The following is a 62,903-nucleotide window of genomic DNA, read 5'->3' on the forward strand; positions in this document are numbered from 1 at the left end:
TTAATAAATCATATATTCGTATAACTGTTTGTTTACTTATATAGTAGATGAGTTTGTCACGACCCAAGGGTACCCCCTAGACGTAACAAGGCACATAATACCCTGAAGGGCACCATGTAAGCCACTTAGCATCTCATATCATAAGGCATTAGAACAATAAAGAGTAAAACACAGTTAAGTCCAAATATTTTTATAAAGGAATGCGAAAGTCTAGACTTGTCTCAATTAGCCATCTATTACAATAGTTCAAATGAAAGGGGCATAGCCCATACAACATGGTTCGAAAATGAATACTAGAGATGACACTCAAAATGAACATCCGTCCTCGAATCTTGAGGACTCACCACAAGCAAGGAGAATAGTCTAATCCAAGCTTGTATCAAATGAAGATCGCCTTAAGAACCGGACCCTACACTTTGTGAAAAATATAGAAGAAATATGGGTTAGTACAAAAATGCACTAAGTATGATAGCCATGCATAAAACCACGAAAACATGCTAAAAGGGGCATTTTAGTTAAATGCATGCAATTTGTAAGTTAAAACATCATTTAGAAGATAATGGAAGAGCATAAGTCATAAGCATGTTCATTACATAAATGCTCACATCATAAGAGAACCATACCATTTGTACCCTCAAAGCATACTTGTACAATGCATGAATAAGATCCCATAATCCTACCCAAGCTAAGTAAAGCTTATTGAGTAACCATCATTCATAATTCATGTTCTTGTTCATATCCTTGTCATGGTGGGAATAAGCCTTAACTGACATAGACCATGTGAGCTTAACATTGGAATCCGGTGTTGCCCACACCGAAAAGGGGTGTCCTACTTGCCTAAGGTAAGACCGTGACTTGTTAGCTTTTAGGTGGATCCACTAGCTAAATAACCTATGGGGGCACATAGTTATGGGATAAGGAGATTGTTACTAGAAACCCCAACCTGGCTTAACGGGGGAGCCTCCATCTCATGAGATTTCTTTTGAAAACCCGGCCTAACTAAACGGGAGAGCCTCTATCTCATATTAAATAACCACTCGATGCTAAGCATTACTTCCCACAATTACATGTTTAATTAGTCTTGAATTAAGTTTATATGTGTGGAAGTGTCACGACCCAGATCATCGTGATTGGCACTCCGATGGGAGAACCGTTACTACAACTTAACTAACCAAATTAACGAAAACTAAACATTTAAAGATAGGGAGTTCCCATAAACTCCAAAGGTTAAAATAAACTAGCCAAACTAATGCGGAAGAACAATTCCTAGAACTTGAAAGTCATTGTACCAAAACATCTAAAGTGCAACAAGTCTAAGAAAAAGGGGTACAATCTCGAACTAACATAAGCAAGCCTATTTAAACAGTCTGAGTCTGAAAGAATGGACTAAACGAAACTGAAGGATCAATGGCAACCTGGAAGAACTGGCTTACCTTTGAATCCAGCCTTGATCACTGATCTCCTAAGCGAGGTCTGACAGTAGCCGCCTGAAGATGTCCTGTACTCAATAAAGAAATATCAAGTGCAGTATAAGTACACAACCACAGTGTACTGGTAGGATCACGCGGTTATCCCAGTAAGCACAACATATATCAGAATTACAACAAGGTAAACACATACATGCACAGAATATATATATATATATATATATATATATATATATATATATATATATATATATATATATATACACACACACATCGATTATCATTTCATGAGCAATGCACAATTCCACATTCTCAATAACAAGTAGATATAACAAATCAATGGTTCTCTCGTGAAACCCAATTTAATGGTCCTCTCATGGAACCCATGCCCAAACTGTTAGTGTACCGGTACGTGGTACCCGATCTAATTAGTTAGTGTGCTGGACGTGACACCCGATCTCAAAAATGTGTCGGAACATGGCACCCGATCCAAGTTAATATGTCGAAACGTGACACTTGATCTATTCAACAAGCCACAATCACAATCACAATGTACATTCTCATAATCATAAAATCAAGTGTTGATTCATGACATACAATCATTCGTTCATGCTCAATTTCATTAGGTGTGATCAACAAGACTTCATTCACATACATACATGCATTACAATGAAGCAATTACCAACATACATCACACAAACATGAAATCACAACTATCACCTACCTCGAACAAAGCTTGAATCCCCTAAGAATCTTGATTCTTCCCCTTTCAGATTCTTTCCGCTTGTTCTTGGTCTACAAACAATCATAATAATGTAAGGATCAATCAACAAGACCTAATTACCCAAATTATAATCAATCAAATCAACCCTAGGTCGAACCCTTGATCTACATACCCAGATTAGGGTTTCTTCCACCATAAATCCCAGATCAAAACCCCTCATCGATAATTACCCAAGAAACTAAGTTCCACGGATTGAAAAATGGATTTGGGGAGTGAAAACCTTACATTTAGCCTCAAGAATGGTGAAAAGCTATCAAGAAAACACCTAGGTTCGTTCCTTACCTCTCAAAGTCCAAACTTGTAGAATAATGATGTTTTGAGGTTTTATTTTTTACTTAAGTCGCGTTTGTCCTGCTATGGCAGCCCATATCCCGCCACAGCGGCCCCGTCCTGGCTAGAATAATCCTGCCTTGGCGGCTTGCATGGAAACAGTGAGCTAATTTAAGAGTTTCAAACCCCCATTTCACAACACACCTTCATCCCATGACACTCAAAAAATACCCGTTCACGCTAAGATCAATTTCGGGAGTTCTACTCGCCCAAATTCGATTTCGTAAAGTCGTACGGGTTCCTTAACGTCTTAGATATCTACTCATTTGATCAAATTCATAATTATATCTCTCATTCATTACCATATTTCCCTAGACCTCACTGACTCTGATTTCGTCCAAAACTGGACTAGGTTAGGAAATTCCAAGTTACTACCAAAAAGTTTTCTGACCCCAATTCTTTCTCCATTGGTTTTTTCCTAACGACGGAATCAGGTCGTTACAGGAAGAGTGCCTTGACACTCAATCCAATACAATTCATAAGATAGCTCATAGATTCAATAGGTAAGAATGACCTTTCAACCTTAGAATCATCATATTGTGAGAAAACCTTTCACATCATATTCATTATGTGTCTATGAGAATGACCTTACAATCAACACAACAATTATATTATAATCACGTTCATAAAGCATATACAATGACTCCACAATCATGTATAATTCTCATGTTTTACCCCTCTTAGGTCAATGATCACATTCCATCTAACACATATAGATTTACTACATTAGATATGGATAATAACATGATTCAATTAACTAATTTACTACAAGCACAATCTCATAGTAATTTTCCTTCATCAATTCACCCACATCACAAAGGCATAAATTGGGAATATAGGGATTATCATGGATTCATGAGAGATTTTATCATAAAAATCACAAAAATCAACAATTCAATCATAACATAAAGTAATTAAACCATTAAAATCATTTTTAGAAAGAATTCATGTCTTGGAGTGAAAACCTAGCTTTTCAGGAATTTCTAACTTTGAAATTGATAGTTTAAGGGATTCATGGATGAAAGTTATCCGTTGATGAAGGACTACTATACCTTGGTGAAGAATTCCCATGAAATTGAGAAGAAAACTCTAGCTCTTTGAAACCCTAGGCTCCCATCTTCTTATTTCTTGAGTTCTAGAGAGAGAAAATTTGAGGAAAGATGAACTTTTGGGATTTGATTTGGGGGTATTGGAAATAATGGGGTGAATGGGTGTATTTTGACTTAAAAAGACTTATATATGTGTATAAAAGTAAGGCAAAACAACTCCACTTTAATAGGACTTAAAAAGGAAATACCCAAAACTCCCATCACTTTAAGTGAGCTGCCAGGGACCATGTGGGGCTCCATGAGCCGTGGTCATGACCATGAGTTGTGGTCCCATCCATGGTCTTGAGGTAGTAGCTAGGCAGCTCGTTCCTTAAGTGTAACATCTCGCAAATTGAAAGAACTAGAAAGAGCTAGAATTAGAAAGAGTAATCTTTAGAAATAATAAAAAAATCTGGAAAATAGGTTAAGTTAAGTTTGAGTTTTTGGTCAACTTCAAACGACCATAACTCCTAGCTTAGGATGAGTTAAGTGTGTTTCCAGATATCGTAGGAAAGATCTTGGCTGAGTTTGCGCAATTCGCGGATCTGTTCCACAAAAGTGTAACTTTCTCTTCGCGTCACGGAGAGGTCATAGACCTCTCTGCCTCAAAAGTTATTTCGCGACCAAATATTTAAATGCGCCTCCGCGTCGCGGACTAGTTTCCAGGCAGTGATCTTAATCATTTCTCATGTTTAGCTATCTAAAATCATTCATAAACATCATGAGATATTTCGTATCACAAATAACAATCCTTGAATCCATAATTCAATTCAAGGAAAGTTAAGAGTCAAGTCAACAAAAGTTAAGAGTCAAGTCAAGAGAAGTTAAGAGTCATGTCAAGAGAAGTCAAGAGTCAAGTTAAGAGAAGTTCCTAATATTTTCCAAAAGTCTTTTACAAATGTTTTAACTTTGTTTTAAGACTTTAGCTTTGAGTTGAGTAAAGATTAAAGTTTGAAGTTCATTTCTTCAAAAAAGTATATCGGGACTATGTATTCCCAAAGAGTTAATGTTTTCACATTTAAACAAGAAAGGAAACTGATGCCAAAGAAAGAGTTTTGTTTTTACAAACATATGAGCTAAGTATATTTTGGGAGTAGTATTGAGCACCGATATGAGGACGAGCTTGAGTTCAGATAACTTACGTCTCCATAAACCATGTAGCTATCATGGGTAGTAAAGGATCATACTTTTTAAATGACTCCTTAAGATGTTTTTAGCATAGACTAGTGGATCAACTTAGTTAAGCGTTCTATATGACGGCAAAGTATAGGAAAATTCTGGTAGCGTGGGAAAGACGTTGTATCACCACTTAGGCTCATAGTGGTGGTTGTCGGTTAGGGAAACTCCCACAGAAACTATATTACTTTATTATATGAGTAAAATTGAGTTTGTTATTGCATTTTCTTTAATGAACTAAGTTTTTTTCTACTATTTTAAAGGCTTTCTTTATATTGCATGTGTTTTATTGCTTTATATTGAGTTAAGTTATTCAGGAGTTGAGTAAAGTCAAGGTAAGTGTTTCTTTCAGATTTCAAACTTAAGTTATGCTTAGCATTCCAACTCACATACTCGTACATTCAATGTACTGATGCCAGTTGGCCTGCATCTTATTATGATGCAGACGCAAGTAACTAGGATCAACATCCAGCGCCTCGTTGATCCAGTTGAGCACTCAGAGTCAGTTGGTGAGCCTCTTAGCTTTCCGGAGGATCTTTTTTATTGCTTTCAGTATTTTAGTTCATTAGGATGTTGTGGGTTTTGTCCCGACGTCCATCTCAGTTGTTTAGAGGCTTCATAGACAGAGTTAGTGATGTTAGTTCATGAGTCTTTACTTTCCCTTTTCAGTTAAGTTGAGACTTGAGTTGCCACTTTGGCAGTGAATGTTATATATTACATTCTAAGTTATTTATTGAGGAGTTTAGTTTTTCTTTTAAAGTATAATTATCTTGAGTAAATTCTTTCATTGAGTAAGTAAGCCAGGCTAAGGGTTCGCTTGGGGCCAGCAATGGTTCTCGAGTGCCAGTCCCCCTCAGGGTGTAGGCTCGGGGCGTGACAAATTTGCTATCAGAGTTCCAGAATCCTAGAGAGTCTATGAAGTTGTGTGATAGAGTGTATCTCTATAAAAGTCTCTTTCTAACTCGTGCTTACACGTAACCGATTATGAGTTGGTATATGGTCGAGAGTGCCTTCATTAGGTGTTTCTTTCCTCGTGAGCTAAGAGAAGCAAAAAGATGGTTGCTGCTATGAGGAGCAGAATAAGTTTATTTGTTATTTGGCTGTCTCGTCTGTCAAGTAAAGAAGGTAAGGCAGCCATGCTAATATGTTACATGGGCATAACAAGACTGATGATCCATGTGTAACAAGTTGAGAAGAGCCAGCTGAAGGATAAAGAAGAGTTTGAGAATAAGAGGGCTAAGACATCAGGGAATGAATCCGGGCAGCAAAAGAGTAATGCGAACCGATCTTCTTTCCAACATAAGCAAAAAAGACCTACTTTATAATCTACTAGTGCACCTGTACCAAGGAACAAATGTGAGTACAATAGTCAGAATTCTCAGAACTTCAGAGCTAGACCTGCGCATTTGCAAGGTAGTAAGGCACAAAGGGGTACTAAGACTCCCGCATGTGCTAAGTGTAGTAGGAGTCACTCATTGGTGTGTCGTGATGGCTCCACTAGTTGCTTCAAGTGTGGCCAGAACGGTCATTTTATGAAAGAGTGTCCTAAGAGCAGACAGAGTAATGGTAATGGGGCAATAGAGCCCAGTCTTCTTCCGTTGCTCCACCAGATAGAGCTGCATCTAGATGAGCTACTTCAAAGGCAGATGGAGAAGGAAACCGCCTTTATACTATCGCTCGTCGCCGAGAGCAAGAGGATTCGCCAGATGTTGTCACTGTTATAATCCAAGTCGTCTATTTTGATGTTCTTCCTGAGCAACTTCTTGAGCCCTTCAGTGTTTCTACACCTGTTGGTAAGTCTATTCTAGCAGAGAGAGTCTATCGTGATTGTCCCATTTTCGTCAATCACAAGAGTATCATTGCTAATTTAGTTGAGTTAGACATGGTAGAGTTTGATGTCATTCCAGGTATGGATTGGCTTCATGCCTGTTATGCATCAATAGATTGTAGAACTTGAGTAGTCAAGTTCCAGTTTCCAGTGAACCTGTTATAGAGTTAAAGAGCAGTTCAGCAGTGCCTAAGGGTTGTTTTATTTCGTACCTCAAGGCGAGAAAGTTAGTTTCCAAGGGGTGTGTCTATCACTTAGTCTGAGTTAATGACTCTAGTGTTGAGATACCTCATATTCAGTCAATTTCAATAGTAAAAGAGTTTCTAGAAGTCTTTTTCAGATGATCTTCCCGGAGTCACTCTTGACTTTGGTATAGATATTATTCCTGATACTCGTCCAATCTCTATTCTGCCATATAAGATGGCATCAGCAGAGTTAAAAGAGCAGTTAAAAGATCTTTTAGAGAAAGGTTTCATGTGACCAAGTATCTCACCTTGGGGTGTTCCGATCCCATTTGTGCTAAAGAAAGATGGTTCTCTTAGGATGTGTATAGATTACCATTAGTTGAACAAGGTTACCATCAAGAATAATATCCTCTCCCAAGGATTGATGACATTTTCGATCTGCTTCAGATCTGGCTACCATAAATTGAAAGAAAGGGAATGTGATATTCCCAAGACAATATTCAGGACCCATTATGGTCACTACGAGTTTCTGGTCATGTCCTTTGGTTTGACCAATGCGCTTGCAACATTCATGGACCTTATGAATATAATATTAAAACCTTATTTAGATATGTTTGTTTATCGTCTTCATTGATGACACTCTAATCTATTCAAGAAATGAGGAAGATTATGCTAGCCATCTCAGAATAGTTCTCCAAACTTCAAAAGATAGAGAGTTGTATGTCAAGTTCTCTAAGTGTGAGTTTTGGCTTGAACCTGTGGTATTCTTAGGCCACATTATGTCTGGAGAGGGAATTAAAGTTGATACTCAGAAGATAGAGGCAGTGCAGAATTGGCCTAGACCCACATCTCCAACTGATATTAGGAGTTTCTTGGGTTTGGCTGGCTATTATAAAAGGTTCGTCGAAGGGTTCTCGTCTATTTCGTCTCCTTTGACCAAGTTGACTCAGAAAACAGCTAAGTTTCAATGGTCTGAAGCTTGTGAGAAAAACTTTCAGGAATTGAAGAAAAGGTTGACTAGTGCCCCAATTTTGACCTTACCAGAAGGCACACAAGGTTTTGTTGTTTATTGTGATGTGTCTAGAATTGGTTTGGGTTGTGTGTTGATGCAGATGGCAAGGTTATAGATTATGCCTCCAGACAGTTGAAAGTTCATGAGAAGAATTACCCAACCCATGATCTAGAGTTGGTTGTCGTAGTATTTGATTTGAAAATATGGAGTCATTATATTCATGGTGTTCATGTAGATGTGTTCACCGATCACAAGAGTCTTCAGTATGTGTTTACTCAGAAAGAGCTTAATCTTAGACAAAAAAGGTGGTTAGAGTTACTCAAGGATTACGACAAAAGTATTCTTTACCACCCAGGTAAGGCAAATGTTGTTGTTGATGTCGTGAGGACATTATCTATGGGTAGTACTGCCCATGTTGAAGAAGAAAAGAGAGAGTTAGCAAAAGATGAGCACAAACTAGTGCGATTAAGAGTCCATTTAATGGATTCCACAGAAGGAGGAAGAGTAGTGGTGATGAATGGGGATGAATCATCATTAGTGTCAGAAGTAAAAGATAAGCAAGACCAAGGTCCTTTATTGCTTGAATTAAAGGCAAGTGTTCATAAGCAAAAAGTGATGGCTTTTGAACAAGGGGGAGATAATGTTTTGAGGTATCAAGGTAGATTGTGTGATTGATTTAAAAGGTAATTGGGATGATCACCTACCCCTCATTGAGTTGCTTACAAAAATAGTTACCACTCTAGCATCCAAATGGCTCCTTATGAAGCTCTTTATAGGAGAAGATGCAGATCTCCTATTGGATGGTTTAAAGTTGGTAAAGCTGGGTTGATAGGACCTGATTTAGTTTATCAAGCTATGGAGAAGGTGAAAGTGATTCAAGAAAGGTTGAAAGCAACGCAGAGTCGTTAGAAATATTACACTGATGTTAGGAGAAGGGAATTAGAGTTTGAAGTAGATGATTGAGTTTACTTGAAAGTTTCACCCATGAAGGGTGTTATGAGATTTGGTAAGAAAGAGAAGCTTAGTCCCCGGTATATTGGCCTTACAGAATATCCAAGAGGATTGGCAATGTAGCTTACTACCACAAGAATTAGCAACAGTCCATCCGGTGTTCCATATCTCCATGTTGGAAAAGTGTATGGATGATCCTTTATTGATCATACCAACTGAAGATATTGGAATCAAGGATAGCTTGTCTTATGAGGAGATCTTGTTCATATTCTAGATCGCCAAGTTCGCAAGTTGAGAACAAAAGAGGTAGCATCACTCAAAGTCCTTTGGAGGAACCAATTTGTTGAGAAAGCTACTTGGAAGCTGAGGAAGATATGAAGAAGAGATATCCACATCTCTTCGAATCCGGAGAAGTTCCAAATTAAGGTACTAATCATTTTATTGCCTATTATTTATAAGATTAGCATGTTGTAATTGCATTGCTTGTTGGGTGTTTAAGCTGAATGCTAAATGTTACACCCTTAGCCTACAAAGAGTAATCTCATTCGACGACAAATGTTCCCAAGGGGGAGATATTGTAACATCTTGCAAATTGAAAGAACAAGAAAGATGTAGCGACCCTAAAAATAGATAGGTGAAACTAGAGTCTAACGTATGAATTTTTAAAGTTTAAGCATAAATTGGAGTTATGAAATTTTCCAAAATAAAAATTGGACTTTGCCTTAGTTTTATTTGGTAGGTCCATGTAGGCAAGGGGCATTTTCGTAAATATTAATTTTAGTTAAATTAAAAAGTGGGTATATTTTATATTATTTCTAATTTCTATACATGGTATTAAAACTTTTAAAAAGGTTTGTTTTAATTCATTCTTCAAAACAAAAAAAAGGGGTTCTCTTTAGAACACCATTGAAGGCAAAGGTCAAGTTGGAGCTAGGGTTTCGAATTGAAGGTTTCTTGCATCAAATTTTCGTGGGTTTTCTCAATACTAAGGTATGGTGGCTCTTTATCTAAAGCTAGTTTTCGCTTTAGAACCAATTTCAAAGGGTTTTCAAATTCTCAAAAGTTATGAAAAACTTCTATTTGTTACTCTACTCAAGGGTTCTTGCATTAAATGGTTTTAAATGATGGATTGTGATATTATTGATATTAAATTGATGTTTTCAAGTGAAAAATCTCATGAACCCTTGATTTCACAAATTTCTATATTTGACTTACGAAATGGGTTTGTTGATAATGATTGGGTATTGATGAATTTATGCTTAGAATAGATTGTATTGTTGATGTTTATGATTTTCTATATCTATTGATTAATGTTGAGGATGGCTTTGGAGGATGGTAAGTTGGCTTAATCTCATATTATTGATATAATTGTTCTTGCTTGGTTTGATCCACTTATAGTGGAGGTGTTTAATTATGGATTGTATTATGAATATGGCCTTGAAGGCATTATCTATTGAATTAAAGTGTTATCAAGTTATGAAGTGTTATAGTACTATGTGAAGGTAAATATGTGAAGGTATTCTTATGGTTATAAGGTGATCTTGTACAAAGTGTTATTGTAGTGTAATTGAAAGTATGTTCTCTTTAAATGTCCATATGTGACGATTGTTGTTGGTAGGTTGAATCCACCTTTGGTGGAAGTGTTATATCTTGTTCTTGTGTGGTATTATTGTGAATTGTAGCCATGAAGGCATTGGGGAAGTTGTTGCATAATGTTGGAATATTGTATTATTGTGAATTGAGGCCATGAAGGGCATTATATGATTGTTATTGTATTGTTATATTATTATATATGAATGAGGCTATATGTAAAGTCCTATATGAAGCTATATGTAAAGTTTTATGTGAAGCTATATGTGTGAAGGTATGATGTGAATGAGTTTATGTGATCTTGTGATGATCCTATGTAAAGTGGATAGCATTGTGATTTAAAGTATGATTTTTTTTTCATGATGTATATATGAAAAGATGTTGGATTATGAAGTATCCTTAAATGAAAATGTTGTGACTTGGTTGGTAGACTAAAGTGTCCCTCATTGTTACTTAAAGTCTTGAATGCATGAATGTGTGAAGTGGGCTAGAACTAAGAAATGGTGCCCTTTCTATAAATGCTAAAAGAGGAATTCTAGGCCAAGACTTGAATCGGCAGAACTAAGAAATGGTGCATTTTCATAAGTCTAGCTTTCCTAAGTAAATGTATAACCTTGAAGGATAGGCCTTAGAGCGAAGTTCCCTTCTTGAGTGAAATGATAGACTTAGAGATGGATGGAGCCGGAACGGCATGAAAATTCTTATCTAAGAAAGTCAAATGAGCTATCCTTATGAACCTTGATCGGCCATGACTTAGAGATGGGGCCTTTCTTGGGAAGAGGTACTATGAGTTGGTTGAACTAGAAAAGGAACCCTCTCTAAGTACATATGTGATTGAATACTCTATGGGAAACAAGGCTAGCACCGAGTGGATGTGGTTAGGAAGGTGGCCTAGTTGAGTATGAGATTAGGCACAATGAACTTCCTTGGACATCTCCTAAACCATGTGCCTACATGGGTTGCTTACTAGTTCTACCTTTGGCAAGTAGAACAACCTCCACGGAGTAGGATAGACTCCGGATTCCATGCCTAGCTAGTATGGTCTATGTCGGTTATGCCTATTCCCATCATGTGGGATGTGCACTCTAGTTATTGGATAGGTTCTACAAAGTGTAGGTGGTAGTATGGGATGCTATCTACACATGGCACGAGTAGGCTTTGAAAATACTAAAGTGAGCTCCCTAAGTCTAACGACTATTATGTGAATGTCCCCTTATGTGCTTGAATGTCTCCTAAATGGTTTCTTAAAGAATGTTGGTCTATTGATGTTATGTTATAAAGGAATTGTCCTTATCTAAGGTAATCTTGAGGAACACATAAGTGTGCTTGAAGAGGTTGTATGGGCGGTCACTTCTTGTCTCACTCAAGTGTGTCTTAAGGTTATATTAGGTAGAGGTCCTACGGTAATGAAATGGCGTGTGTTCTTTTAAAGTTAAGCATGGGTTGTATATGAATATATGTTGAGTATGTATATGGTTGGCTATGGTTTTATATGTGAACATTGACTTGTATTATGTCTCTTATACTTGTGAAGTGAAGGTTTTATCAAAATAATATGAAAGCATTTATTCCTTGTAAATGTCTGTTTTGGCATGTTTTTGCATGGTCTCCATACTTAGTACTTAATTGTGCTAATTCCATATTTCTCTATTTTCTACAAGTGTAGGTTCCGAAAATTAAGCGGGTTCTATAGTAAGCTTGGAACTTGAAGTTCTTCCAAGATCTTGTGGTATGTCCACATATGTCGAGGACAAGACTTTTCTATTCTAGTTTTATGATAAGGTTCTTGTAATAAACTTAATAGACTTCTTTTGATTGTAAAGGGCCGTGTCCCTAGTATGTTTTCACGTTTATGTCTAAGATGGCTAAGAGACTTAGTATTCCGCTTGTGTACTTTTGAATGATGTTTTAAAAGTGACATTTGACTCTTATGGGATTTTATTTAAAGAGTTTTTAATTCCGCACTATTTTACATATCTAATGTGATGAATGCTAAGGGCTTGTATGAGACCTCCGAGAGGTCGAATACGCATGTTACGACTTGGGGATGCTCTCGGGTCGTGACAAAAGAGCTAGAATTAGAAAGAATGATTTTTGGAAATAATAAAAACATCTGGAAAATTGGTTAAGTTAAGTTTGAGTTTTTTGTCAACTTCAAATGACCATAACTCTTAGCTCAGGATGAGAGGTGTGTTTCCAAATATCGTAGGAAAGATCTTAGAATAATTTTTCCAACGCCACCGAGTTTGCGCGATTCCGAGTTTGTACGAGTGAGTTATGCCCATTGGAAGTTGGGTTGTTCAAATAAGGAAAGTCCAATCCGGATTTTAGAAGGGAATTATGGTCTTTTCACCACCCAATTAATTAATTTCATTTTTTGTAATTAAGTTGGGGTCTAAACTGATTGGATTCAGTTTAATGCTTTTGAGAAACAAGTTAGGGTTTTGAGAGAAGAGAAAAGAAAAGGAGAAAAGAGAAGAAGGAGCAAAGAATCGTCAAGTTCTTGAAGCTAGGCTCGTGGATTTCGTCAAGGGGTTATCCTTACGAGGTATGTGAGTCTGTCATAGCGTTGGGTTCGTTCACCATTGCGCCAATCACGTTTATTTCAGCGAACTTTGTTCTAGAAAGTTGAAAGTTGATGACTCTTGAATGGTGTTCTTGAAATTGGTCTTCGTTCTTGAGTTAGGTTGAGGTTGAGGAGTTTCTTGAGGTTAAAATGTTGTTTCCTTGAGTTGTTTGAGTTAGATTCTTGTGTATACATACTGGGTATTTGAATCTAAAGGGAATTTGAGAAAAAGAACTGAGTTTAGGTTAATTGGGGTTAGAAAATGAAGAAGGAACAAGTCGGGCAGAAACTGGGTACAAGGTTCGCGACGCGGACCTTGTCCATAGAAGTGTAACTTTCTCTTCGTGTCGCGGAGAGGTCATGGACCTCTCTACCTCAAAAGTTATTTCGTGACCAAATATTTAAATGCTCATCCGCGTCGCGGACTAGTTTCCAGGCAGTGATTTCTTGATCATTTCTTATGTTTAGCTATCTAAAGTCATTCTTAAACATCATGAGATTTTTCCTATCACAAATCACAATCCTTGAATCCATAATTCAATTCAAGGAAAGTTAAGAGTCAAGTCAAGAGAAGTCAAAAGTCAAGTTAAGAGAAGTTCATAATGTTTTCCAAAAGTCTTCTACAAATGATTTGACTTTGTTTTAAGACTTGGGCTTTAAGTTGAGTAAAGAGTAAAGTTTGATGTTCATTTCTTCAAAAAAAATATCGGGACTATGTATTCCCAAAGAGTAAATATTTTTCACATTTAAACAAGAAAGGAAAGTGAGATTTCCAAAAGAACCTTTGAGCTAGTTTACAGTAAAGAGTAAGAGTAAGTTCATTCTTCAAAGATTATACGGGAACTAAGTATTCCCAAGAGTTAAAAATGTTTTCACATTTGAGAAAGAAAGGAAACTGAGATTTCCAAAAGAGCTTTTAAGCTAAGTTTTTGAGTATTATCTCAAACCAAATAAAGAGTTTAGTTTTTGCAAACATATGAGCTAAGTATATTTTGGGAGTAGTATTGAGCAACGATATAGGGATGAGCTTGAGTTCAGATAACTCACGTATCCATAAACCATGTAGCCATTATGGGTAGTAAATGATCATACTTTTTACATGACTCCTTAAGATGCTTTTAGCATAGACTAGTGGATCAACTTTGTTAAGCGTTCTATATGACGGCAAAGTATAGGACAATTCTGGTAGTGTGGGCAAGACGTTGTATCACCACTTAGGCTCATAGTGGTGGTTGTCGGTTAGAGAAACTCCCACATAAACTATATTACTTTATTATATGAGTAAAGTTGAGTTTGTTATTGCATTTTCTTTAACGAACTAAGTTTTTTTCTACTGTTTTAAAGGCTTTCTTTATATTGCATGTGTGTTATTGCTTTATATTGAGTTAAGTTATTCAGATTTCAAACTTAAGTTATGTTTAGCATTCCAACTCACATACTCGTACATTCAATGTACTGATGCCAGTTGTCTTGCATCTTATTATGATGTAGACGCAGGTAACTAGGATCAACATCCAGCGCCTCGTTGATCCAGTTGAGCACTCAGAGTCAGTTGGTGAGCCTCATAGCTTTCCGGAGGATCCTTTTTATTGCTTTCAGTATTTTAGTTCATTAGGATGTTGTGGGTCTTGTCCCGACATCCATCTCAGTTGTTTAGAGGCTTCATAGACAGAGTTAGTGATGTTAGTTCATGAGTCTTTACTTTCCCTTTTCAGTTAAGTTGAGACTTGAGTTGCCACTTTGGCAGTGAAAATAACATTCTAAGTTATTTATTGAGCAGTTTAGTTTTTCTTTTAAAGTATAATTATCTTGAGTAAAGTCTTTCGACGAGTAAGTAAGTCAGGACAAGGGTTCGCTTGGGGCCAGAAATGGTTCTCGAGTGCCAGTCCCACCCAAGGTGTAGGATCAGGGCGTGACATTAAGCTCACACACCCAAGGCAACTCCACGAGCCGTGGTCCCTCTCGTGTACCTTGAGGCAGTGGCTAGGCCAAGCCACCCTCAATGGACATCCCACTAAGGTAAGTTAAAAACCACTCCCACGAGCCGTCTAAGGCTTCAAGGGCAGTGAAGTGGCTCGTGTGGAGGGGTCTCTTTTGAGGCAGCCTAAAGAGGCTACTGTCTCCACCTCCACGAATGACACCACGACTCGTGGTGCCCACTACGGGTCCTTAAGATCCTCGTGGTCTTGGTGGGTAATGCTTTGGACAAAATGGGCAGCCTTGGACCTTGCCCATTTTCCTTACCCCTTGACCTTTTCCTTTGATGTTAGCCCTCACATTTTAGTTCTAGTTTAGCCTACTAGTTTTCGAGGTGTTACAATTTAATGTATAGACTTTTAGCTTATACACAGAGGATTAAATCATCGGTTCTTATAAGTATAATTTTTTTTTGTTCATAATCTAAGATGAAAATTAGACATGACATCAGTACGATTGCAGTATAAGATTATATATCATTTTTCTTGATTATGGGAACGGTATAGTTCTAACATTGTGCTAGTGCATTTTCTATGTATTGAACGGGATCGAGTACCGATTATTATTTTAGATTGACTGACAAAAGTATATTCTCTAAACTATTAAATGTACTTATATTATCAATCATGATATAACTATTATGATTTGTATATATTAATTATCGTTTTGATTTATTAAAATGTGAGATTCTGAGATGAGTTTATATGCCTGGTAGATTGGATGAATGATAATAATATATATTTGTGAGATAATTAGTTTGTTGACGGAGTTCTTATCTCGATATAGAGATTGATGATATACCTTTTTAAGAAGCTTGAAAGTTTTCATCGTGTCAAACATTACAAGTGAATTTATGAATCTCTCATAAAGTAAGTTAAACGGTGCTCTAAAGAAAATTAATCTTTGAATTAAATTCGTCAATAAGTTAATTTATTAATTAGTATCTTTAATCTTAACATGAGTATTACATAAGTGTTTAATGAGTAATTTTCAAATATAAATGGATGAGTGCAATTATGAATTTCTACTGGAATGATTTGTAATTTATTATGATAAGAATAATTTAAATTAATTATTTGAATTATTTCCTTAATAAGGAACCTCAATAATTAATTTTGTAGTTCCTACTTGACTAGAACCGGAATCCTATTTCTAAGAGAAAATGAGGAAAAGAGTATGTGTTTTCTGGTTCAAGAAAAGAATTAAGGACCACATGTTTTTCTTCTCCTTTTTGGAATGGGAAGAAATCTTTATAAGTAGGATTCTTCTAACCTAAAAATAAAATAAGTTTTCTATATGATACTTGCCCATTCAAGTATTGCGAGAGTTCGGTTGTGAACTTGAAATCATTGTAGAAGACCACAAAACTGCAGTTTAACTTATGGATTCGCTTGAAGGTATCTGCTCATGCTTCAAGAGGTATTTATCGAATTAAATTTAAAAATATTTATGTGTTCTAACATGATTTTATGTGTTCTAGCATAAATATATGTATTGTCTATTATTCATTTAAGCGGTATGATTCTAATATGCTTCTGAGGTGCGTATAGTTTCCAACTGTAAATTGGATTATCAAGTACTTTAGCTTATTACATTTTTTTTTCATGAAAGTTAAAATTAAATATGACTTTATTGAGTAGTAATAAGATATTTACATGCTCATGTATTATCGGATTGCAAGAAAGAAGTTAAAAAGTCTATCAATGTGAAATTGAATATCGAATGTTTACACAAAATTGTACAAATTTACTATACTTAAGTGATCTAATGATGTGAAAATGCATGTTAACTAATTACGACTAAATGTTAAAAAGTATATGTTATACACTAATTGGTTTGACATATACATTGAATATAAGAAAATTTGAACGTACAAATTATTCATAGTTTAATTTTATATTAGATTGGATACTAGATGTTGACACCAGATTTGGACCTCTACAGAGAGATTAATCATCGAGCTTCTTCAATTTCAAACGATTTTAAAATAATTAGTTTTTATAAAATTCAAAATAGTTTGCGAGTTATTTTGAATAAATTCGTCATTTTTATAATTTTCAATGATATATGTCGTTTTATATTTATGTATAATTAGTACATTTTATGCATATTCAAAAATCATTTAAAAAAAATATTTTTTTTTACTTAAGTATTTTGGTAATTAACTTATATAATTATAGTTTATATTTTGAATTAATTATTTTATAATTTAGTTAATTATTTTATTTTGTTAAGATTAAGAAACTCATTAATTAATTTATATTGATTTGTCTTATTTAGTTTTTAGTCGAATCACCAATTAAACTAAATTTGGCTAACTTCTTAATTCCCATTGGCCAAAATTGCAATTTAGGTGGCCATGTCCTAATTGTGGATTTAACCGCATTTTTATCTTCCTTAATCCAACTTCCAACCCATATATACAAAGCCCAACATCAACCTAAAACAATTTTCAGATTTCCCAGCCCACCAATAATACCAAAACATTACATTCAGCAGCCCATCAATTAAAATACCAAAGAACCTATTATTTCCACAATACAACAAACCCAATAGCATCCAGTGTACAATACCAGACGACCCCACCTGCGTCTTCATCTTCTTCTTCGCAAGACCCAAACTCGATAGAAAATCGTGACCTAAAACTCCAGTCCAGCAGCGACTCAGCCCAGAATCGCGAGCCCAGTCCATCAAAATCAACCCAGTTGCGTCGTTCACCCCTTGTCCTCTCCTTTCATACAAGCTCGTACACAAATCTTCCAGGTGGAGCGATCTCATATCTTCTTCGTCCATCCTCAAACATCGAACGACTGCCATTCTTTTTCTGTTGAAGAATTGTACAAGAATAGTACAATTCCAACTCTTTAATCCTATCCAAAGAAAAATTTGAATTTCAAATGGGATTTCATCCAAATTTCTACAAGATTTCCCCCAATAAATCTGCCCTAGTTTCCTCCTATATATACACCTTCTTATTCATTATTTGGGGTTGAAAAATAGTTGGATGAAAAAGGTTGGGAAAAGTTGGATTTTTCTACTGATAGAGATAGAGGAAAATAGATATAGAAGATTATAAATATATAGGAGATATAATCAAAATAGCAAGGAACACCTTTTTTCGATCCTTTTCGTTTTCACTCCCCTTTTTTGTTTATTGGAATCTTTGAGGTTAACGTTTGTGGTGGTGAAAGCTCGATATCTTCAGATCGTAATCCCTCGTTCGCTGCCCGAAAAGAGGTAAACTTTTTCCAAGTTTTGTTTACTTCATAGTTCTTTTATGTTTTTCTATTCAGGTGTTCTTAACTTTCTTTTAGTGTTCATAAGCTAGACTCCGGTTGGATATTTGAGTAGCTGTTAATGTTTCTATTGTTCTTGTTGTTCATATTTCGTTATAAGTACTCCTAGCTTTCGTGTTGCTCATCTAGTTTGTTCTAAAGAGTATATATTGGGTATTTTGGTTCTAGTCCTTACACTTGTTCCTGTAAATGTTAAGCATCTGATTTCATGTTTATGCATCTAAGAAGTGTCACATGTTTGGTTTGGTCTCTCTGCCAAGAGTTTCTGATTATATCTTCCATTATCATGAACTAATTGTTGTTTGCTTTGTATGTTAGGTGTTAATGTCTTTTCTATTTTAAACAATATAATGTTATGATTTTAAGAGTATTGGATTAATTATTGATTATGAATAAGTGATGTGGCTTATTAATTAATTAAAGTGCTCTTTCAACTCATTGTTTCGAGTTTCGTTATTTCAACTAGTGTCGTTAATTAATTCAAGTGCTCTTTCATTATTTCGTTTGATTTCACCAGGTCGTCTGTAGACTATAGTTCAGTTTGAACTTCTGTTTCAGTTCCTTGTTTGCAGTTTTTTCTTAGTAGAATTTCGTTTAATGTAGAGCAGCAATGTTTAGGTTTGTTTAATATCATCGCATTACACTAGTGGGTCGGTTTTGCTTGTTACTCTTTTGATTTATAATTATTTTTTTTTGCATAAATCTGAAAGTTGCATTGTTATATTGTATAAATCAACTGTCTGCTGCTCGATAAATTACGGGTTTTTTTATTTACATTTTGTCGATTTAAGTTAAGTTGCCATGGATTTGAGTCTAGCACAAACTAAGTTATGATTCCTTTTGTTAAGAGCGAGTATTTACCCCGGTCTCGGTTAGTTTCATGACTCCAATATGGCCCTATCTTGACTATGACTATTACCCAAATAGCTTGGTTAAATGTTGAGTTTAAATATCCAATCTGTTAGGATACGAGAATAAAATAAAATGTTACTCCCTTATCAGTAGATACATTACTTCAGTTCTAAATGAAGTGGCAAGTGAATGTGCATATTCTTTCTTTAAGTTATGAATTGACTGATTGTTATGTTGTGCTAGGGTCACATCCCTCTTTTGTTTAAACTTTGTTTTAGTAAGGTTATGAGCTCATATGTCTTCATAATTGACTGACCATTAGATGGCTTTCTTACATGGTATAGTTACATTTTATCAATTAAGATTTTGTTAGTCTTCTGTTGCCTATAACTATAAGATTATGATGGTGTTAGCCACTTTGTCTTTAGATGTTCTCTTTAGTGAATATTAACGGCGTGACTTTGTCTGATGAGAGCTGAATCGATATTTGCTCATGATTAATTAATAATCCTTATCTTATCATTTTTGTTGCATGTGAATTTGCCCCGGGTCCCACAGATTTCTTTCCTCATTTGTATTTCGATAATTGGGCCACGGATACCCAATTCTATCCTTTTATCGAGTTAGCCAGCAAAGGGAATAAATGTACAAGGCTGAAAAAAACACATTGATATACAGTGTGATAAAACGATATACACAGTCGTATACGTTGTATATTACATCAAAGATGGGCTAAAGGAGCCCCAAAATCTCAGCTTTGTGTTTTTGTAATTATTGGGTCAAAGGCTCATATATTTTGATTATTTTGTTAGTTTAGGACAAGTAAAAATTGGGTAAGTCCCAAAGAGAAAGTCAATTGTTTTATGTTTACTTTTAGGACAGGTACAAAATGGGTCAAGGGCCCAAAGTTGAATTTAGGCCCAAGTACCGGCCCAGGCGAACAGAAACCGGACTTGGGCCTAAGCCTTCTCTTCCTTATTATTTAATTCTTGATACTTGTTTATTTATTTATTTGGTTTTGAGGTTTTCCTAATTCAATTCCCTGAAGAAACCATTTTGAGTTAAAACTTACTCGTCAAAAGTTACAGACTCAAACATCCAATTTGACACGATATTAAGGGCGAGATGGAGACATTAGGCGAACCACCGAACAATTCGGCGAGCTCGACCAAGCTCGCAAATTGGCCCAACGTGCCATTTTCAATCCACCTTCTCAAATTCAATCCTGCAAACCCCGAAAGCAAAATCAAAGCATTCCCTAACGACATTCAAATAAGACCCACACTAACTATTACCCCGGGATACTTAAATTTCTCCCGAATTTTCCTAATTTGGCCATTTGATGATATTTGATCTTAAGAGTAGTGTCACCCGCTCTATCTTTACATAAATTTTTCACATTTAGCGCAAACGTGGGATACTCAGACTTCACCCAGTCAATCTAACGACATGCAATCACAACCCAATTCATTAAAAAGCACTAAAATTACGGGTATTTGACAATCAAACAATACGGGCAAGATTTTAAAATTAAAATAGGCATTTAAGCATTATAATCCTATCAGAGAGTCCCAGCACACATTAATACGATACGATTATGGCAAAAGAGTACAAAGTTTTTGAATGTAAATTCGGGATTCGGAAACCAACCTTTTATGCCGATTAAAACATGATTAAAAAGTTAGGCGACAAAGAAATCAAACTCCGAGCACCAATCAATAACTACAATACTAATGGAATTGAAAAATATTAAAGATAATACCTTGATGTGGGTTTGTGAAGTTTAAAAATGAGGGAAAGTGAAGGATTTCAAATTCTAAGTCTTTTGGCCATTATAAACTGTCCAGTTCAACCCCATTCGGCGACGTTAGTCACACTAGCCAAATGGTCTCGTATCTCACCGAGTTTTACAGGGCTTCCAGTTTACATGGAGATCAAAATGGCGGACACTAGCAGGATCGCCAACCAGTTCCGCGATTCGCTAACTGGATCCTTATTTCGTCAACCTGCATATATAAACACTTTCCAAACTCAAACCTACAAGATCAACACACCTTTATTTCTTAAACAAGATTAAAGCATTTAGGGGTTTTGGGTTTCCTCCCAAACAACGCCTTAGTTAACGTCGTGGCACGACACGGGTTAACACCTAAACTTCACTTTTGGGGTTAACCAAAACATCACTTGGCAACCCCCTGCTTTGTGTCGGATGGAGATGAGGCATCACCTGACCCATAAGGTTCTCGAGAAGCTGAATGGAACTAGAATGGGAACCAATCATCTGTTTCATCAATTTGATGTTCTCTTTTACTTTTTCCAACACCCTATCATGCTCACTTACCTTGTCGAGAATGATTGAGAGCATTCCATCAACACGTTTACTCTCATAGTCCTTGAGCTCTCTTCGCTCATGAGGGGGAACATATTTGTCCTTAATTTTGCATTGGACTTCAATCTCCACTATACTTTTGGTTAACTCATCCATCTGAGTCATCAGTGCGGCCAGCATGAAGTCCTTCTCTACTTCTTAGTTTGTTTCAGCCATGTGATGAACCAGGTGGGCTGTTACCGCATAGGTTAATGTGTAATACCACGCGGAATAATTCGGTCAATCAATGCTTTGTTTTCGGGACCAAGCATTCTGTAGAAGCAGTCCAAGAGGACTATATCGGGAATTTCATGAGTGGGGCATCGAATCAGAAGCGATTTAAACCTTATCTATGTCTCATGAATCCGTTCACCTTCCAATTGTTTGAAAGTTAGAATATGATCCCTAAACATCATTACTTCTAATGGAGGGAACTCAATTTGTTCACGAGTAATGCTTGACATACTAATATGTATGTTGAAACACACAAACACTCAAAACAAAACTGAAAATTAAGTTAGTAAAACTACAACTATTAAAAATAGAAATTCTATGTAACTAAGAATTCCCAAATAGCACCACTCCCCGGCAGCGGCGCCATTTTGATGTTTGCGTAATCAAGACACAACTTCCGATGCAAGTGTCTACGATCGTACAATAGTTTAGTAACTCAACCAAGGGTTGGGATTATTCCTAAGAGAGTGGTTTTGAGAATTAATAGAAAAATAAAATTTAGTTCTAACTAGTCGTAGCTAAAGACATTAACGATTAAAATTATTGTAAATTAAAGGGGGACACAAGAGTGTCAATTAACAATGGGGTTTTGTCACTAGTAAGTAAAAACAACAAAATAAACAAGGATTTCTAAGTAATGAGAGGGGATCCTTAGGATGTGACGGGAATACGGGTTAAGCTAGATTATTGGCTACATGTTTTCAATAGAAGATTCATAGAATAAATGTGACTAGGCTAAACTTTAAGAGGGATAAGTTTTCTCTCGACACCCATTTGTCGCATGAAGACCAACCTACGCCTTAACTCACTCACTCTCTCGAGTTGAGTGTGTGGGAATGAGACTAGGATTCACTCTCTCGACCTGAACCTCATGTCGACCCACTCCTACCAGCCATTAATTTAGTAGTTTTAGTTTTACGACCTCTCTCTCGAGCAAACCAAAAACACATAAATAAACTTGTATTTGCAACTACAAATTCATTAAATTCATCCACAACTACTAAATGAAATAACAATTAAACTACAATTAAAGCAAGACCCAACAATTATCTTAACCCATATTTGCTAAATCACACCCCAAGAATTAGGGTTTTTAGCCACACATGTATAAGAGATAGAAATTTATACCAAATTGAGCTCGCATTCAACTGGGTATGGAGATTTAAGTCATGATACAAGCCAAAATTAAAGAATCCAAGAGACCCAAACCCAAATCTTGAAGATGAAACCCTTTGGATCTTCAAGTCTTCAAAACCCTATCAAACTTAGAGCAAAAATCAAAAAGTATTATTCTATATGAAAATTATAATAATTGTTCGACACTTAAAACTAAAACTCTAACTAGTATTTATAGCTTTCACAGATTTGTGTTGTTGCGGATCATTCGACGTCGTTAGTCGAAATCACCGATCAACTCGGTGATTCGCCTTTTGGTGTAGTTCATCACAGTCTTGCACCATCCTTCAGCATCGTCGTGCTCTGGGTCATTGGGCGACATGGCACTGCTTCTCAAAACTTCTCGGCGATGCGCCGACTGCTCACTTTTTCCACCCACTTGATCCTTTCATTCAGGGCTTAGCACAATGGAACAAAAGGCGAAGTAAGACCCTTCGACGACTTGCCAAGTGGACTTAGCGATCCTCAGGCCATAATTTCTTCGTTCTTTTCAGCCCTTTCGTTCATTTTTGCAACGTAGTGTCCATGCTTTCCTTCAAACTTCAAATACTTGAAACTTAAGGTTTTTCATCAGATATTTAGGTAAAATAAGCATTTGAGAACACAATTTCTATTAAAATATGCCCCTAAATGAGTCCAATTTGTGGACTCATCAGCCCCTCATAGCTACTAAACTCCACAATACCAAAATTTTCAAACACCAGTATCTACTCGCCAAAATCCTCCCAGTTACCGCCAAGTACCTCCATCTTCACGAAATAATTACAATATTTCCTGTTAGGAGTTTTTGAAGAAACCTTCTCGAGTCTTTACTTTTTTGGTTAGAAGTCGAACCCAACTCTTTGAGAGATTGAAAGTGGCTGGTCTGATACGAACAATTAATCCAAAAAATCTCAATGGCAATTCCAGACTTTACAGGCCTGATCTTTTATTGTGCTTACCATTCAGGGGGTGTTGGACATACCACTAAGTATTGCATAAACTTGAAGCATAAAATTCAAGACTTGATAAATCAAAGAATTGTCACCATTCAAGCGGTCACTTCCAATGACAATGGTGATTCACTGTTGAATTGTGGAGGATTCACCATTAATATGATTGACCCAAAGTCTCAAGCACCTCTCCATCAAAACGCTTAAAACTATAGGCAAATGCCTCTGCCTCAACAAGGCTATTATGATCCTCCTCGTCCACGTCTTGAGAAGAAACATGCTCAAAATTTTACTCCTCTCATTGAAAGCAGGATGAAGTTATTTGAGCGATTGAGTGCGGCATGTATTATTCATTCGGTCAAGCCCAAGCCAGTCGAAACTAGCTCAAGACTTTACCGAGCCAATTGAATGTATGCGTATCATTCCAACAGTGTTGGGCATGACACTAAAAACTATATTAATTTGAAGCACATGATCCACAACTTGATCTACCAGAAAGTGGTCAGGACCATTATACCCAGCGTCAACAGTAATCTTTTGCAAAACCATGGAGGTGTCACTATCAATGTGATAGAGACAGAGGACGAGTGGTGCATGGGAAAGGTGATAGTTTCGGCTGGTCCTGACAACCTTGAGAAAGTTGTAGCTTCTCCAAATATAAGTGAGAAACTCAATTTTACGAGTATGACACCTCATCAAGCTTTTACTTTAATGTCAAGAGAGGGTCAGAACAAGAAGGGAATTAATCATGTTTCACCAAATTTTTGCCTCATTTATGCCAGTCCTTTCTAGTAGAGGAATATGCCAATGATGAGAGTTTTGAAGAAGGAATTGGGGATCTTTTTTAAGAAGGTGATTTTGCGTCCAAGAAGATGAACGAGACACCAAGTATACGAGATGTCGAGCCAATAGAGCAAGTTCTTAATTGGACTTCTACTCCGCTCTTGATTCCTTGCTCATCTTGATAGACAAAGATGAATTTTATATTATTTCAAAAATTGGGGGTAGTCCGAATTAGGTCTGAAACCCACATTTTATGTTATTTTACCTAATTATGTTTTAATTTCCCTCGTAATGTTTTGAAATGGGTAAAATGGCTCATGGTCATAGCCAAAGTTCGTATTTCCTTATTTTCAATGAAAGCCACTTCTATTGCAAAAATTTATTTTGCTTGCTTTAATTTTTCTATCTAACAGTCTTTGTTTTTCGTTTCAGTAAAAATAATTTTTTAAACCTATCAATATCATGTCATGTCACAAGCTGAATGAACAAAATAAGGTCGATGAAGATAAGTTTGAAGAGTATGACGAGGAGATCATGATATTCGAGCGCCTTGTCAAAAATTTGAAATAGTTCAAGACTCAAAGTAAGTCGAATCTGGATGAGACAAAAACTGTAAATCTAGAAAAGGATGACTGCCTCCAAAAAGTCAGAATCATGGTCCATCCGAGAGAAGCTCGAAAAATAGAACTAGACAGTTTACTTAGAAAATACATCAATGTATATATTTGATCACATGTTGTGGTTGAACATAGACGTTCATCTCAAGTTGCCAATCGACTCAGATGCTATCAAGAGTTGTTATATTTGAAGATTTAGAGTTTCTTTTATTTCCTCCCCTATAATCGCATCTTTTATTTGTAATCATCTTATGTTCTGTTAGAAAATTATCTCTTGTACGTTTGACCTGAATTCTCAAGAATGAGATACGTAGGTGGCCTTTGTCAGCTTCGGTCACCCCTTCATATATTTTCAATATTTCTCTATTGTACTTGAACTACATTCGACCTGAATTCTCAAGAATGAGATACGTAGGCGGCCTATGTCGGCCTCGGTCGTTTCCTTATCAACATTTCCTATTTTCTGTTAATCCTCGATTGGAAAAATACATTTGACCTGATTTCTGCCTCAACGGGATACATAGGCGCTACAAGGCTTGGTCATATTTCACATAAGATTTCCATTTTTCCTTACGATAGAAACTGGACAGAATTTTTGAGAGAGACTCAAAAATTCTCAAGAAAAAGATCTCTCCAACAAGTCAAGACTGAAGTTACATTGAGAATTGTATATGGGACAAATTTTTTGAGAAGATCCCAAAAATTCCAAGATTCATTCATCAACAATTCGAGATACCCCAAACTTCTAACTGGGATAGAAATTTTTGATGATGGCGTCAAAAATTTCTTTAAACATCACTAAAAGTTTGTAATAAATTGCAAAAATTTTTGATGATGATCTATAAAGTTTACAGTCAACTTCAACAATCTCTGGCACCGTTGAAGTTCAGAGTCAACTGCAAAAAATTTCAGTTATAGTAGATCAGCAGGACCATGTTAGAGATTTTCAAAGCTTTAAGGATCATTTGAATTATCTAGATCAAGCTATCAGACACGCCAAAGTTTCGAACCAAGGGAGTTCATTAAGCTTGGCGTGACATGATAATTGGCATCGACCTTTTTCAATTATAACTTTTTGAAAACCTTTTTAAAAAAAAAAGATTTCGTCTATATGTTTCAAATAATTTTGCATAAAATGTTTTTTCGTGTCTATTAAGAAGCAACAGATTGGAGCGATCAACTAAAGATAGCAAGACGAGGAGCAAGCGCTTGAAGAAGTCAACACAGATCAGTTTATTTTAAAAACTAACAATTTTTCTGTGAATGCAGGTCTATAAGATCGCCTCAAGTTCGTCATATCCCTTCATTCATTGAATATGGAGAAGTTAAAAAGGTGAGGAGCTCCCCAAAATTGACAATTTTTTTGTGGATGCAGAAAAGTCATTGAAGTTTTTAGAAGAAAAAGAAACAATACAGAATACGAGTAACAACACCCCGTTCAAATTTCTATTAAAGCATGCGTCACAATGAATACAAATGTTCAAATATGAACAAGTGAAAGCATCACTTTCAACATGTACAAACATCTACAATGACATCAAATTACATTTTTCAGCATCAAGAACATTTGAAGAATATTTACAAAGCACGTCGATATCAGACACGGTAATGGGAATTACCAGAAGGACATTGTGAACACCTAATTTTTTACCAAAACATAAAAATTTTACACCCAATTTTAATACTTAAATATTATTATTTCAGTAGGGTTATATTTAAAATAAATTGAAAATTACAACAAATTATAAGCTCACTTTATGTTTAAAGTTTAATAAAGAAAGCTTTTGAATTTAACGTATTTTGTTTTAATCTTTCAAATTTTATCTAGTCTAAAAAATAATAATAGTCGTATAAATCATGGAAAAGTAGAAAAAGATAATAATAAAAGATAAAAAGAAGAGTCCTAAAAATTTCAAATTACCTTACCTTTATCCTAATTACCCCCAACTTCCTTAACTTATTTGCTAAAAATCCTGCTCTCATTTAGTTTATTTTATTTTTTATTCTATAAATCAGTAGATAGTAGCAGTTGTTTTTTGTGGTATCAATTTTCGCAGCGAGGTAACTCTAAATTCTCACATGATTTAAATAGAATACTTGTATGAAAACTCGATTCCAATAATATGAAGTTCTTTGAATCGCATATTATTATTATGTAATATCAATCTGTGATGCATGTTGTGATTATTTTTGAGAATTTATGAATGCTTAGGAAAACGAAATCGAAGATGTTTCTTGTTAAAAAAAAATATAAAAATAAAAATAAATGATGTACCATACATTTTTTATTTTGTCTTATGCTCTTTAGATGCAATTGATATTAAAATTGGTTTCATGATATTTAATTTTAAATAGATAATATATCTTGGAGCTTAGTTTTCATTTAAGAAATTATGTTGAAATTATTTGTAGACTTGTTAGCTTTTGATGTAAATAAAAAAAAAACTTAATTAATTAATAATTCAGAAAAGCTATATGGAATATGTTTTAGTCCTTTTATTTTTATTTTTGATAAAAAACAGTTTATCTTGATAATAAGCATAGGAAAACTTTTACTTTAAGTGGAATTGTTAATTAAGAGGAGAATAAATCTTATTTAGAAATTCAGTATTAAGAATAATAATATTATCATTATTATAAATAATAATAATAATAATAATAATAATAACAATAACAAAAAATAAATAGGAAAACTAATGAATTTTTTTTGAGAAAGTATAAAAAGAAAAGAAGAATTTTTTTTTAAAAAAAATAAATAAAAAGAAGAGCAATAGCGTGAGTAAAAAAAATGAAATAAAAAGAGAGAAAACAAAAACATAACAAAAAAAAAGTAAGAAGAAGACAAACAGAAAAAAAATAAAATAAATAAATAAAATAACATTAAAATAATAAATAAATAAAGAATAAAAAAAATAAAGAAGAAAAGTAGAAAGAAACGGAACAAAAACTTAAAAAGAGAAAAAAAATTGATTAAAACAATAAAATAAAATAAACAATAATAAAAAAAAAAAGACAAGAAACAGAATGTCCAAAAAGAATAAATAATATAAAAAGGATAAAGTAGAAAAAAAAACGTAAAATAAAATACAAAGAGACAAAAAACAAAATTAAAAAATATATATATAAATTAATAAAACCAAAACGTAAAAAAGAAAAAAAAAGTAAGAAAAAAAATTAAAAATTAAGAAGGAAAAATGTTTCTAAAAAATAGTCCTAATCTATTTAGAATTTCTTGCTAAAACTAATTCCAAATCACATAAAATTTTATTTCTATTTTTAATCTAACTAAAAAAATACAATCCTAAAATACTCAAACTTAAAAAATTTCAATCCTACACAAATTCTAATTCCTAGCAATTAGATACCCATATATTTTCTATCCACAATAAAAATAAATAAATACAAATACATGAAAAAGAAAAGGAGAAGAAAAGAAATTACAAAGACATTTCAAGATTTGTAAATATTCATCTATTAACTTAACTTTATTATGTTTGAATAAATTTATGTGATATACATTTTTTTTAATTAACGAACATATATTAATATAATATAAATAGGTTTAAAATATATCAAATAATGAGGTAAATAACTTTTATTAATAAGTTAATAATACAATATTCGAAAATTAATTTAAGTCATATATAGTCAATGAAGCGACCGTGCTAGAATCACGGGACTCGAGGGGTGCCTAATATCTTCCTTTTAGTCAACAGAATTCCTTACCCAATCTTTGTTTTCACAGATCGAATAAAATAAAGAGTCAAATTTCCTTTTGATTAGGGATTTAAACAAGGTGACTTGAAACACCAAAACTCAATTTCAAGTGGCGACTCTGAACAATAAAATAATCCTTTTTCAAAATGTCACTTTAATTGGAAAAACTTTTTCTTTCAAAACATACTTAAATTAATTTTGAGGGAAAATAAGGGGTGTGATAGACATTTCTACAGTATTATCAAATGAGATAGTACCACCACCCAAAGGGACATCCTCATCATTTTATCGATGGATTATCAACATGATCTTGCCAATGGATCATCAACGAAACATCAACATCCTATCAATGGATCAACATCATCCTGCCAATGGATCAACATTATCCTACCAATAGATCATCAACGAAGCATCATCATCCTATCAATGGATCAACATCATTCTGCCAATGGATCAGCATCATCCTACCAGTGGATCATCAATGAAGCATCATCATCCTATCAATGGAGCATCAACATCATCTCGCCCATAGGTTATCAATCATTATCCAATCAATGGAGCATCGATGTAATCATCATATCATGTAGCAGTGTTATCCTACCAATTGATCATCATCATTCTATCAATGAAGCATCATCATCCACATCATATCAAGTCATCATCTACTGCGTCAAAACCGATGTAGGCTCACGTCAGAACATTTATAGAAAAGAACATGAGTTGAATACGGTAAAACATATTAGTTCTCTATTTAAATTACAGTTTCTGCTAACAAGTTTATTTCATTTATTTGTCGAGATCATCCAAAAGGATGAATTCTCAAATCAAACGACATGTGCAGACGACATAAAAAAATATGCAACACAACATGGAACTTTTCCTTAGCGCAAGATGAGGAGCGAATATTCATCGAGACATCCACCTCGTTACAGTTGGATAATCATCGAGTCATCCACCTCGTTACAGCTGGATAATTATCGAGTCATCCATCTCGTTGCAGTTAGACTACTATCGAGTCATCCACCTCGTTATAGTTGGATAATCATCGAGTTATCCATCTCGTTATAATTGGATAATTATTGAGCCATCTGGCTCTTTGCAGAGATCACCAGAGTTTGTCATGCAGAAAACAAGCAATGACATCTCCAAATCCTCAACAAATCATGAGTTGTAATGGACTTACTGTGTTCGAAAGCGGTATCCATTATCTTTTACTCTCAATAATTCTTTATTTTCTCATCTAGTTGAAAAATATGTTTATGCCTATCCATTATGATATACTCATTTGTTATATGAATGGTCCTTCTTTATTTTTTGACTCAATCCGCTAGCTAAAGCGGCACTATGTCTACTAATTATTTACTTTGAGTGTGCAGACATATACTGAACATACTTATGTGACATCTTTCACAACAAAAGTAACTGAAAAGCATCGTAAGAGATGCTACCACTTTTTCCAATTACAGTTTCTACTAACGAATTTCTTTTAGTTTTTGTCAAGAGCATCCAAAAGAATGAATTCTCAACCACAGGTGCGGACGACATCAACAAAGATGCAGCACAACGTGAAACTTTTTCTTAGCAGCGAACTAGGACATAGTCTGAAAAGGAGTATCAAACTCTTAGGACGTGAGCTGAGGAGTGACTTCCACCACAATCAAACAACACCCCTATCAGAAGGCATGTGGATTTTTCTTTAGGTTTATCGGTTTCGTTTTTGCATCCGAAAAGTTCTTGGTTTTCATCAGAAGTGGCTTTCCAATCTGAGTGACAATGCACCAAGAGCTTTGGAAATTATGTCTGTGAAAGTTCTTACTTATGGATGTGAAGAGCTCCGCATTCATGGCTAAGAGGTTGCAAGCCTCTTTTTCCTTCTCGACTTATTTGTCACTTCTCCAGAACCAAAGGTTATCTTGCATAATAGATTTCATTTTCAACCGATAGAGTAGAACTACAAGCAGCCTAATTTCCTAAGTTGAGGGATCAGTGTTGAAAACTCGATTGTATTCCAATATTCGCCCTTAAATCTAATTCTCAAGCATTCTTGTCCCCTCATAATTCGATATTGAGATGACTTTTGAGTTCTTTCAAAATTGTGCGTCAAATCAAGCGCATCGAACTGCAAGTAGCTTGAATTCTCATATAGCCGGAGATATGTAGGAAACCCATTTTCGGGGTTCGTTCATAATTCCTAAAGTCCGCACCAAAGCCCTTTTTCTAAATGATGAAGATGTGGTCGGTCAAAATTGGATTCGTCAATTTCATTTGCCTCGAATTTCTTTCATCAATCCAAGTCAAACGAGGGACAATTGTTGACACCCAATTTTGGACCTCCACATATAGATTAATCATCGAGCTTCTTCAATTTCAAACCATTTTAAAATGCTTAGTTTTTATAAAATTCAAAATAGTTTGCGAGTTATTTTGAATAAATTCGTCATTTTTATAATTTTCAATGATATATGTCGTTTTATATTTATGTATAATTTGTACATTTTATGCATATTCAAAAATCATTTAAAAAAAAGATTTTATTTTTCACTTAAGTATTTTGGTAATTAACTTATATAATTATAGTTTATATTTTGAATTAATTATTTTATAATTTAGTTAATTATTTTATTTCGTTAAGATTAAGAATCTCATTAATTAATTTATATTAATTCATCTTATTTAGTTTTTAGTCGAATAACCAATTAAACTAAATTTGGCTAACTTCTTAATTCCCATTGGCCAAAATTGCAATTCAGGTGGACATTTGCTAATTGCAAAAGAAGAAATGATACATAAATACCATAGATGAGTCAAGCTCAAGCATAATACACAACTTGTCCAACACCACCTCTAAACATGAGTACTTAGCGGGGGCCAAGACAAACTACCGGGTTCACCCTCATAGTCAAAACATAACTAAAAAGAAAAGTCTTATACATAGCAAAAGATCATGAGCAACGTCCCCGGAATGGAGGACTCACCAATAACCTTGATAGGAAATCGTATTAGCCACGCGGAGGAAGATGGTCAAGCGGTGCTCCGGTCCCTACATAGTGACATCATGTAGGCATAGAGTATGCGTTAGTACGTTTGAATGTACTAAGTATATGGGATGAAATGCAATGCTACAATAGATGGACATCATAGGAAAAATGCATAATCATACCCGATAGATAGCATATTAAAGAAATGATATGTATAATGATGCTTACATAAAAATCATATTTAGTGGGACGTAATACATGTGTGGTGAGTGACCATCAATATAGTATTTTCCAAGGCCTACCATCCCCTTGGAGAGGCGAAAGAGGTACAAACCCCTCAATGTGGTTACCCGGGCCTACCACCCCCCGAGCTAGGGACCAAGGTACAAACCCCTCGATGTGGTTATACGGGCCTACTACCCCCCGTACTAGGCAACCAAGGTACCAACCCCTTGATACGGTTACCCGGGCCTACAACCCCCCGAACTAGGCTTGGTCGATTCACAACACTTATATAGAGAAAATCATATACATGTATCCATTTCATCATCATTTCAATGATTATATGACCATCTGACTCATAGGACGTACATTGGACATTCCATTTCCTAAGAATTCTATCAATGGCATTTTATCAAACACATGGTGGGCTATTGTTCATGTAGATAAAATTATTTCTTTCAAGAGTACTAAGTCCAATCAATTCCGAAATACATATAAATCAGCCCACCAACAACATACATATATATATCAACCTTCATAATTTGATCATGGAAACATGAAAACCATAAACATCACATAATAATTCAATTTCATGATAATATGCAAAAATAGACCATAATAGAATGTGTAGTAGTAATTCCATAATTCAAAAGTTCAAAAATGATCATAAGGACCCATAAACTTGAAGTAAAATAGAGGATAAATGGTTGGACTTGTGGAAAGGAAGGTTTCCACAATCAACCCACATACCTCAACTTTGGAGAATCCTTGATGAAGATTGGAATGGAGAATTGAAGCTTGAGATTGAGTCTTGAATCCGGATTAGAGCTTGAGATTTTTGAATTTGGTTGAAGATCTTGGTGAAATTTTGAAGAAGGCTTAGAGAGTGTTTTTTAGTGTTTTGAAGCTAGAAAGAAATATAACTAAGTATGGGACATATCCTTTTTTTATAAAAGAAAAACGTCCCCAGCCCGCTACAGTAACTTAGCTCTCTGGAAATTGTAATTCTGCCCGGACAGGTTTTACGAAAATGATCATAACTCCTTCATCCTACCTCGGAATGAGATGAAACCAATTGCATTGGAAAGCTAACTCAAAGGGCTTTAATTTAATAGGTGGTGGCCCTTCCAGTTCCTTGTGTGCTAAGATATATGCCCCTTTAAAGTTGACCCTCCAAATCGCATTTTTTGCGATTTTCGAATTTTGATACGGTTGCTCTAAAATTCGGGTTAGACCCATTTCCCACTCAATTTGACCCCCTGAATAAGAATATGAAGTCGAATTTCCGAAATCATGCACGGATTTTGAGATATATGGAAATTACAATTATAGGTGTTTCCGAAGCACATTTTCGGGCATTTTTGGGGTCGTTTCATAAGTACTCCTAGCTTTTGTGTTGCTCAACTAGTTTGTTCTAAAGAGTATTGGGTATTTCGATTCTAGTCCTTACACTTGTTCCTATAAATATTAAGCATCTGATTTCGTGTTTATGGATCTAAGAAGTGTCACATGTTTGGTTCGGTCAATTTGCCAAGAGTTTCTGATTTTATCTTCCCTTATCATGAACTAGTTGTTGTTTGCTTGGTATGTTAGGTGTTAATGCATCTTCTGTTTTTAAACAATAAATGTTATGATTTTAAGAGTATTGGATTAATTATTGATTATGAATCAGTGATATGACTTATTAATTAATTCAAGTAGTCTTTCAACTCATTGTTTGGAGTTTCGTTATTTGTCCTAGTGTTGTTAATTAATTCAAGTGCTCTTTCATTATTTCGTTTAATTTCACCAGGTCATTTGTAGACTGTAGTTCAGTTTGAACTTTTGTTTCAGTTCCTTATGTGCAATCTTTTGTTAGTAGAATTTCGTTTAATGTAGAGCAGCAATGTTTGGGTTTGTTTAATATCATCGCATTACACTAGCGGGTCGGCTTTGCTTGTTACTCTTTTGGTTTATAAGCTTCTTCTTTTTTGGCAAAAATCTGAAAGTTGCATTGTTATATTGTATAAATCAACTCTCTGCTGCTCGATAACATGCAGATTTTTTTTTATTTAGATTTTATCGATCTAAGTTAAGTTGCCATGGATTTGAGTCTAGCACAAAGTAAGTTATGATTCCTTTTGTTAAGAGCGAGTATTCACCCCGCTCTCGGTTAGTTTCATGACTCCAATATGGCCCTATCTTGACTATGACTATTACCCAAATAGTTTGGTTAAATGTTGAATTTAAATAGTCAATCTGTTAGGATACGAGAATAAAATAAAATGTTCCTCTCTTATCAGTAGATATATTACTTCAGTTCTAAATGAAGTGGCATGTGAATGTGCATATTCTTTCTTTAAGTTATGAATTGATTGATTGTTATGTTGTGCTAGGGTCACATCCCTCTTTTGTTTAAACTTTGTTTTAGTAAGGTTATGAGCTCATATGTCTTTATAATAGACTGACCATTAGATGGTTTTCTTACATTGTATAATTACATTTTATCAATTAAGATTTTGTTAGTCTTTTGCTGCCTATAACTATAAGATTCTGATGGTGTTAGCCACTTTGTCTTTAGATGTTCTCTGTAGTGAATATTAACGGCTTGACTTTGTTTGATGAGAGCTGCATCGATATTTGTTCATGATTAATTATTAATCCTTATCTTATCATTTTTGTTGCATGTGAAATTGCCCCGAGTCCCACTGATTTCTTCCTCATTTGCATTTCGATAATCGGGCCACGGAGGCCCAATTCTGCCCTTTTATTGAGTCAGCCAGTAACGGGTGTGCAAGGCTGGAAAAAACACACTGATATACAGTGTGATACAGTAATATACATCAACCGTATACATTGTATATTACATCGAAGATGGGCTAAAGGAGCCCCAAAATTTCAGCTTTGTGTTTTTGTAACTATTGGACCAAAGGCTCATTTATTTTGATTATTTTGTTAGTTTAGGACAGGTGAAAATTGGGCCTACGTGCCCAAAGAGAAAGTCAATTGGTTTATGTTTAGTTTTAGGGTAGGTACAAAATGGGTCAAGGGCCCAAAGTTGAATTTAGGCCCAAGTACCGGCCCAGGCGGACAGAAACCGGACTTGGCCCAAGCCTTCTCTTCCTTATTATTTAACGGTTGATACTTGTTTGTTTGTTTATTTGATTTTGAGGTTTTCCTAATTCGATTCCCTGAAGAAACCATTTTGAGTTAATACTTATATTTTCTAAGATTAAGTAAGATTATCTATTTTCTACTGAACTCTCTTAAGAATGTTTGCAAATTTTACTTAAATATTATCCTTATACTATTTCCTTTTCCCGTAAAAAATAATTTCAAATCTTAAGTTTGTTTATTTCTAAACTAATCAAGTATGCTTATCTTTTAAAAATGATTAGCCAAATATTTCAATTGCCGGATAACAGCGTGTTAGCGGGTATTTCGGGTGCTTTCAAACCCTTCTCAAAATGCTAATATGAACCCCGAACCCAATTTTAATATTTTCATTAGATTTCTGTTTTAATCTTTTGAAAAAGTAGTTTTCTTGATTTTTCTTAAAAATTATGTGGTGACTCTTAAAACCAATTTTTTTTTAAAAAAAATAAAACACTAGATACAATAATTTTAATTAAAATTATGATGAGAGCAAAAACTTTGTAGTTGCAACAACTAAAACTTCAAATCCAACTTGTTTTGTTAAGATGCCTAATTTGGAGATATTTTTATGTTTTAACTTCTTTTTATGATGCATACTAATTAGGAAAAATGTAGACTTAAATATGGTCTTTATACTTGATTATTACTCGTTTACTATTTAAAATTAGATATTCATTTTTACTTGTCACTTTTAACATATTAAAAAAGATAATTGATATTTCCATGCTTTACTAGGGATGTAAATAGAGCGTGGCAAGTCTTGACCTGTTAAGATATTGCGCCATCTGACTCTGCCCTTTTTAGCATTCTTAAGAGTCTTGTCTTGTAATGACCCGGAAGGTCATTTTTAGAAATTGTCAAAAAATTATCATTTTATCCGTTTCAAAAATTGTCCCGGGTCATTTTTTATCAGTGTGTGAAGTTGGCTTTGAATTTTGATTGAAAGATTGTGATTTTTGAAAGTCTTGAATTCTGATAGGCTTAAGTTATTTAAAAGCGATTTTCGATAACAATCGGGTTTCAAATCTCGAAATGGAAATTCCATCAGCGTAAGAATTATTTAACATATTGGTCATTGTTTGTATCACATAAATTGTGAGAAACAAAGTAAACATATACCACGTGTTATTATATCTACCATCTAGACTTTTTAACTTCGTGCTTTTGTGGGCCGGGGCCTACATTTTATTTTATTTTGAAAAATTATGCTAAACGACAAACATTTAGAGTATATTATATAATATAGATATAGTTTTGATCATTTATTTAATTTGTAGATATAGTTCTGTGAAATTTTACTATTGGTTTCTAATTATATAAATCTAAAATTTGTATAATTTGATCCTTGATTGTATAGGTCTAAAATTTGTATAATTCGATTTTTAATTGTATAAATCCATAATTTGTAAATGCTTACCCTAGTTATCTGTATACGATTTATGAAAAATTCATATTAAATTACCCTGTTTATATATTGAAAAGCGAAATATACAAACAGAATTTTGAAAAATTCTTAAATGTATAAATACACAATTCGTATGTACTTACTTTGTTTGTATATTCGCAAGCGAAACACACAAATCGCAACCTTCATAGTAAACAAAACTACCTATGAAGCACAAATATCAAAACTATAGTTATAAAGCCTTATTGTGTCTATTATCTTTGTTATTTCCTAAATTTTCTCTTCTTTTTTTTTCACAAACCCATCCTTCACCTACCCTGCCCTATTTAAATTTTACCTGGCCCCACCTCATCCCCAAATCTTCTCATGTTCTGCTGCTCCACTAACAGCTTGTCCTGCCCTGCCCCGCCATGCCTACCCCAATTGTCATTTCTATGTAAAATCATTTTCAAAATTTAATACTCCCTAAACATCTATTAATAGTAACAATAATAATGTTATAAAATAGTCATGTCAATAATTATTTTTTGTCATATCTAAATGCAACAAATAAAAATGAACAGAGACCATGAATCCACTTATCAAAAATATTGGTCATGTGACTCATATAGTAATAAAATAGGGAAATTTTTCAAAAGAGCAATATTTTAGCTTTTAGTGGGACTCCTAAGCAGCAGTTTCATTATTTATTGAAAATGTCATTATTTTAGTTTGTTAAGGGATTAGTTATGTATTTATTTTATTTTGATTAATTTGAAAGCATACAAATAATAAATAACAGAACAGAGAAAATCATGGAACAAAAAAAATCAAAAGAGGTAAAAAAGATTTTAAATACAAATCAGTTACGTTTTGAAAAGAGCATAAATAGCCATCTTTCCGTCGAGCGTTTTTTTGCTTTCTTCTTAAGAACATAAAAAAAAATTAAAATAATTTAGTTTGTCTTCCGAATCATTCATCTGATAACTTTCAAAACTTCTTCAAGTTGAATACGACATATTTTTTAACCAGAATTTTTCAAAATTGACAACTATAAATTTGTCGCATCCAGTGAATAATGGAAAAACAATCAGGTATTTTTTTCGATTTTATTATTTGTTTGGATGAGAAATTCGTATATGTCGAGTACAAGAGTGTTGTTTTTTTTTAATTGAATCAGTGAAATCTTTGTATGCATTGGGATTTATAGCTTTTTTCGGATGTTTTGTATCCAAATTATGATGTATAACGAATGAAATTGTTTTTTTTTAGTTTAGTAGTTGTTTTTTCTATTTGAATACATACAATAATTTGTATCCCATTAAGTTAATGTAACTAATCGATCATGAACTATATGTTGAATACAACAATATATGATACAAAAATGAGATGAAAATACAAAGTTATAAATACAAAGTGAGATTGAAATATAAGGTTGTGAATACAAAAGAAATTAAATACTCTCTTCATTTGAAATACAAAGTGACTTTGAAAGGTAAAGTAGGCACATAAAATACAAAACAAAAGAGAAATACAAACTTGTTCACATATAAATTGAGATTGAAATACAGAATGAATACCCAATAAATACAAAATTGTTAGCATACAGTTAGGATGAATACAAATTAAGAAGGAAATACAAACATGTTGGTATACTAATTGAGATTGAAATACAATGCAACCCTTGGGTAATACACAAATCAAATGAGGAAAATTCACCAAAATTTTGAATATTATTTGGTATACCTCTAGTAATTCTGATTGAATCAGTCATTGTAGACAATTAGATGCTTTCCCCGTAATCTAAAACCCTAAAAGCAAATTTTGATATTATCAAATTTTAAAATGTATTAAATATCAAACAAAACAAACATATATATGAATTTCTAGAATCTACAAAATCTGAAAAATTAAAAGAAAATCACAAAAAAAATTGAAATTAATAAATATATGGTGAATATTTAAACAAAATCACATAAAAATTGGAAAAATTGACTGAAAATCAGTAATGTATAGAATCAGTGATTTAAACATCAAATTAAAAAAAATCAAAATTGATAATGGAAATTACCTTGTCAATCGAGAAATCTGCTTGAATTAATAAAGAGAATTCGTTTACCAATAAAGAAAATTTCTTGATGAACAACAAATTAGCACTTTGAAGAAAGATAAACTTGAAACGTGAAAGGTGGGGAAGAAATGTGAAAGTTGGGGAAAGAAACGTGAATGGTGATGAAAAAAGGTTAATGGTATTGGTTTAATTTATTTTTTTCACTTTAAACGGTTATTGATATATAATTTGGTCTAATATAGGACTCTTTCCATAAATAAAATTAATTTAAAATACTAAAATCTAAATACATATTATTTTATAAAAATATCGTCATTCTGCCATTTTAAATAAATATTTTAAAGTGTTGTTATTTTGACTAATTATGTTATGTATTATGACTTAATTGCTAATTTTCCCAATAAAGTTTCTTGAGTAACCCCCACCCTATCATTTATTAGTAGATGGCAACGATTGCCATTTCTAAATTCTAATAACACCTAGAGTGAACACACAAATAATATATGGCAACGATGGAGAATGATAGTGTGGTACCACTTCTAACATCAAGAGTGAACAATCACTCAAATGGTTCTTTTACTAATAATTCTTCATTCAAACCAGATTCATATGATATCGAAGTAATCCATGGAGTTAAAGATTTAGTTCGAGAGTTTTCAGCGGAATCGAAAAAACTATGGTTCCTTGCTGCTCCAGCCATTTTCACCTCCATTTGCCAATACTCAATTGGTGCCATAACTCAAGTATTTGCGGGTCATATTGGTACCATTCAACTTGCTGCTGTCTCCATTGAAAACTCTGTCATCGCTGGTTTTTCTTTTGGCATCATGGTATGTATATACTTTCTGATATAATAACTATTAGTTCTAAATACCTGAACTCAATCAATTTAGGGATTTGCTTATTGTGATTACAGTTGGGAATGGGAAGTGCATTGGAGACGCTATGTGGACAAGCATTTGGAGCAAAACAACTAGACATGCTAGGAACTTATATGCAACGATCTTGGATAATCCTCACCGCAACATCACTAATTCTAATGTTGCCTTATATTTTTGCCACGTCACTTCTCAGACTCATTGGTCAAACGTCAGATATATCGAAATGGGCAGGTATAGGCGAATCTAAGACAGATTCTATTCATTCATTAAACTTAACTGACTCTATATTCTGAATTCGTTTATACAGGTACATTTGCTGTGTGGATGATTCCACAATTATTCGCGTATGCACTAAACTTTCCAATACAAATATTCTTGCAAGCTCAAAGCAAGATCATGGTGATGGCCGGCATAGCGGCAGTTGGACTTATCGGACACACTTTGTTTAGTTGGCTATTTATGCTCAAGTTAGGGTGGGGACTGGTGGGTGCCGCGGTTGTGCTGAACGGTTCGTGGTGGTTCGTAGTGGTGGCTAAGTTGGTGTACATATTCAGTGGGGCTTGTGGAGAAGCTTGGTCTGGATTTTCTATAAAGGCTTTTCAAAATCTTTGGGAATTCGTTAAATTATCTTTTGCATCTGCTGTGATGCTCTGGTGAGTTTATTGGTTTAAATTAATTATTATTGCACTATTCATTCACCGGGCGGCTCAATCATATGAGTAGTACCTTTATTGTCATCTACGTGCACACATAACCTATCGAGGATTTTATATTTCCTTTAAACTTAGTTTTTTGTATTATTTACTTTTTGATTAATTATATTACCTGATAAAAAAATAATATATACAAGTTAAAACACAATATATGCAAACTGATGCTTATTCATCCCAAACTAAAATACATATAAACTACTAGAATATATAGTAGATCAGATATTCAATTATAATATTATTTTTCTCTCCAAGTAGATATTCAATCAATTTCATCATAGTTTAGATATGTACTTAATTTCGTGTCTTGTTATGAATAATGACACGTAACACAAATTTTCAAGTAGATATGATATCATATACTATGCTATCAATAATGCATCTTCAATTATATTTTCAATGTACCTAATTATTTGTCTACTTTTTTTTTTATAATTGTCTTCAATTACTTGTTCATTTTGATAAATCAAGAAATGTCAAATTTCTTTTATCTATTATACCCTCAATTAATTACTTTGAAAAAGGTAAAACTTTTTTAAAATCTTAAATTTTTAATTCATCTATTTCATAATTAATAGGGGTAAAATGATAAACTCACTATGTTAATAATTATTTTCTTAATAGGTGTATCAATTTAAAAGTAAATAAATAATTAGGGACAGAGGGAGGGAGTATGTTTCACTAGACTCAAATATTAATTCGTTAATTATTAATGTGAGAGTGAACATTGGGTGATGTGAAGAAAGATGAAACAATTTATTGACTTAAAAATAAACTATGCGCATGTTCTGTAATAGTACACAATTTTAATATCGCTATTCAATGGCCAAATAAATGAGGCTGCTGCACTGAAAAAAAAACTGATTGTAATAAAACATTTAAATTATTTTATCATTTTACGAGTTTTACACCGGAATTATTTATTATTTTAAAGAAAAATATTGAAAATACTCCTAAATTTGGCGTGAATTATTATTTTCATTCTCAAATTATTGGCAGTCTTTAAAACACTCACTTGACTAACTGAACTTAAATATATCCCGATCTCACAACATGAGTGAAATACATCCCTAAATATTTTCGTCAAGTTTAGGAGTACGATGTTTTCAACACTTCTCTTTGCTTTTATTAAGATCTCATGCTCCTACAAGAGTTTGAGACTACTTGCTATGTCATGTGGCAGATCAGATGTGTATTTAAGTTTAGTTAGTCAAGTAAATGAGTGTGTTTAAGACTGTCAATAGTTCGAAGACAAAATTAATAATTTACATCAAGATCAGGATATTTTCAATCCTTCTCTTTTTATATACCTATCTAAACTATTAAGTACTTCATTTATATATTAAGAAAAAAAAAAAAACATACCTCATTGTTGAGTTAGCTTTACACTTCTGTTTTTGATTGAGAATATATCTTTGACCAACTCAGTATTGATATGTGTTGTAATATAAGGAGAGCAATAGTTTAGGTCAATAGACATAACAATAGGTAGTTAAAATATGAAATTTGATAACTACTTTTATTTGCAATTTTTCTTTACTACTCTTTTTTACTGATTAAGTTATTTCTTCATTAAAAAAAAAAGAAGAGAAAAAGCTTCTTGAATTTCGGCACCATTTGGGCAGTGTTGTGCATCTCAAAACCTATTTAGGGTTTCGAAGTTCTTGTGCAGAAGAAAGATTAAAAAATCCACTGATTCGATTAATTTTATTTTGTCAATGAAGATTCTAGATTAAAATGTGGTTTCATAAAGATAATTCATATTTGTTTCGCAAAACTATGGCATATAATATTTGTCTCTCTCATATACATCGATTTGTCCTAGGTTGTCTTATATTTAAATCTTGAAAATAAAGTCATTTTCGATAGAATGTGCCTTACCTGACAATTTGTATGATAAGTAATTAATGAGGATATAAATGTCATGATTTTAATATTATATTGCAGCTTAGAGATATGGTACTTCATGGCACTAATTCTCGTGGCTGGATATCTCAAGAATGCTGAAGTGGCCGTCGATGCAATTTCTATTTGGTCAGTTTACTAATTATTATTTTTAATGTGATACTGACATCATTTTATTTAATTTGGCACGAATCTTTAGGCTTCTGGTAACATCTTTTTCTATATATTTAATGTAAGTATTGATTGACCATAGTAATAAGTAGGATACTCTAACTCGATCGTATATATTTAACGAAAAGTACAACTGTTAATTTTATATATTATTTATATGTGTTGTGTGCATGCTTTTATGTATTTTCAAATATCAGTAAGGATTGTGATATAGCATAAGTAATTTATTTTTTATCTAACGGTTTCAGCTCTATTAGATATAGAGTCATTTTTATTAGGAACATATTTTCTTTCAAATTAACATTATGAGATTTTCTGTGTGAATCTGGATAGTGATGGCCCTAATATGGATTTCGACATCGGGTGAAAAATCAGAAGAAAATACATTCTTAAAGAAAAAAAAACTTTTAACAGTCATTACAAGATTTATAAAGATATTTTTATGCGCTATATCACTTGACCCCTTATAATAAAAAAAAAATGAACCCATATAAGTATATTACCGTTTTTTTAGTCCATTTTGTATATAATTTGAAATATTTAGGGAAAAGGCAATAATTTCTTACTTTGTGATTATGATTTCCATTTTTTATATTTACAAACTGATTGAGGGTGATATTCATGTCTATCATCACAAATTTAAATTTTGATGGGTGAATTAAAGTGAAAAACTAAAAACTCTGTTGTTGGAGTTATAAAAGCTTGAAAACTCACAAATATATTTTATAATTTATTGAAATTTTTGATAAATTAATGATTGAGGTTCGTTAAAGATGTCATTTGAAGTTTTGGTTTAAAAGTGAAAGTTATTTGGTGATTTTCGTGGGTTGAAGTTTGTAGGAGACTAAATTTAATTTTTGTATAATTTCATATAATCTAGAATAGAAGTATTCACATACACCTCTTATACACAATTTATACACGATTAATACATCGTTAAACAATAACTATATAATATTGTATAATCTTATATACCGAATGTATAAACATTGTTGAAAAAATTATTATATGAGTGTGAACTAAAATTATAACTATGTAAGTGCAATATATATTATATTATTGAAAAATTACTTGGGCAATAACCTCACCAATAGTTATTTTTACAAATTGTTTACGTTATCAATGTATAAAAGTTAAAGTACTAGTATCTTTCATTTTTTAACAATGATATCATCATTTGATTGTAGTATGAATATCCAAGGCTGGACATTCATGGTTGCACTTGGATTTAATGCTGCAATAAGGTAATCTTATATAAGAGAATGCATTCAAGTCGTCAATCCTTGAACTATGTAATATACTTTATTTGTTGGGTTACGAACTAGCATTTCACTTGAGGTTTCTTATCTACACAACTTTGTGTGATTATTGAAGATATTCACTATGAACTATAAGAACAATAGAATTGGAAAAGAAGAAAGTATTTTTTAATTTTCCTTTTTAAGCAGTAGATGTACAATGACTAAATCCTATGTATTTATATTTTCCTTACTAACTAACTTACCTAACTTTTTGGTAACTACCTTCTAACTAACTTCTTGAAGTAGTCCTAACTAACTCTAAACACTCTCCTTCTTTTTTAACTATCTCATTACTCCCCCTCAAGCTAGGTGGTGTAAAAATATTTAATACCCCTAGCTTGGACTGTAGATAGTCATGTTGTGGCCTGTTGAGACCCTTGGTTAGCAAATCAGCCGGCTGATTATGTGTTGAAACATAAGTAATCTTAACCAGCCCTTGTTGAAGTTTTTCCCTGATGAAATGACAATCAATCTCAATGTGTTTAGTACGTTCATGATAGACTGGATTAGAGGCCAATAGAATAGCAGACTTGCTATCACTATATACTTGAACTGGTAATTGAACCTCAGCCTTTACTTCTTTCAGCATTCCAATCAACCAAACTAACTCTGCCACAATAGAAGCTAAGCTCCTATACTCAGCTTCAGCTGAGCTTCTTGAAACAATGGTTTGCTTCTTAGCTTTCCAAGACACCATAGACTCTCCAAGTTTAATGACATAGCTAGTCACAGACTTCATTGTAAGAGGGCATGCTGCCCAGTCTGCATCACAATAAGCTGTAATTTCATTACTACACTTGCTAGATAGTAGTATACCTTGACCTGGCTGTCTTTTAATGTATTTGACAACTCTAAGTGTTGCATCCATATGAGACTTCTTTGGTTGATGTAGAAACTAACTTAAAGTTTGAACACTAAAAGAAATGTCTGGTCTGGTCATGTTTAAATATAGCAGCTTCCCAATCAGTTTTTGATAGACACTTTGATCTGTTAGAGGCTCATCTTGATTCTGTCCAGTTTGATCATCATATTGCTTTGATGTCAACTTTACATTTACATCCATAGGTGTTCCTGTAGTCTTTGCTCCTGATAAACCAACTTCAGAAATAAGTTGAAGTGCATACTTCCTTTGATGCATGACAACTCCACTGTTTGACCTTACAAACTCTATCCCAAGAAAGTATTTCAACTCTCCTAGATCTTTCATCTTAAAACTTTGTTGTAAGGACCTTTTTGTTTCCTCCACCAGCTTTAAACTACTTCCTGTTATTAAAATATCATCCACATAAACCAAGATTATCGTAGTTCCTTCAGTTGTCCTCCTTGTAAACAAAGAGTGATCATACTGACTTTGCTTGAAATGCAGCTTCTGTAGACTTTCTGCAAACTTATGGTTCCATTGTCTTGGTGCTTGTTTAAGCCCATACAATGACTTTTCCAATATGCATACCTTATTCATATTCTCCCCCTGATTGGAAAACCCTTATGGCATAGACAGATATATCTCATCCTCTAAATTTCCATTTAGAAATGCATTATATACATCCATTTGGTGTATATGCCAACTCTTGGACACAGCTAAGGCTAGAATGGTTCTTATTGTGACCATTTTTACTACAGGAGAAAAAGTTTCTTTATAATCTATGCCCTCTTGCTGACTATATCCCTTAGCTACCAGCCTTGCTTTATACTTTTCTACTTCTCCAGTTGACTTCTACTTAATCCTATAGATCCACCTACATCCAATAGCAACCTTCCCTTTAGGCAACTCAACTAGTTTCCAAGTGTTATTATCTTGTAATGCTTGTATTTCAGCTTGCATTGCTTCAATCCACTTAGGATCTTTACTAGCATCAGCAAAGGAAGTAGGTTCAGTTAGCACAGAAGTTACAGCAACAAACTCTTGGCAAGACTTAGATAAGTGACTGTATGAAACACACTCCTCTATAGGATACTTCACTTGTTTGCCCATATTTAAGGACACAAAATCTTTCATCCAAGCTGGTGGATGAACTCCTCTAGTAGACCTTCTATTCACCACTGTCTGAGGATCATTAGACATACAATCCTGTCCTTGAATTGTTTCCTCCATTGTATCTTGTTCAATATTATCAGTCAAGTTTCTGTCTAATTCTGTATCACACTGAGTTTCTTGTACATACCTATGATTAAATTTGTTCTTGTCACTCATGTTATCATATCCTAACTTTCATTCTACATTCAGCATATCATTATCCAAATGATTTACAAAAGGACCTTTTTTACTTTTATCTAAAACAGTTAAGAAAGGAAAGACTGACTTTCTGAATATCACATCTCTACTCACAAAGAAGCTGTTGGAAGTCAAATCTAACAAAATATAACCCTTTTGGGTTTCTGAGTACCCCATATGTACTGCAGCCTTTGTCCTAGATGCTAGTTTATCACTTTCAGTTAACAATGTAGCATAGCATAAACAACCTAATATTCTAAGATGAGATATAATTGGCTTAACACCATACATCATTTCATATGGAGATTTACCTCCTAGAACTCTGCTAGGTATTCTGTTTATCAAGTAAGCAACTGCAAGTACACACTGACCCCAAAACCTTATAGGAAAATGGCCCTGAAACCTTAGCGCTCTAGTCACCTCTAATAGATGTCTATGCTTCCTTTCAGCTACTCCATTTTGCTGTAGAGTATAAGGACACGATCTTTGATGTACTGTACCTCTTTCTTTAAACAAAGTAGCACATATAGCATTCATAAATTCAGTTCCATTATCAGACCTTACCTTCCTTACCACTTTGTCAAATTGTGTCTTGACAAACTTCAAAAAATAATCTAAAGCTACACACACATCTGCTTTATTTTTTAACAGAAATAACCAACTCATCCTTGAGAAATCATCAACTACTGTGAGAAAAAATCTGTTACCATCAAAAGTTGCCTGTTTGTATGGACCCCATACATCCAAATGAATCAAATCAAAAATTTGACTACTTTTAATACTACTAACAGGAAACATATTTCTGGTTTGTTTTGCACAAGGACATACAGTACACTCATTTAGCACTTTATTCACTATTTCTGAATTAACAGGAAAAACTTTACTCAACATTTGTGCAGATCCATGTCCTAGCCTCTTGTGACATACATTCAATTCCTTTTCTGATAACTGTTGTATCCCTAGCTTCTTTTCAGGTACAACAAATGACTGGTGCTTTAATTGATCTTTTGACAAATTCCTTAGCAGTAGGTACAAATCATCCTCCTTTTTACCAACTTCCCTCACCTTGCCAGTGTAAAGCTCCTGAAACACACAAAAATAAAGGAAGAAAGTGACTGAGCAATTTAACTCCTTAGTCACCTTACTCACTGATAATAAGTTGTACTTGAACTCTGGTATGTGATAAACATTTGTAATCACACTTCTTGGAGATATGTTACATAATCCTGTATGAGACACATATGACACTTCCCAGTAGGTAAATATACAGGTTTTGGCTCTTTAACCTTGATAACAGACTCACTAGAAAGCATATCCAAGTTTGACACCATATGATTAGATGCCCCAGTATCTACAATTCAGACCTGACTATTTTCAAAAATTAACAAGACTTTACCTGCAGTATTAGCTTGAGTTTCATGTGCATGGCTTGAATCTTCTGATTTTTGTCCACCTCCTTGATTCTGCTTCAGCATTTGAAGAATTTGACTATACTAATCTTTGGTGAAATTACATCATTGTAACTGGTTTGAACATTCCTCTATATTACTCATATGATTTTTCACAGGTACATTAGTGTTACCTCCATAGTTGAAAGAAACTTTACCAGACACATCCTCATAATCATCCTTTCTTGTGTTGTTAACATCCCAACCATGTAAGCTCCAGTTCCTGTACTGGTATTCACTTTCCTTTTTGACTTGAAATCAGATGGATACCCAATTAACTTATAACACTGATCCTTAGTGTGTCCCTTGCATCTGCAAAAATCACACACCACTGGAAAGTTCTTCTTGAACTTGTTAACCCCTTGGGAACTAGAGCCTCCACCAGTTCTTGAGTACATTGCCAGAGGATCCATTCCAGTACTACCCATAGAACTTAGGCCTATATTTGACCTACTAGAGGTCATTTTTTGACATTCATCATTTACAACCATAGCATAGGCTTGATTTACTGTAGGAACATGATTCATCAACAAGATCTGACTTCTTGCTTGTCCAAATGACTCATTCAATCCCATCAAAAACTGATACAATTTCTAGCGATTTAGATGATCCACAAAACCTCTTGCCTTTTCACAATTACATCCAGGAGGTGGTACCAAAGTCTCAAATTCATCCCATAATGTTTTGAGCTTTGTAAAGTATACAGACACAGAATCTGTACCATGTTGCAAGGTTGCAATTTCTTTGTGTAGACTGAAGGTTCTTGATCCATCTAATTGATCAAACCTTTCTTTTAAGTCATTCCACACAGCTTGAGTTGATGATGCAAAAGCTACTCCTCCTAGCAAACTCTTTGACACAGAATTTAGAAGCCATGAGAGAACAATGGCATTCACCCTTTCCCACTGACCTCTTAATTCTGCACTTACATCTTCTTGTTTACACGATCCATCTACCAAATCAATTTTGTTTCTTCCAAGTAATGCCAATCTAATCGACCTACTCCACAAGGCATAGTTCTCAATTCCAATAAGCTGGAATGAAATCAGATTAACCCCACTGATATCAGCAGGACTCAAGAACAGAGGATGACTATAATCAACTCCTTGACTCATCGACATAGCTGGAATGGAGCTTGGATTTCCAAAAATTCCACCAACACTACTGGTTTTAGTTGTCTGTTCACCAGTTACCCCTTGAGTCATGCTTGTAATCTTTCTTCTTTTTCAAATTGATTTTCGGAAGCTAAACTGAATTATCAAGACGATCAGAATTCTTTAGACTCTGATCTTCAGACGTAATACACAGAAACGAACAGAATTCTCCAGATTCTGATCTTCAGACGTAATACATAGATGACTTCTCCAGATTCTGATCTTCAGACGTAATACACAGATGACTTCTTTAAAGTTTTATCACCCGCTCTGATACCATGAAGATATTCACTATGAACTATAAGAACAATAGAATTGGAAAAGAAGAAAGTATTTTTTATTTTTCCTTTTTAAGCAGTAGATGTACAATGACTAAATCCTATGTATTTCTATTTTCCTTACTAACTAACTTACCTAACTTTTTGGTAACTACCTTCAAACTAACTTCTTGAAGTAGTCCTAACTAACTCTAAACACTCTCCTTCTTTTTTAACTATCTCATTAATTATGTTTATGTACAGCGTAAGGGTGTCAAATGAACTAGGAGCAGGACATCCAAGAAGTGCAAAATTCTCAGTAATGGTAGCCTCCATCACTTCTCTTTTATTCGGGATGTTCCTGGCAATGTTGCTTCTTGTTTGTCGGAGTTGGTATCCTCTATTGTTTTCAAACAATGAACAAGTCCAACATGTTGTGTATGAGCTCTCACGTATCTTAGCTGCCACCATTGTTGTTAGCAGTCTTCAACCTACTCTTTCAGGAGTGGCTATTGGAGCAGGATGGCAAGCTTATGTTGCATATGTAAACATAATTTGTTACTATTTGTTTGGTATTCCAATAGGTCTCATACTTGGCTTCCTCCTTGACACTGGTGTTAAGGTACAATTTTCTTTGTCTTAACTTGATTTTAAAAAAAAAAAAAAACAATCTCGTAAGACAGACATTGTATTATTTAATACATGATTTTGTAGGGAATTTGGTATGGGATGCTTGCGGGTACGACTGTTCAAACTGGTGTGTTGATCATGATGATCCTTCGAACTAATTGGAACAAGGAGGTAAGGCATACATCAAGAATCAAGTGTAGGTTAGTTATTACTTTTAATTGTAAGTATCTTACAAATAACTTGATTGTAATACAGGCTTCCCTTGCCGGAGACAGGATAAAACTATGGGGAGGAGACTCAAAGGTCAAAGAAAATGGTGAAAACCTTATTAACTGACTGCAGACGAGATCCATATCATACTGTTTGTTTAGTTTGGATGCCACAAAAGCTGTTGTGTGTGTGTGTGAGTGAGAGAGAGAGAGAGAGCAATTTTAATACGTAGTTTGCATGTGTATATCAAGATTATCCGGGGCATGTGTTGGTTGATACATGAATAAGATGAGTAAATTCCTCTCTTCAACGCTGGATGACATACACAAATCGAGAATGTTCTCTACATATTTACAGTATCTCTGCCAAAAAGAATCAACTAGTTTCTTGCCTGAATTGACACAATGGATACTTGCTTTTACTCTCAGATGTTGTCCAAGAAATGAGTGTAAACAAATGCAAAGTGCAGAGCATAGCAGAATTGATATTTGCTAATTATATTAAACAAGGGTAGAAATATACAACAGGAATTTAGAATGGTAATACACATTAGCCTATATATATACTTACCAATAAAGAATAGAAAGCTAAACAACAAACATCTTTACAAGTATATATATATGCTTCATTTTTGCAAAAAGAGTGCAGCTCCAACCAAGGCTATCCATATTGTTAAAATTGCCCCAGAATGATTGGCTTTTCTCCAAACCAACTGGGGGCTTCCAGACCAGAAAGTCTCCCACCCAGTCCCTGCTCGATGGAAGCTGATTTGTTGTAGACCGGCTTTGTCTTTCATCTTTGTCCTTCTCTTTGTCAGTCCATGATCCAGCATAACTACACAAAAAAAAGGAAGGGAAATTAGTGCTGATCTTCAATGATTCTTGGAATCACTCAGCCTCAGGAAGCATGAGTACCTTAAAAGAATTACTTCGTAGAAATGTTATCATGAATAAGCAGTAGTCCCTTAAGTTGTGAAAAGAAGCAAACACCTAATATCTAGTAAAGAAGAAGAAAAGAATGTCACCCATATTTCATCATTTTTATATGTTAAGTCAATATGCTGAAAACTCCACACTGATGTGTTGGAACTGCTGAAGAATATTACACCATACTGTGACATCATGTACTATACACATGTTGTCATTCAGTTACCATTAATCTTCTCGCATGGTTAAATGAGTCTAAATGAGCTTCATTCAATCAATTTCCAACTTCAGAAGGTCTGTCTCTAATACAACTAATTAGATTACCCAAGAAGTAACAAGTTCAGTCCCTTAGAAAGGACTTCTATCTCATACCCCTTAAAGTTAAGGACATTACAAGTTAATAATCGAGTTCACATTAGAAGGTACCCTCATCCATGAAACCAAATACTTCAAATTGACAAAAGAAAAAGTAAAGAAAGGATGGGGGTGGGATGGGGGGACAAAGAGAAATCGAGCCCTATAGTTTATTCATAGAAAGCCTCGTTACAAGAAAAAGTTCTCAGATAATCTTTCAATCATCTGAAGTCACATTCCTAATCAGTGGACCTCTGCAATCCACTTCCATAGAGAAATTTGCATTTGTTAATAAAAGAGGAAAGAGAGGGAGCATACTGTAATAGTATGTTAAAAAAGCTAATAACCTGTTCAAAATGCAAACCTTTTCTATCAGAAAGATCTATGTGAAGCTGAGAGGCAAGTTTGTGAAGATGACAGGGAGTCAGGGAGAAGACTTGTGTGTCTAACCCAAGCCAAAATGGATCTTTATGGTGAGGCTGGCTGCTCATCGAAGTCTCTAAACTAGAGACAGACTAGCTCACCGGAGTGCTGTTGATAACCTGTATTGTCCCTTGTGTAGCTGCAAATGAAAGTATCTCTCACCTTTTCTTTGAATGCGAGTATATCTGCTAATATATGGGGTAATATTCTTCAATAGCAGGAGATACAGAGGCAAATGCTGCTTTGGCAGGAAGAGGTGCAGTGGGCAGCAGTAAATTGCAGGGGAAAGAGTTCAGCTGCTGAATTGTATAGAATGGCAATGGCTTGTTCATTATACTATGTTTGGCAAGAGAGGATTATGAGAATCTTCCGGGGAAAGCAGAGGACTGTTGGCGCAATAGGCAGGATGATTATCCAAGAAGTTATCTTTAGGGGAACCTTGAAGGCTAAACTAGCTAAGAAGATGGAAAGCTTGAACTTCTATCCTAGCAGAATCTACTATATGGACTATAAGATAGTTTAGCATTATTCTCGTAGTTCCTTTTCCTCCGATTTCTGGTTCTACCTGTTGTTTTTGTGCTTCGCTTATCGCAATATTTTTCTGTTGTTAAATGCAACATAAGGCTTTCCCTATTATTTGCTATGCCTTCTTTACTTTTGGAAGTAAAAAAAAACAAACTACTTTGATATGCATTGCTTGAGTCGAGGGTCTTTCGGGTACAGTCTCTCTACCTCCACAAGGTAGGGAGAAGGTCTATGTACGCTCTACCCCCACCTGTCGGATTTTACCAGGTATGCTGTTGTTGAACTTTGTTGCTCAAACTCTTCAAAACTTTTGACAGGTACAAGTCAGATCCTCCAAAACTAGTGCATTTTTGGAGGATCCGACATGGGGGCAGCAGTATTTTTGAAGAGTCCGAGCAACATAGGCTGTTGATGTACTATAGATAGAGGAGTGCATGGACCAGTGGAAGAGTAGCTTACAACTGATGCTGGAGCCATTTTGCTCAGCTTCAATTAGTTTCAAGTGCTTTTTGACTTTGTGTTGCAATATTCCAATTGGTAAATATAATTTATTTTACTTACCCCAAAAGCAAAAGATAATTTCAATTGTTCAACTTTCCTGCTACATCTATGCTTTAACCAATAGATATCATGGAGGCATATATTACAAAATTTTCCAATAATCCAAGGATGCTAAAAGTAGCACACAAATAACAGTGGTGTAATAGTCAATTTCGCTGGACTGTTTCACCACATACCTGTACTACCTCCAACCATTACATACAGGTATCAGATAACTTCGCCCAATGCTTATCAAGGCTTCAGCAGATCAGAAGAAATTACCTAGATGTTTTCGTTTCTGCTGGAAGTTGAACCATGGTTTTCAAAGTTCACACCCACTTCATTTACCACTAAAGTCACACTCTTGGGTAAAGAACTTTAATTAAATTACTGTTACAATTATATTGATGCCAGCTAGTAACTTTATGATCAATTCATAATCGTATTAAACGACGAACCACTAATGTAACATATTGATTGCCCCAGGAACTTGCATATCATGCCCACTGCATAGAAGCAAGTAATTGGTACTGTTTTATTTAGCTAACATACGCAATATAATATTAGATGAATGGGACTTACCTATCATAGCTAGAACCAATAAGTGGTATAGTAACCATTTCTTCTTGAGATATCTTCAACTTAGGTGCTTGCAATATATAACGAAGCTCTGCAGCTTGACGTCGGATGCTGACACTGGGATGTTTCCTTTCTAGTTGCTTATACAAATCAATGCAGTCTGAATGGCGGTTATTAGCTTCATAAGCCATAGCAAGCCATATTTGTATCTGAAAGTTCAATTTGCATATGCAATTAGTCTTAGAAAAAAAATTAGCACATTTTGTGTGTTTACTCAGGAAGTTGCTTGCCACTAACCTCTCCACCAAACAAGGTTGGTCTAGGAATGATAGTAAGAGCACCTTCAAGGAACTCTATTGCACGTCCATACATGCCCTTCCCATAAGCCTTCTGGCCCAAATCGAACATTAATTGAGCAGTTTTTCTGCGTTCCGATTGCTCCTTTGCCACCTAAATTTCAAACCAGAGTTAAAACGATGATTTTGAGATTAAAGGATCTGAAATTTTTCATCAGACCAATTTTTAGCCAAGTAATTTGGAAAATATTTACACCCTTACTAACTCATCACAATAAAGCTTCACCGCATAAAGCAAGTTTTTTGGTAGAGCGTATTAGCAAAAATAATGCATGCATTAAACCTGTGTATTTGTGGTACCTTGTTTGGTACACTTTTTCATGCTATGAATAACTAATGCTTGCATTAGTTTTATACTCTATTGTGTCTACAACAACAACATGCCCAGTGAAATCCCACTAGGTGGGGTCTGGGGAGGGTAAAGTGTACGCAGACCTTGCCACTACCTCATGGAGGTAGAGAGGCTGTTTCCGGGAGACCCTCAGCTCAAGAACAACAAATCTAAGTGACAGGAGAGATATATATAAAACATAACAGCCAATACAAAAGCTAGCGTATAATCAACAAATGAGACAATAACAACAAGAAAGTAATGCGATGCGTGAAACGCAGTAAACAACATAAGGCTAGGTCTACTCCAAACGCTAACAACCCATACCCTTGCAAGGGAAGACAACACGCTAACCCTACTAACCTTCAACCTTAATACGCGACCTCCACTCCTTCCTATCTAGAGTCATGTCCTCGGTAATGTGAAGCATAGCCAAGTCTTGTCTAATCACCTCCTCCCAATACTTCTTGGGCCTACCTCTACCCCTCCGCGTACCCTCTACCACCATTACCTCGCACCTCCTCACTGGGGTGTCTGCGCTCCGTCTCTTCACATGTCCAAACCATCTCAGTCTCGCTTCCCTCAACTTGTCCACCACAGAGGCCACTCCCACCTTCTCCCGAATAACCTCATTCCTAATCTTATCGCTCCTAGTGTGCCCACACATCCATCTCAACATCCTCATCTCCGCAACATGCATTTTATGAACGTGTGCGTTCTTGACTGGCCAACACTCCGCTCCATACAACAAGGCCGGTCTAACTACCACTCTGTAAAACTTACATTTAAGTTTCGGTGGAATTTTCTTATCACACAATACTCCAGAGGCAAGCCTCCATTTCATCCAAGCAGCCCCAATGCGATGTGTGACGTCATCGTCGATGTCACCACTCCCTTGGATTACAGCCCCAAGATACTTAAAACTTTCCTTCTTAGGAATGATTTGTGCGGCAAGTCTCACTTCCACATCTGTCTCATCCACCACATCACTGAATTTGCACCCCAAATATTCTGTTTTGGTCCTACTCAACCTGAACCCTTTGGACTGCAGCGTTTGTCTCCACACCTCCAACCGCGCATTAACTCTGTTCCGCGTCTCATCAATCAGTACTATGTCATCCGCAAATAACATACACCATGGGACCTTCTCCTGAATAGACCGCGTCAACTCGTCTATCACCAAAGCAAATAGGAAAGGGCTTAGGACTGATCCCTGATGCAGCCCCATCTCAACTGGGAAATGTTCTGAGTCTCCTCCAACTATTCTAACCCGAGTCTTGGCTCCACCGTACATGTCCTTTATCGCCCTAATATAAATCATCGGGACTCCTTTAGACTCCAAGCACCTCCAGAGGACATTCCTCGGTACTTTGTCATAGGCCTTTTCAAGGTCAATGAACACCATCTGTAGGTCTCTCTTCCTTTCTCTATATTTTTCTACCAGTCTACGCATAAAATGAATGGCTTCAGTAGTCGAACGTCCTGGCATGAATCCAAACTGATTCTCAGAGATGGACACCCCTCTTCTCACCCTCATCTCCACCACTCTCTCCCAAATCTTCATAGTATGGCTCAACAATTTGATACCCCTGTAGTTGTTACAGTTTTGGATATCACCCTTGTTTTTATACAACGGAACCATTGTACTCCACCTCCATTCTTCAGGTATTTTTGTTGTCTTAAAGATAACATTAAACAGCCCAGTTAACCACTCTATGCCCGCCTTGTCCATGCTCTTCCAAAATTCTACCGGAATATCATCGGGTCCGGTCGCTCTTCCCCTACTCATCCTACTAATAGCCCGTATAACCTCCTCGAACCTAACGCACCTACAGTATCCAAAATCCCGAAGTCTTTCAGAGTGTGCCAAATCACCCAACACAATGTCTGCTTCCCCTTTTTCATTTAAAAGTTTGTGAAAGTAGCTACGCCATCTTTGCTTGATGGAGGTCTCTTCCACCAGTATTTTGCCTTCCTCATCTTTGATACACTTCACTTGGTCCAAGTTGCGCGCCTTCCTCTCTCTTGCTTTTGCGAGCCTATACAACTTCTTATCCCCACCTTTGTCCCCCAGCTCGACATACAAGCGTTCGAAAGTTGTCGTCTTCGCCTTCGTAACAGCTAACTTAGCTTCTGTCTTTGTCGTCTTATAGACTTTCTTAAGCGTCCGCTTCTCTTCCTCGTCTACGCACTCCGCCAATTTTATGTATGCAGCCTTCTTCGCTTCCACTTTACCTTGGACTTCCCCATTCCACCACCAATCTCCTTTATGGCCTCCAAATTTACCCCTTGACACCCCTAACACCCCTAACACCTTAGAAGCAACTTCCCTAATGCAACTAACTGCTTTATTCCACATGCTGTCTGCATCCCCGCTACCACTCCAAGCCCCCATCCCCATCAGCTCCTCACCCATCTCCCGAGAAAGGGCAGGGGTCAACCCACCCCATTTAATCCTCGGTCGATCAGGTATCATCTTCCTCCTCCTATCCCTCTTAATCTTCAGGTCCATCACCAAAAGCTTGTGTTGGGTAGTGAGGTTTTCACTTGGGATGACCTTGCAGTCCTTAAAGAGACCTCTATCACCCTTCCTAAGGAGTAAGTAATCTATCTGGGTCTTAGCTACCGGGCTACGAAAGGTAACCAAGTGGTTCTCCTTCTTCGGAAAGCATGAGTTAGCAATCACCAACTCAAAAGCCTTAGCAAAGTCTAGAAGCGAAGTTCCACCTCCATTTCTCTCCCCAAAACCAAAGCCTCCATGAACATCATCAAATCCACTAGAAGTTGCCCCGATGTGGCCATTAAAATCTCCACCAATGACAATCTTCTCGGTATTCGGTATACCTCTAACTACCTCATCCAAATCCTCATAAAAGCGCTTTTTGGCCTCCTCGTCCAAGCCCACTTGAGGGGCATAAGCACTAATGACACTCAAAGTACATCCTCCAATGACTAGCTTAATCGTCATCAGCCTATCATTGATCCTCCTAACCTCCACCACTTGCTCCCTCAAATCCCCGTCTACTAAAATACCCACTCCATTTCTATCCCTTGACCCTCCTGAGTACCACAACTTAAACCCATCAACATCCCGAGCCTTGGCGCCTACCCATCTAGTCTCTTGGACACAAGCTATATTTATCTTTCTCTTCTTGAGAATTTTCACTAGCTCTATGGACTTCCCCGTCAACGAACCTATGTTCCAAGATCCTACCCTCACGTTATGAGAACCCGTAACCCCCTTATCACTATTATCCCTCGACCTCAGCCTCAACCGAGGACATGACTCACTACCACCATCAAATACCAAATCCACTAGAACGAAACTGCAAACACAGTAAGATCTACACAGGAATACACTAAAAACTGCAACAGTAGTACACAGTAAGGGGCAATATAACAACAGCTACACTATATGGTCCAGTACAGTGTGTATTCTAAAGGACACGATAACACCCACTATATTATATACTGCAGCACAGGTCAGAACTATATTAGAAAACTGAAATACTGTTCCGGGATAAAGGATCTGCAAGAAAGAGCCCAGCAACGACTAGATTCAGAGCAAAAAAGAGAGAGAAAAGGATAGATAGAACCTGGTCGGTGAAGATGGAGGGTTTCGGTGATCTATGGGTACTTTTCCGGCCAGATCTGGTTGATCTCCGGCGACACACAGTAGCACTGTCGTCTCTCTTCTGGACTGGTCGCCGGGGAAGATAGATGAGTTCGCCGGAGAAGCTGAAGAATGTTCTTACCTTCGCCGGGGTTTGCTGTTCGCCGCTCGCTGGTCCGAGCGGCTGGAGCTGCTGCTCGTTGTTATCGTCCTCACTGGAGCTTAGGAGGAGAGAGAGAAAGAGGCTCGCCGGTCGGAGCTGGTCCTCGCGTCGCTTCTGGCCGGCGCAGCCTTCGATTTCGGCCGGAAATACCAGAGAGAGAGAGAAGAGAGAGGAGAGGAGAGAGAAAGGAAGTCATTTAAAAGAAGGAACACCATACTCTATTGTGTCTAAAGGTGTATATTACTAATACCATGGATTTCTAGGTATTAGTAATGTAGGGTTTTAGTGCATGCACTAGCATTGTTAAAGACCTCATTGCCCCTTAAAATCTTTTTTACATCTTTTCAACCATAATTGTGAAGGGTATCTTTGTAATAAATATTTTATGCAATGTATGCTATTATTAATACACCAAACCAAACAATGCATAAGAAATCATCTATGTATAATTAATGCAAGCATAACTAAAACAAGCATTTCTAATGCAAGCATTACTAATACACTCTATTTAGCATTATTTTTATGCACTCTACCAAACGACCCCTAAAGTATTTGATGAAGCATGCAAAAGAAATATATGCAATAACAGTTTTGAGGATATTTGCAGCATATTTCTACTGTCACTACAGCTCTTCGAGGGTGTCTTGCTTGCAAATACTCATATTATTCAAATAAGAAAACCATTTCCAACTAGTGGAAAATAGGTTTTAGCCATTGATGCAGTACAAAATGAAATTACCCACGATAGTTTCCTTTCATTTGCTCACCAACTAGTGGCTACCACGATTGAAAATGAAATTACTACTCCATCCCAGAATAAGCGTCACTTTAGCACAAATATTTTTTCCAATACATCTCACCTTAGGAATTCAAGATAAAAAATAGTAGTATGTTTTTCCAACTACACCCTTATAGTAAAGAACTACTCATTAATAGTCCTCAATTATCAAGAAATATCTAATAAATAGGGTTACCTTAGTAAACTATACCTTCTTTTTATTATATTATATTTCTTAATGGGTGTGAAATGAGTTAAAGTGAAACTAATTTTGGGACGAAAGGAGTACTTAACAGTCACCAAATCCAAAATTCAACCCGAGTACAGTTTCAAAAGTGATGCTATAACAGCAGTTAGTTAAACATAGATGAAAGTGTACACCGGAAAAGGGCATGTTGATCCTATCATTACTAGGTGCATCAGCTATTTATCTCCAAGAGCTAATACGTAAACCAAGTAATTATACTGCGAAGATATAAAGCATAATATGGATGCAAGTTTCAAGTTCCTTTGGTTCATCTTCTCGTCTGCCTAAATCTAGATGGGCGAGAAGTAGCAGGCACGAAAGCTATGATTGGTGGTGTGCACAAACTAGCCCGAACGCTATCATTATAAATAAATAAGGCATGGATTGTTATAACATCAATAATAATACAGGCAATGATAAAGGCATCACCTTTTCGAGCTCCCTTCGAACTCTTTCACGTTTCTCCTCCTCAGTTTCTTCACTGATTTCACCTTCTTCACCATACTCCTCATCAACACGATTCTGCAACTCCTCAGCTTTTTTCTCCAATTCCTTCATTTCCTCTAGCTCCTTAACTCTCCTCTTCATTTCTTTCTCCCAATCGAACTCTTCTCCTCCTCCACCACCTTCTCCTTCATCTTCAACACCATTTCCATTCTCATCATCACTTGAATTCTCATAATCAACCGCACCCACTTTCGAATTCGCTTTACCCCGAAAACCCACTTTCGGATTTAATCTTTCTCTTTCATTTTCAAACCCACTAGAAGCATACATGCTCTGATTCTGACATGGATCTTTCTTCACAAAGAAGTTCAACAGAACATCCCTCGTTTTCCGATCTGGTAAGACTACGGCACGTGGAGTGGTCAAGTGAGTTCCGTCAAGCAATAGTGCTATGTTTCCGACTACTACCGCCATCTCCGATGAGTACTCAAATGAGTGAAAGAGGAAAACAGAGTTGGAATTTCAAACTGGGAAGAGTAGATATTTTAGCATATCAGTGCTGAAATGACGAAAAAGACCTCCGTTTGCGGTTTTGTGATGCTAAGTTAGTTGTAAATAGTGAGAAATTGTCTGGGTATTAATGGGTGCAAGAAAATGGAGACGTGGCCCATCACTATAACAAGAGCCGTGTGGCAGTGAATGCAATTGGGTCTAAGAATTATTTTGTCACGGCGTCAGCCTTTTCTTCTTTCACGGATGACCCACCATTCCCCGCCGTCGATGTGGCGGAGAAAACACCATCGACGGCAGAGAATGAAACACGATGAACCCTCAAAGACTAATCCAGAATTTTAGTTTCTAGCTTCGGAATAAACATGTTAGTATATACTATTACCAATTCAAGTTAAGACTAATCAAGATTTTTATATTTTATTAAATTCAGCCACGAATTTATTGATATCTTTTTTTTTCCTCCTTCTTCACATCCATTACACACACTCTCTCTATCTATATATATCACTTCACTTTATTTTCTGTCCCTTTTTTAAAAATTTGAAGTGATTTTATTACTATAGGAATTTGGTGACAGTTAAGTTGGTGATTACTCTGACGAAGGTGGGTAAGTGCAGTAGTGGTGATGGCTGTAATTTATTGATTTATTTGTTTTGCTTGTTCAGTGAAATGAATGGTTCCATGTGTATATATATAACTGAGTGATTGATAATGGTTCTTTGCTTTTAAGATAAATTGGCATAGTAAATCATTATTTTATTTTCATTGTTAAGAGTTATTATGAAGTACCATAGACAATCATTATTGAAGTTAGGGGCGGATCGATATTGAGCGAAGGATGAGGTGTAAATCAGTATTGAGGTTAAGCTCACTTTCATAGAGGAAATTAATATTAAGCAATTTAAGGATGAGGAATTGAATAAGCTCAAAAATAAGGTGGTGTCCGGGAAGACTCAAGATGTCATTCTTGAAAGACTGGGAGCTGGACCGGAACGAAACCACCGGACCGGAATGAATCGGTACCGGATCGGAACGGGATGGGTTGATCGGTTTGTTGATCGGTACCGGGATGAACCGGACCGGAATTATCGGGACGGATACTCGGTTCCGTCCCGTCCCACTATTTACCGGGATGGAACCGGAATGGAACGGGATGGGATAAACGGGACGACACATCTAGATATTTCAAAAAATGATTAAAAAAAATTTAGTTATTTTAATTTTTTGAAATACGAAAATATGAATGTTTTTTTATTTTTCTAAGCTTAAATTAATAGTTTTCAAATTTATAATGTAATTTTACTTGAGTTTATTTTAAAGATTTTATTTTTTTAATTTTTACTTATTAAGTTTGCAAGTTAAGTTTAATAAAGTTTTTTTATAAAAAAAAATGTTTTTGAGCTTAAGTTTTCAAGATTTGAATCTTTTGAAGTTTATTAAATTTTCAAGTTAGGTTTAATAAAGTTTTTTTAAAAAAGTATATATTTTTGGGCTTAAGTTTTCAAGATTTGAATCTTTTGAAGTTTATAAGTTATTACTTATTAATATGTTATAACTTATACGTTATATTTACAACTTGTAATTTAAATAACTTAAGTTTGTAATTTTAAAAAATTAAATAAAAATAAGGATAAAACAATGACACAAAGTCACAAATTAAAAAATATCAATCCAATTTATTTAAATTTGTATTACAAATTACAATTTACAATTATTAATAGAGTGCATAGTTTACGCAGCCACCTTCTAGGAAGGGTTTTGTTTCAACTAAGCCTCGAATGTAATACTAATAGTTGTATAGTCCCGTAAATCCCTTCTCTAACTCAGCTATAGATTGACCGTAATCAACTACTGGCCTTGGTAAAGCTCGTTGACGATCTTGAAGTTCCATGCCATCATCACTACCACATCCAATGGTTGAATCTATGAAAAGTTCAAATTGACTATCTAACTTTGGAAGTCCTTGATTTCTCCGTTCAGCATTTATCCAATCTCTAAACAACACCGATATCTCCAAGCTGTCTTCTGCTAACGAATATCTATGGTCTCCAATTAGAAATCTTGCCGTGCTGAAAGCTGCCTCCGAAGCTACTGATGATCCTTGAATTGCAAGCACGTCCTTCACCATCCTACTAAGTTTTGGAAATTGAGTTCCACGAGCCCTCCACCAGTTCAATAGTTGTAGTATACCTTCATTGTTTGTAATATTATCTGAACCATGTTCAAGATATTTAACAAATTCACATTTATTAGAAGAGTCAAGACCAAGTTTATGTTTCACTCTACCATGGGCACCTACTCGAGGCATAAACATTTGAGGATTTTCAACATTATCTAAGGAACAATATTTATTATACATTTCTATAGCAAGTAATTTTATACTATTTTGACATGTTACCAAATCAGGTTTTTCTTCTGGTTTAATATCTAAATTTTGATAAATGCATTCAACTAAAGCTTTTGCACCATATTCTTTATATTCAGGGTTGAAAAAAATTGCAGTTAAATAAATTTGAGAGATAGGAAAAAAATATTTCTTAAATTTTGTAATCATAACTTCAATAGCACTGGTAAATAATTCATTTGTTTTATATTCAGAAAAGAGATATGAAATCTCACCTATACGTATTAAAATTTCAGAAATAGTAGGATAATACATTATAGAAAAATTTTAGTAGCACCATAAAATGATTTCAAAAATATTCTAAGTTCATTTACTTCATCCCAATTACTATCATTAAGTTTAAATTCAGGATAATCATTATGACTATTAAATTGCATAGTAATAGGTTCTCTATATGTATAAGCAACTTCAAGCATATCATAAAAGAAATTCCATCTAGTTTTTACATGCTTCGTACTTTTCTAAACGGAAGTTTACATGCATTACAAAGCTCTTTAAATTGATTAATTCTACTACTACTATGCATATGAAAAATATAAAAACAAGCATTATCAACTTTATCACAACTATTTTCAAATAATTTCACACCGTCACTAACAACCAAATTTAATATATGCGCAACACATCTAACATGAAAAACATATTTACTAATAGGACAAAGTCTAGGTTCTAGCATATTAATAACATTTAAATTAGCAGAAGCATTATCTAAAGTAATACTAATGACTTTATCACAAAGATCGAAAAAATCTACAATTTCCAACACAGTAGTAGCAATATACATTCCAGTTTTTTTCTTTTGACAAATTTTATAACCAATAATTCTTTTTTGTAAATTCCAATTATAATCAATTCAATGCGCAGTAACAATTAAATAATCAAAACCATTAGGACTACGACCCATATCAGTGGTAATAGTAACTCTACAATCCATTATTTCAAAATAGGCACGCAAATATTGACAATGTTTTTCTTGAAATTCAAAAATATCTCTTTTTACCATGCTTCTTGATAAACCTTTAAAACTAGGATTATATGTATCACGAATATATGCAATAAAACCCGGATGTTCTCCAAAACTAAAAGGTAAACCACAAACAACAATCATTTTAGCAAAATTTTCACGATCACGATCCTTATTATAGG

The 62,903-nt window shown here is 35.0% G+C and overlaps 2 protein-coding genes across 2 annotated transcripts; one reads left to right on the forward strand and one right to left on the reverse strand.

The window, feature by feature from the left end:
• The first annotated feature begins 39,191 nt into the window (after nucleotides 1-39,191).
• LOC125815074 (protein DETOXIFICATION 29-like) lies at nucleotides 39,192-49,865 on the forward strand. The gene is made up of 8 exons (XM_049494476.1): nucleotides 39,192-39,509; nucleotides 39,596-39,791; nucleotides 39,868-40,213; nucleotides 42,218-42,304; nucleotides 43,534-43,590; nucleotides 48,983-49,340; nucleotides 49,433-49,519; nucleotides 49,604-49,865. The coding sequence occupies exons 1-8, from the start codon at nucleotides 39,192-39,194 to the stop codon at nucleotides 49,682-49,684; spliced, it is 1,530 nt and encodes a 509-aa protein (XP_049350433.1). The 3' UTR covers nucleotides 49,685-49,865.
• Nucleotides 49,866-50,031: 166 nt separating this feature from the next.
• Nucleotides 50,032-59,380, reverse strand: LOC125815220 (uncharacterized). Its single transcript, XM_049494645.1, is given in 5 exon segments — nucleotides 50,032-50,240; nucleotides 50,242-50,392; nucleotides 52,909-53,114; nucleotides 53,203-53,355; nucleotides 58,823-59,380. Coding segments are annotated over 5 exon segments (1,059 nt in total). The 5' UTR covers nucleotides 59,315-59,380; the 3' UTR covers nucleotides 50,032-50,183.
• Nucleotides 59,381-62,903: the final 3,523 nt, after the last annotated feature.

This window comes from Solanum verrucosum, unplaced genomic scaffold, assembly GCF_900185275.1.
Source record: "Solanum verrucosum unplaced genomic scaffold, falcon-dt-bn FXZP01000085.1, whole genome shotgun sequence".
NCBI lineage: Eukaryota > Viridiplantae > Streptophyta > Magnoliopsida > Solanales > Solanaceae > Solanum > Solanum verrucosum.

What these genes read in the sequence shown, in the direction of transcription:
- LOC125815074 (XM_049494476.1), top strand. Translation starts at nt 39,192, where the DNA reads ATGGAGAATGATAGTGTGGTACCACTTCTAACATCAAGAGTGAACAAT. An exon ending in GCATCTGCTGTGATGCTCTG is followed by an intron (nt 40,214 to 42,217) that starts GTGAGTTTATTG and finishes ATTATATTGCAG; the next exon opens with CTTAGAGATATGGTACTTCA. An exon ending in GGATTTAATGCTGCAATAAG is followed by an intron (nt 43,591 to 48,982) that starts GTAATCTTATAT and finishes GTTTATGTACAG; the next exon opens with CGTAAGGGTGTCAAATGAAC.